This window comes from Sinocyclocheilus grahami, unplaced genomic scaffold (genome assembly GCF_001515645.1).
Source record: "Sinocyclocheilus grahami isolate Dianchi unplaced genomic scaffold, SAMN03320097.WGS_v1.1 scaffold951.1, whole genome shotgun sequence".
In the NCBI taxonomy this organism is placed as follows: domain Eukaryota; kingdom Metazoa; phylum Chordata; class Actinopteri; order Cypriniformes; family Cyprinidae; genus Sinocyclocheilus; species Sinocyclocheilus grahami.
In genome coordinates, this window is record NW_015506130.1 from 89638 (window position 1) to 151444 (window position 61807).

A 61807-nucleotide genomic window follows, 5' to 3' on the forward strand; every position below is an offset into this window, starting at 1 on the left:
GTTGGATCCACATCTAGGGGGTGGAGATTGGTAGGTTTAGGGGTGGAGATGGGTGGGTTTAGGGATCAGGGGGTGGAGATGGGTAGGTTTAGGTATATGTAAGGTGGGAGGAGTTGGATCTGGATCCAACCACGCCCCCTGGATCTTGTGTTCTTCAGTGAGGACCATCTCAAAATACTTGCAACCGAATAACAATGTTTGTTGATGCAGAGCAATGCACATGATACCTTTAGTCTGTGCAAGTTGTGGCAATAAAATAGCCTTTTCCTTATAGCATCATCTTTTATGTGGGTTACAGAAGTAATGCACAAGTTATGGTGACCTCATTTGACTTGTGCATGTTTTATATATAACCCCATATGATGGGACTGACCTGTAATGTGCATACACTGCATGGTCCTTAATGCTCAAAAACTCCAGTAGACATAGTTAAATTGCCCTGATATATATTCTAACATAATATGTTAGCCTGTAACTGTGTATGACTACCATCTGCTTTAATGTTAGCCATTACTGGTAAAAGTAATGAAAATGCTTGCATTATGTGAATCACTTTTAAGTTACCTTGCTCTTGACATACTCTGCGCTTTGCATGCCCATGCAGTCAGCTTTTGAGGCAAATGCACAAAAAGGTGACTTGCCAGATGTTAGGTATCGATATTCACGCAAATGCTGGGATTACATATTAACCTGAACCTTTGCTGTTTCATTTTGCTTGACAAAGTAACGCATCTGTCATAGACAAATGAATGAAACATGGTCAAGATTTAATAGTTGTTTTATAGTTGAACCAAAAATAAAGATTGTCATCATTTACTCATCCTAATGCCATTTCAGACATCTAGACAACCTGTATGAAAGAATGAAAGTTGTTTAGATCACATTTACTTTTACATTTAATATAATATTTTGTTTATTATTATTATTTTAGTTTATTTTGTGTGTGTGTGTGTGTGTAATAGAAGAAAGTCATACAGGTTTGAGACAACATGAGAGTGAGTAAATGAAGACAGAATTTAAATTCTTTGGTTAACGGTGTTAACCGTAATTGAATCATTTAGATAACGTCCATTGTATTTTTTTATTTATTATTATTATTAAAACCAATAACATTTCGAAACGAAAAAGAGTTCAAAAGGACACCAACCTCTCGTTTTTGTTTTTGACCTATGTACATTTCACAGAAGAGTTGTCTAGTCATTTTGTGGAATTACACTTCCCACGCTGTTATATTTGTCCTTCCGAAATGCTGCAGGGTCTGATCTGTAATTGGTATCTTTGTGACCCCTCAAGAATCTTTAGACTTCATGTCGTGCCAGATGAGGCTTGAAAATCATTTTGATACATGTGTGACTTAACAATAATTATAACCACATGTGAATCTAAAGATGAGTTTCAATGTTTTGAGTGATTTTGAATTAGATTACTATATAGGTTTTGTAAAATGTAACTTTCTGTTGGTTCTGTTTGATGTTTGAAATTAAAGTTTGTTTGTTCATTTATGTAGAGATTTATTAATTTATGTTCCATTTCTATAACCTACTAATAGTTTTACTCTAATGTACCTGATTTGAAATGATTCCACCGCAAAAAATACTTTGGGTCCATTCAGGTACATAAAACACTTACATGTTCATTCTGACTGAGTACTATATGTTTTGTTTTTCAGCAAGCTACTTTAAGGTGTATTGCTCTTCAGCCTGGAATGTAGCCTGATACTGCATCCATTCATGGTTTAGCCTTTCCGGTTTTGATGGAAAGGAGAAGGAATTTAGTCTGCTTTGCTTCTAATCACGTTTTGTTTGAAAGGATGTTAAATTTGCAACTTGCAATTTTTTATATAATAAATACATTGAAAATAAATACCTTGGTGTCTGTGTTGTTTGAAATGTTAAAATTTACATTACAGCAGTGGTTCTTAATCCTGGTTCATCTCTGCACATTTGTATGTCTCCCTTATCTGACACACTTTATTAGTTTGGAGTCTCTCCTAAAGAGCTGATCGTAATCAGGTGTGCAAAATGTGCAGACCTGGGGTCCCCAGGTCCAGGATTACGAACTACTGCATTACCAGCATAAGGAACTAACAGCTAAACTATATATTGAGAAGGTAAAAGAGATACATTAATTTACGTAATAATGTGCAATATGGCTTTTAATATTTATAGAGTTATATTAAGAGTATTTCAAAACAAGACCCTTTAATAAATCAAATCTCAACATCAAAACAGCGAAACAATTTTTGCCACGAAATGTACTGGTAGTTCTGGACTATCAAAAGGGTCATGAACTGGAAATTAAAATTCCCTTTTGACATATAAAAGGTCATTGTATTATAAAAACGTCCTGTAAGTTTCAGAACTCAAAACTTTCTTGTTAGTCTAAAAACAGCTTTGAAGTCAATCTGCCAAAACGACAGCTTGTGGAATGTGCCACTTTATGACGTATAATAATGTAGCTAAACCCCGCCTCCGCAGAAGAAGGTCGATCAACGCCTGCTTCTACATCACTGCCTGATTAGACCCACCCACCGATTCGCGCATGGAGTGTAATGCCGGATTCAGTCTACACAATATTTTTGTCGGTCACGATAGTCACTGTGTCAGATTACACGATTTTGACTCCTAAAATCTTGTCGTGTCGTGGACAAGAAACATAGACTACATGTTGCTTCCCGACCATTCATTGCGTGCCATCTTTAACGACGTGCGTGATGTCATTGAGAAGGCGAAACTAGCGACTGACTTCCGAAAACAAGAGTGTAAACATTGCTGAAGCGCTTCTGCTATAGTTCGCCAGCATTTTTCTTTCTTTGTTCTGTCGTGGTAGTCCCTCGATGACACATCGTACAGGCAGGAGTACTGTTGCCACAGCTCCACGAACCTTTCCTCCATCTTATAATTCCACCTAGCAGCACCATCATCTCTCTTTCGTTTTGCCATGTTTGAAACCTGTGCATGAAAGAGCTCCTGCGCTGCTATCGGTCAACGTCACCAATGTGACAGAACTCGTCGTGGACGACGGAAAAAAAATTAAACATGCTTTCTGTCGTGATGTCGTGAAGCATCGCAGAAGCGGAATCGGTTGTCGTTTACGAATCCCCACGACACACTACGTCAAGCAAATCGTGGCAAAATTGGACTAATATCGTGTAGTCTGAACCGGGCATAACCCCACGTTCCATTCGGAAGGGCTCATCCCTATGCCCTAATCCCTTCATATCACGTGCCCACACGGAGGGGCCGTCATTAGTTGTACCCTTTGAAATCCTTCATTCCGAAGGGCCCTTTGAAGTGGCCAGTTTTGAGCACTTCGGTTTGGAACGACCCTTCAAAATGGCGGCCATGATTGTTTTCACTCCGAAGTGCATATATCCCGTTTGGAACGCACCGGAAATAACGAGAGAAACCAAATGATAAAGACAGCTCCAAAGACAAGACGCTGCACATTGCTAAGTTGTGGAAAAACACATTCTTTGCATTGCCTTCCTTCTGATCCCAACATTAGGAAAGAGTGGATGAACTTTATTTTTAATGAAGCTTATTTTTATTTTTGATGTAAAAACATAATGATAACATTGACATTATGATAACAATGATAACATTATAAGTGGACCTCAGAGAACGGTACAAAATAATTATAAAAAGGCAGTTCATGACCTCTTTAAAGGGGTCATATGATGCTGATAAAAAGAACATTATTTTGTGTATTTGGTGTAATGAAATGTGTTAATACGGTTTAAGGTTCAAAAAACACATTATTTTCCACATACTGTACATTATTGTTTCTCCTCTATGCCCCGCCTTTCTGGAACGCGCCGATTTTTACAAAGCTCATCGGTCTGAAAAAGCGAGGTGTGCTCTGATTGGCCAGCTATCCAGTGCGTTATGATTGGCCGAATACCTCAAGCGTGTGATGGAACTGTTACACCCCTTACCATATTGTGATGATGCCCTGTCCGGCCGGAGCGATGATTCAAAAACATGAAAACCCATTATAAACGAGGCATTCGTTGCATCCAGTGGGGACATAATTATGGATTATAATGACTTATACTGTCTTTTTACGCGTTGCGTTGCATCGTGCCGCGTAAACATAAAACCATGTCTGCATTTGTGATCGGAGAAATGACAAACAACAAGCCCTACTCTACACTGCCCAAAGAACTCGCTTTAAATATATAAAATATAAAAACTCTAATATAAAAAAACTAAATATAGTTAACGTACTTACAGTATTTGAGTCAGAACAGCCAGCATTGTAGTCTACTCTCCCAGGATCAGGAAATGGTCCTCCATAAAATGTGCTGCACACATCTGAATTTGCGTGAACATTTGGGCGGCGTTTTGCAAATCTTCCCACATCGTGACGTAGACATGTGGGGGCGTGTTAGAACGAGCCGTTTTAGGTAGGCGTGGTTGAATCTTAACTTTTATAAAGAATATCTCTTTGGATTTGAGACTTTAGTCTTTGCAACTTTACAGATCTTCTTTATGCACCAAGAGCTTGTAACACTCCAAAGAGAAAGGAAAAATTGAAATAGCATCATAAGACCCCTTTAATTGGAATCCTTGCACAGTGGTTTAGGTTTGAGCCCCCTCAAGTGGTGAAGGACAATACTATGTTGCATTTCTAAATGAATTAATTAATATCTCATTTCCCACGTAGGCCTACAGCCAAAGCGGAAGCATTAGCCGTTACACTTTTTTGTCTAAAGGTTGCAGACGTTCCTTCCAGTGGCTTTTGGTGCTGATCAGGACAGACCAAAACACAGCTGTTTGTGTTTACTGGAAAAGTCGTGTATTTAATCATTTATTTTAGATTTATTACATCGTAAGGCTGTATCGATCCGATTATAAAGGGCTATTTTATAGTACAAATGCCTCCAGTGAGACCAAAAGTAGCTATCAACAATTTGAATGGGTCCGAGCTGGGGTCTCAGTGTAAATTAGGTTTGTGAGCCACTAGCGCCCTCTGGAGGAAGACAAATTCCATTAGGAAATGGTTATGAAAAAGCATGTTGTTGCAAACCAGCCCTAAGAAGAATGTATGGGAGAGATTTAGAGAAAGTTGGAACTTTTAAATTCCTTGGAATTAAAAGGAGGGAATTTGGGTGTATTAGTCTGTGAACCTGTTGTCTGAGCCACACTCCGGAGCAGATGGTGGCGGTAATGCACCAATTACGCTGGATGCCAACCGCCGTTAAACATTAAGAAGAAGAAGAAGAAGAAGAACCAGCCCTAAGTTTCCTTACACCGTAGCTTAGTTTGTTTCCAGGGGGAAAATGATTTCAGTGACACCTGCTTTAATTTAACGCGGTAGGACTGATTGTCTCTCGTTTATGTGGTAAGTGAGGCTGCCTTTATATTGCATTTCGAAATAACGTTACTTTTGTTGAAAAAGAATCAGTGAAACGAAAAAAACAAAAACAAAAAATTGGTACGTTTTAAATGAGGGGCAAGTTCAGTATTTACAATGCCTCGCAAAGGTGTTAAGACACGTAGCTTGTATTTTAATCACTAAATGCTATGTTTTGGGTTTGCATAATTATGCATAATACTCAATTACAAAAAAAAAAAAGAGAAAAAGGCCATTCAGTCATTCTTGAGAAGTGGGACAAAACAGGGGGCAAAATTGAAAAAATAAAACCTTGTACTCAGACAAATGAAACTACATTTATGTATCTTATATGTACTAAGCTACTGAGCTATGCTTTGATACAACCTCCCAACTTTTCTCTTTTTTAACAAAATGTGCTTTTTTACCTTGGACTGTGTAATATAATCTCAACTTTATCTTTAACAGCATTCAAGATGTTTTTAACATTTCAATACACATTCTCATGTTAGCAGACAGATTACACTTTCACATGTGACCAATAATTCCACAACAAATATAAAATATCATAATTAAATATTATCAAAATATTCAACTGACAGAGTTGACATCTGACGGTGGTGACGAAAACCTGAATTTGTAATAATTTTAACTATCAAATACATCGAATCAGTCAATTACTGTATTAAAACAAACAACAAGCAGTGAGTATGTTATTGTTTATAAAGCTTTTATTCAAGTCACATTTAAGTATTTTGATATATCATTGGAACACAATCTTATGGTGGTGACATCTGACGTTGTGTTGACATTTGGCATTTCTTTCACAAAACCAATGGAGTTTATGTAGTAGCCATTAAATTTTTTTCTGTTGATGCTAGATGCTAATGGAACCTGCTTCAGGAGAATAAAATTATCTAAATATTTCAAATAATTTCCTCAGAAATTGGAAGATGGTGTTGACATATCATGGCTGTGACACAGGAAATATTAACATTAGGATTTAAAATATTCTAAAACTAAAACTTAGCAGAGCCTGTCTGACACTGATGTACTCTGCAGAGGTGAACTGTGGCAAGGGGGTCCTTTAGAGTGACAGCTGCCCCTGATATTCCCTGATTTTATTACATTTTATTGAATGTCTGACGGTGTTGACAAAAAGTGGGGACGCAACTTTAAAATCTTATGAAACATGCATGTGTCATTAAAAAACAGCCTTGCTTTGATAGGAGATATTATTAAGTGTTGCTTTTGATAAAACAAGCTCTTTTTCATCATTAAAAAAACATTTTTATCCATTTTATTGCATATGAATGATTGAACCCTTCTCTGTGGACACACTGTTTTTAGATGTAGTGAGAGGACATTAAGAAACACAGATTTGGTATAATAATGAGAAAATTAAATTGAAGGTGATAATTGTGTTAAATACATTCTATTATTAATCCCTCATGACATTTAAAATTGAAAATATTTTAATTTTTTAAAGCTAATAGCAGTTACCCTTGCTGGACCTGTTTTGTCCCACGTCTCAAGAATGACTGTTCAGTTTTTTTAAAGGACATATGCCTGGAGTTGGCAGGCAATGTAACATTTCCCACACCACAAAACACACATTTTGCTTAAATAAAAGTAAGAACTGATGGTGCAAAATGGATGTAAATACAGCAAGGTGGTCTGTTTCAATCTGACATGTAAATCTTGAATAGAGGGAAAAACACAAGGGCAAAATTAACACTGGAGTGTTAACTGTTTTACAAAGGCCCATTCACAATCTGAATCAGAGTAGTTTATATGTAAATTTTTTTTGTGCTGTCTACAAGTGTTTAATGACAAACCTGAACAACTTCACTGGTGTGAAACTAGCACATACCCTTAATGCTGCTGGCATTGCTGAAAAAGGTGACTGTTCAAACAATTATTGTGGATTAGGCCTAAATATTCAAGCATTATTTTGTATTTTCTTACATGAAAGCTATCATAACAAACAGGTTTTTTATAAATTTTTCACTTCCGAAAACAATATGGACCTTTTTTCACACACTGTGGTGATGCATTTCCGCAACAGTTAAAACTGTAAATTTTGCAGTGTTTTTATTATTATTATTTTTTTTAGTCTTCGGTTTATGGCATGATAATATGGTTTGTAAAAATTAATGATTTCCTATTTGCCTTTATAGAAGTTTACCCTGCTTGATCATTATATATTGGCCATTTAAAGGGGTCATATGATGCTTTTTTAAAGATCATTATTTTGTGTATTTGGTGTAACAGAATATGCTGACATGCTTTAATGTTTAAGAAACACTTTATTGTAGGTCCTCTATGCCCCGCCTCTCTCAAACGCTTAGTTTTTTTACAAAGTCCCTCCTTCCGACAAGCGCAGTCTGCTCTGATTGGCCAGCTGACCCAGTGCATTGTGATTGGCCGAACACCGCAAGCACTCGTCGGAAATGTAATGCCCCTTACCATAATCGAGAGCTTCATCTTTCAAAATAAATGTAAAGACAGAGCCCGAAAGGGGAACAGAGTCGCGTGACAGACACAGTGATGAAGCTGGTCTCTCTCGCTCTCGCTCTCTCACACACGCGCGCACGCACACACACACAATGCGCAAAACTCTGCATTTAAACAGGCTATCGAAATACTTAAACTAATAACAAAACAGTAGCTGATTCAGAAGCGCCAGATTGTCATAGCAAAGTCAGAATCACCTCCTCTCCTAGGTTCATGAAACGGTCGTCCATAAAATGCATTGCTGTTCTGTTGTAAGTGATCTTAAAGATTCCTAAGTGCATCTACTTTCGGAAGGCCAAATAAAGTGCTTTTGCTTTCGCCTAGAAACACAGCGTCTCCCTGACATGGCTGCTTCAACACTCACTGCGGTTACTGAAACCACGCCGCCTTTCTTTGCGTGAACATTTGGGCGGCATTACTCAAATATTTCCACATAGTGAGGTAGATATGTGGGGGCGTGTTAGAACAAGCCGTTTTTGGGGGGCGTGGCAGAGTCTTAACTTTGATAAAGAATATCTCTTTGGTTTTGAGACTTTAGTCTTTGCAACTTTAGGGATCTTATCTATGCACAATCAGCTTGTAACACTCCAAAGAGAAAGGAAAACTTGAAATCGCATCATATGACCCCTTTAAAAAAAAAAAAAAAAAAAAACATTGGTTGAACCCTAAATTCAAAATCCTCTATGAAGTACCATAGAAAAGCTTAACAAGGTAACTGCTTAATCATATAATAATATATATAAATAATAGGGATGCACCGACATGAAAATTTTGGCCGATACGATAACCGATTATTCTTTATTTTTGAAAGCCGATAACCGATATGTTGGCCGATAAATCTATATCCAAATTGTTATATACTTTTTGAGAGCCTGATTACAAAAAAGGTCTCATCATTAAAAGCCACATCCCAAACACTTTAACATAAGCAGCCTAGTTTGAACGGTGTACGTTTTAAAAATATTTTTACTCTCCCATTACCAAATTTAGTCATAAAAAAGTCTTACAAATAAATAAAATAATGCATAAATAATGCAAACAAGTCACTGGACATCATTACACATGTAAAGAATCAAAATGAATGCGCCACAGATCAATAAAACAGAATAGCCTCTGCACGGACAATAATTAAATGATTTTAATTACTAAACCATATTGTTGATGAAAATAAGAGAAAAATACAAGTGGTTGTTGTTATTAATAATATATCAATGATTTTGAAAAAGTAACAAATTAATACCACTGTTTTAAATAGCAGCCGTTGAGCTGCGCGTGCTGAAGCTGAAGAGCTGAATGAACATGGTAAACTGAAGCGTTTTGCTGGCAGCTTATTTAACTCAAGGAAATGCATCCTGAGATTAATATTAATACAACATAAACATAATATTACAACTTATATATGTACAAAATGATGCAGTTATTGCGTGCTATAGTCAGAATGTGTGATCCTGTTGTGGATGCGCTCTTCCCATATCAACGCGCTGAAACACAGCAACTAAACCCAAAGAATGCACAACATTTTATTATAATAATGTTCTCATTAGAATGTTATATACACAACATTCCCAATCATAGTTATTAATGTTGTGCACTGCTGTTTGAGCTGCGTGCGCTGAGCTAAAGATGATCACCGGTAAACTGAAGCGCTTTTAACTTAACCAAACGCATTCTATATGAGATAAATCAGATAAACATCAAATAAACACAATATTACAACATACAATTGCACAAAAGGCTGCAAACGAACAGCGCGCATCTAAAGTGTCTCTGAAGGAAATAATGCATTATTTATCGGCTTTAAGATATCGGCCAAATTTTCTTATCAGGCCGATACCGATAACAGAAAAAATTAGCATTTATCGGCCGATACCGATATGGTGGCCGATATATCGTGCATCCCTAATAAATAATAATTATACCTTCTAGTAATATTTTATATTTAATCAGGGCTTTAATTTTGACATTATATAATCTGTTTTAAAGGACTAATGATAAGGATGAAATGTTCCCATCATCAGCTGAAAATTCAGGTAAAGAAATGACATTAATCCTCACTCTTATTTTGCTACAATGTTATATACAGCTGTCTTGTTCTTGTTGTTTCTGAATGAGGTAAATTCCCATAGCACACTCAAATAATCACTTGCACTTGTCAAATGTCCAGGGAAATGCTACAGTCAGCCATTATTTGGATCGTTTGCATCCTCTGAGTCCTTTGAGACCAATGGCTCTGACAGGTAAGAATTGTCAGAGGATCTTTCTTGTGCTTTTCTGAAGAGGCAACAGAAATAGCTCTCCTATATAAAGTGTTGGAGACATTTAACATTTTTATTTTAAAAGTAATCTGTTTGGTAATATTTTACAATATGTTTTGGAAAAGAAAAAAAAAACTTAAAAAAAAAAAAAAAAGATATAAAAATGATATAAATTGCAAATTAAATTAAAATTGTTTAAATATGTATTTCTTAATTTTTGCTTTTTAAGAAAAAAAAAAAGAGTCTTACTGTAAAGTGCTACCATTTATTTTTTCAACAGATATGGTGCCTATGAATCTTTTGGACTTGGGGCTTTGAACACTGAAGATGCAGATAGCGTTGTTGATAATTCTAATGGAGGGTACACTGGCACTTGCTCATCCTGGGGTGCAGACGTCTTGTCAAATTGCATCAGGCCCTTCGTCATGCCTTCCCAAAGGTCCAGGTCTCCATTTTCGGACAGCGGCAGAGAGAGTCCATACTCAACATCCAACCTCTCCGATTCCTCCAGCCTGTACTCTCCTTCACACTCTTGGTCAGCGCCGATTGGCTCACGGGGCAGAGACATGCAAGCATATGTGCACAGAAACTACCGGGGAATAGGTGCTGTTGTACCTGAGGCCAAAGGACAAGATGTAGGGGTATGTGTACGTCTGGAGTCTAGTTTATCTATTGAGCAAAAGCAATGACTTTTAGTGTTGATCTCTTCTCTTCCACAGTGCTCTAGTAAGAACTCGTCTATTTGCATAGAGAGATACTACTCAAAATCAGCTGCTTTGGTGTTTCGAGGGACCAAGAGGAAGATGACGGAACCAGTACCTCCTTGCAAGATGGTTAAAAAAAAGAGGATAGTCAGAGCAACTCCCAGCATAAGCACCATTGTGGGTATGTGATGTGCTGCTTTGATAGACCAAACATGATTTTAAAAAGGGACAAAGTTTCCATTGTTAAATTGTTGCACTTTCTTTACTGTATTTTTCAAAAATGTTGCCTTGCGGTGATGCTTACGATGCTTTATTTGTTCTTTTTTTAGGACCACACATTTCAAAGGTAGGAATTCACAATCAAAGATGCCTCAAAATCAGTCCTGTGATACTAGAGTTTGTCTTTTCTACAGGACAGTTGTATTTCTTCCGATACCAAGGAAATAAATAAAGAGCATGGTATGTAATTATTTATTATTTATATTTTTATAGTTTATTAAATTGGAAAAAAATTATATTAACCGCCATAATTCAATACAAGCATGGTTTAAAGGGTTAGTTCATTCAAAAATGAAAATTCTGTCATTAATTACTCGCCCTCATATCATTCCAAACCGTAAGACCTTCGTTCATCTTCAGAACACAAATTAAGATATTTTTGATGAAATCTAAGAGCTTTCTGACTCTCCATAGACAGCAACGCAACTGACACGTTCAAGGCCCAGGAAAGTAGTAAGGACATCATTAAAATAGTCCATGTGACATCAGTGGTTAAACCTTAATTTTATGGAGCTACAAGAATACTTTTTGTCTACAAAGATAACAAAAATAACGACTTTATTCAACAATTTCTTCTCTTCCGTATCAGTCTTCGACATGCATTCACGAGAGTACCACAACGTGTGTGTGGTGCTGCTGACGCAGGAGCCGGCGTTCTGATGTAGAACGTTCATCTTTCTTAGTTCATCCTCTGTATATTCTGGTTCAAATAAGTAAGGCTGGGCAAAAATTGCAAGTCATCCTCTCTGTAAAAATCTTCAGACAATGTTTACAAAGAGAGTTTTATGTTGGCTACACCATGCGTTTTCCTCTGCTTGTAAACTGAACGCACGGTGAAGACTGACACGGAAGAGAAAAAATTGTTGAATAAATTCTTTATTTTTTGTTTTCTTTGCGCACAAAATGTACCACTGATGTCACATGGACTATTTTAATGATGTCCTTATTACTTTCCGGGGCCTTGAACGTGTCAGTTGCATTGCTGTCTATGCAGGGTCAAAAAGCTCTCGGATTTCATTGAAAATATCTTAATTTGTGTTCCGAAGATGAACAAAGGTGGAAGATGCGTTTTTGGAACGACATGAGGGTGAGTAATAGTGACAGAATTCTCATTTTTGAATGAACTAACCCTTTAATATTTGAGTGCAGAGCTTGGTAAGAAAGTTCGAGCCAGAGAGAAGCGTAGAAGACGACGTGAGAAGAATCATGAAAAATATGGAGACAAGCACAGGTGAACACTGAAATTTCAACTGACTCATCACTTGTGTTTTTAAACCATATCTAGATTGATTTGCTGGATATCAATTTATTATTTAAATCTATTAAAAAAATTTAAATAATAATTATTATTTGAGGCAGAACTTGATGACTTTCTGCTGTATTTCTTTAAGAAGCAGTGAAATGTTGACTTGTGATATGTAGAAAGGCCATAGAATTTAAATTGCAACTACTAAATATTTTAAATTATACATTTGCATCAGTTATTCAAAAAACATTTAGCAATAAATGTCAAGTTAAATACAAATGTATGTCACTTTAGTATTCATAGCATGCTATTTATTTATTTTTTAGGTGGGCTTTTACATGTGCTTTTTGTAAATTCCACACATTTGAAGACAAAGACATCGAGAAACACTTTGGAAGCACAGATCACAGAGAGACTCTTGACTATATACGACGGCAAGCCAAATTTGATGACAAGGTCATCAGTTTTTTGCATGTAAGACTTATGAAATAATTATCTTTCCTTGATGTTTTAGTCTGGATTTGTATTATATTTGTTCATGTACATTTACCCCATTCTAATACTGCACAGGATTGCATGGTTCACAAGTTTCATAAAACTGTCTCTACCCTGCATAAACTAAAGTTTTCCTGTGGACGAAGCAAAGATGAATGGGCAAAAATAATGGAAGGTATGACACCACTCAAGCCAACATCACGTTATAAATATGCATTATATGATAAATAAATACATTGATATATTGTAACACATTTCCCACTTGATGGAAAGAGATGGAAATCATTCTACATACTTCAAAGACAAATATTGACATACTCTATAAACTTCTTGTTCTTACAGGCGTGACAGAAGATGATTACATGAGAAGGATGGAGGTGGTCTACTGTGTTGCATGTGACATTCACATCCCTGTGGTTTTCAGCTCTGTACAGCAACATCTTCATTCACTCACCCACCTCAAGAGCAAAGTGGTAACATGACTCTATCCTCTCTCCTCTAAATATCCTGAACTGTCATTTTCATCTTATATATACAGTGGGGCAAAAAAGTATTTAATCAGCCACCAATTGTGCAAGTTCTCCCACTTAAAAAGATGAGAGAGGCCTGTAATTTTCATCATAGGTATACCTCAACTATGAGAGACAAAATGAGAAAAAAAATCCAGAAAATCACATTGTAGGATTTTTAAAGAATTAATTGGTAAATTCCTCGGTAAAATAAGTATTTGGTCACCTACAAACAAGCAAGATTTCTGGCCCTCACAGACCTGTAACTTATCTTGTCTTTTTCCCTCCTCTCAAAGGCTTATAAAGAGCAGTTAAAAAGAGACAGCGTGGTCACAGCTAAAGCCATAATAAATAACGATAATGTGAAGGTGCGCTATGAGAAGTACATGAAGGTAATAATTTTTGTGACATATTAGAACACATTTAGAAAATAAGTTTTTTTGAAAGAATATTTAAAGGTATATCTCTTTTTGTTTTACAGGGAGAAGACCCGTTTGCAAATGATGCCAATGACACAAGTTCTGATTCTCAGGATCCTGAGCGATATGATGAGGCGGAGGAAGATGAAGAAAATAGTGACTCATAATAATGGACAAAAGGAGCATTGAATGGAGAAAAAGAGACAAGAGGAAAGGAATGTTTGTACTGTACTTTTCTTTAACTTCAAATGCTCAGGCATCTATACGTTTCACATGACCTTGCAATGTCCTCTGATAAAAGTGTATGCATTTTCCTCCCTTTTTATTGTTGTATTCGCAGTGCAGACTGAGATTAATTCAGTTTACTTGGGTCAGGTTGTACTGTGTTTGTAGTATCTGTGCGGGTTTGTAATAATATTTTGCCACTGTTCTGAATGCCTTTAAACCTAACAGCTTCATATTTAAATGTAGATGTTACATTTTGTTCCCTATAATATTTGGGATTGGAAATTTGCCTTTTCACTGTTTGTTCTGAGATGAGATGGTGTGTTGACCATTAAATTTTCACTTTAAACTAGACTTGCTTCTTGTGAAAATATGAATATATCATTCATTTTACCCATTAGAACTTTATGTACGACCGTTCTGTAGGAAGAATACTTGCAGTAAGTCCCTCTACTGGAAGAAACAAATAATGAGAGCTCTGAGCAACTTAAAAGGAAATATCTGTATGGAATGAAATCAAATTGGCTCGAAATAAAGGTTATATCAGTAGGACCATTGACATTTTATATAAGCAATTAACTTCCCTTCATAAATGTTGCAGGCAGTAACAAAATACCAAGATTGCAATTCAATTTGATTAAAGTTAATTTTCTTATTTACATGTTTATATAGGCCTACGTTTTAAACACGTATTTTAATCAGTGACGTGAATAACACTGATTATCTCTTCATCACGGCACCTGTTAGTGGGTAGGATATATTAGGCAGCAAGTGAACATTTTGTCCTCAAATTTGATGTGTTAGAAGTAGGAAAAATGAGCAAGCATAAGGATTTGAGTGGGTTTGACATGGGCCAAATTGTGATGGCTAGACGACTGGATCAGAGCATCTCCAAAACTGCAGCTCTTGTGGGGAGTTCCTGGTCTGCAGTGGTCAGTATCTATCAAAAGTGGTCCAAGGAAGGAACAGTGGTGAACCGGCAACAGGGTAATGGGCGGCCAAGGCTCATTGATGCATGTGGGGAACGAAGGCTGACCTGTGGCTGGCCCAACAGACAAGCTACTGTAGCCCTTCATGAAGTTAAAGGGTTAGTTCACCCAAAAATGAAAATTAGCCCATAAATTACTCACCCTCAAGGCATCCTAGGTGTATATGACTTTCTACTTTCAGACGAATCCAGTCGGAGTTATGTTAAAAACTGTCTTTGATCAGGGGCGATTCTAGGATTTTAATTTTAAAGGGGCTCAGCCCCCAGTGAGGGTATACTAATAATAATAATAGCCTAATAATAAAAAAAATATATAAATAAGATAAAAAATGTTTTTGATTAATAGGGGTCGTATACTAAACTTATTGCAGTATTCCATTGTATTGCATAGATAGGTATAACATTTGAGTACTGAATAAGCCAAATTCAAGTTTTCATGATCTCACATACACTGCTTGTGGTTTCAACAAACCCATCACTTTATCAAAATTTCACCATCCAGTTAAGCTCATCAACCATAACTCCTTCAAAAACAGCTAGAAACCTTGGAGTTGTGATTGATGATAAGCTGAATTTCTCAGACCACATTGCTAAAACTGCCCGGTTCTGCAGATTTGCTTTATACAACATTAGGAAGATCAGGCCCTTTCTTTCAGAACATGCAACACAACTCCTTGTTCAAGCTCTTGTTCTATCCAGGCTGGACTATTGCAATGTTTTCTTGGCAGGTCTTCCAGCCACTTCTATCAAACCTCTACAATTAATCCAAAATGCCGCTGCAAGATTAATCTTTAATGAACCGAAAAGAATGCATGTCAAACCTCTGTTCATCAATTTGCAGTGGCTACCAGTAGCTGCTTGCATTAAATTCAAGGCATTAATGTTTGCCTACAAAACCACCACTGGCTCTGCACCCATTTACCTAAATTCATTACTTCAGAGTTATGTGCCCTCTATAAGCTTGCGTTCTGCAAGTGAACGGCGTATTATTGTGCCATCTCAAAGAGGCACAAAATCACTTTCACTGACTTTTTCATTAACTGTTCCCTCCTGGTGGAATGACCTGCCCAAATTAATCCGAGCAGCTGAGTCCTTAACCATCTTCAAGAAACCACTAAAAACACATCTGTTCCACCTTTATTTGACCATCTAACTCTAGCTCTTTCTATTCTATTTTAATTCTACTTTATCTATATTTATCTTCTTTTTTAATTTTTTATTTAAAAAAACAACAACAAAAAACAAACACTAGCTTACTATTTTTTCTATTATATCTACTTGTTTTTCTTTGTGTGTATAATATATATATATATGTATGTGTGTGTGTGTGTGTGTGTGTGGCTACGTGTACTGCGTTAGGCTAACCGAGACTTGTCATTTGCACTTATATATTGTTGCTCTTTTGTTAGTTTTGACTGCTTTTACGGGTCCTCATTTGTACGTCGCTTTGCATAAAAGTGTCTGCTAAATGACTAAATAAATAAATAAACATACACAACCTGTTTACTGTACAAACACAACATTTTACTGTTTGCATTTCTAGTACAACCCTCTTTCCTTAGCTCAAGTACGCAAACCTCTTTGCCACATGCACTGGAATATGTATTATATTGAAAGTTAAATTTTCAAATGAAAATGGCAACATGATTGTTTTATAAAGTATGCCTTCATATGTGCTTCATTAGGAAACTGGGTGTGATGAGGGGTGAACGCAGTGAAAACAGGCTACAGTAGATGGGGAACCGATTATTGCTCCCCCATGATATTTTGTAAACTGGATTTATGACAAAGAACTGCACAGATGCAGATATTATAACAATCTATCTTTAAACACACACCTTGTCCTCTGTTTCTCGCTCTGCGCTGTCGCTCTCTGCGGATTGAAAAAGAACGCGCTGAAAGACGGGGAGGAGCCGATCTGCCGCCGTTTTCATATGACATTTAAAGGGGACTGAGGCGATCACGAATTTTAGGGTTGCATCAGTCCAGAAGGAGTGAAATAAAAGCGCCCATCCATAAAAAAAAAGTCTCACACGGCTCCGAGGGGTGAACAAAGTTCTCCTGTAGCGAATCGATGCATTTTTGTAAGAAAAATAACCATATTTAAAATGTAATAATCAATTTAATCTAGCTTGCACTCACTGTTGTACATAGAAGCAGCTCCGGGCGGATGACGTAAGACGTCGGTGTTGCGCATGCGCCGCTCAGAAGTGACGAATGCGAAAGCGCAGTAGAGAGATCAAAACAAAACAACGGTCACGAATTAGATGTACAAAACGAGGATTTGTAAAGAAGAATGTCGGAGGATTTCGATATAAGCCAAGAGGAGACTAGTTTTCCTTTGCTAAAGTAAGGAATCTTTGCTTCCCTTGCTCCGGTTAACAAATGTTGGTTTCCACGAGACTCACCGGCGCATGTGCAACGCCGACCTCATACGTCATCCTCCCGGAGCTGCTTTTGTGTACAACTGTTGGCGCAAGCTAGATTAAAGTGATTATTACGTTTTGAATATGGGTATTTTTCTTACAAAAACACATCGATTCGCTACGGGAGGCCTTTGTGCCCCCCCCCCCCGGAGCCGTGTGAGACACTTTTTTTATGGATGGGTGCTTTTTATTTCACTTCTTTTGGACTAAAGCACTGCAACAACCGCTGACTGCCATTAAACAGCTTGAAAGATCAAAGACAATTTTTTATATAACTCCGACTGGATTCATCTGAAAGAAGAAAGTCATATACATCCCTTGAAGGTGAGTAATTTATGGGCTAATTTTCATTTTTGGGTGAACTAACCCTTTAATGCTGGTTCTTATGGAAAGGTGTCAGACTACACAGTGCATTGCAGTTTGTTGCGTAAGGGGCTGCATAGCCGCAGACCAGTCAGGGTGGCCATGCTGACTCCTGTCCACCACTGAAAGCTCCAAAAGTGGGCATGTGAGCATCAGAACTGGACCACGGAGCAGTGGAAGAAGGTGGCCTGATCTGATGAATCACATTTTCTTTTGCATCACGTGGATGGCCGGGTGCATGTGTGTCGCTTACCTGGGGAACACATGGCATCAGAATGCATTATGGAAAGGACGCAGTATGATGCTTTGGACAATGTTCTGCTGGGAAATCTTGGATCCTGCCATCTATGTGGATGTTACTTTGACACATAACACCTACCTAAGCATTGTGGCAGACCTTGTACATCCTTCAATGGAAACAGTGTTCCTTGGTGTCCTCTTTCAGCAGGATAATGTGCCCTGCCACAAAGCAAAAATGGTTCAGGAGTGGTTTAAGGAGCAAAACAATGAGTTTGAGATGTTGACTTGACCTCCAAATTCCCTAGATCTCAATCCAATCGATCATCTGTGGGATGTGCTGAACAAAGAAGTCCGATCCATGGAGGCCCCACCTCGCAACTTACAGGACCTAAAGGATCTGCTGCATATATATATGCATGATTGAGAATGTACAAAATATCAGTTAAAATAATATCTACGTTTCGTAGAAATAAAAGCTTAAAGAGTTTAGGTCTCAGACTCTGACAAGCTCAAGCTTTATTTACAGTAAAGAAACAATGAGGCCAGTAGTTTTTAGCCTTTACAGTATAAGTTCTAAAGCAGGGGTGTCCAATCCTGCTCCTGGAGGGCCAGTTCAGCTCCAACCCAAATTAAACACACCTGAACCAGCTAATCAAGGTCTGACTAGGCATACTAGAAACTTTCAGGCAGGTGTGTTGAGGCAAGTTGGAGCTAAACTCTGCAGGACACCGGCCCTCCAGGACCAAGTTTGGACACCCCTGGTCTAAAGAGTTGACTATATCTGAAAGAACCAATGAGGTTTGAGAACAGCTTTCCGCCTTTTTTCGAGTGCACTTTGATCTTATCTTATGTAAACAACAAACTGACTTAAGTGCCAGAATGTGAGTAAAGGCTTTTGAGTGAATAACAACGTAAATTTAGGTCTGCTTTTCACACAAAGCTCAAATGACCTTGAGAAAACTTCGAATCACCCACACGAATCATATGGACCACTTTTATGCTGCATGTATATAATTGTTTGGAGCATGACAGTCAATCATCATCACCTCAACAACTTGTTTCACGGATGAAAACATTATCCGGGTTTGGAGAGACATGAAGGCGAGTAAATGGGATTAGAATTTTTCTCTATTTTTCTGGCAAAGCAGTATCACAAAAGCTTTTCTGGGGCACACTAGCAGGTACCGAATTCCTGATTATTTTACTGTTTACAGAACCTTGTAATCAGGGTTTCCAGTCCGTTAGTCTAAACAAGTACAATGTCCAAACAAACGACCCCCCAAAACTAGAAAAACTCAAAATATTGAAAACGAACTATTTATAGTTTTCAGACCTTCTTTTTGAGACTCTTCTCCAGTTTGGTCCTTATTATATATATGCACAGAGGCTCCCTACCAGTGCCCCTCCCTCTCAAAAATAATCATCTATTACAGATTCATCATTTTGTAGAATATAAATCAAAGTAAATATTTCAATACAAGCATTTCACTCAAATGTAATTTATTCCATATGTCAAATCTTTAACCTGCAGAAAAAAACCCATCAACCTGTTTTTGGGCTACTTTTAGACTTTAAAAGTAGCTCAATTCAGACTTGGCAAGCCTGCTTGTAATGGTCCGCTTGTGAAGGTCATGATACTCGTCTGCTTCAGTGTTTTAAGGGGCCTCTGCCTGACGCTTATCAGATCTGACAGAGAGGCCTATTATGGCAATCCAGTTATGGCAAACTCAATCAATATTGAGTTAACAGGTTACTTTATAAGAATAAACATTTGTTTTTTTTGCATCGTGCGACAATAGTCAGTTTGAAATTCAGTGTGTCTGCTGGAGATAGATGCCATCTTCATAGAATAAGGATGTAAAATGTCTGTTTTTGACATTGCCTTCCCTCTAATGCAGGGGTGCCCAAACTCGGTCCTGGAGGGCCGATGTCCTGCAGAGTTTAGCTCCAACCTGCCTCAACACACTTGCCTGGAGGTTTCTAGAATGCCTAGTAAGAGCTTGGTTAGCTGGTTCAGGTGTGTCTAATTAGGGATGGATCTAAACTCTGCAGGACACTGGCCCTCCAGGACCGAGTTTGGGCACCCCTGCTCTAATGAGACCGGGTGGGTCAGGTGGGTAGTAGGAATGTTCAAAAAGTGACAAAACCATATTACTTTAATGATTGCTCACATGGAAGCATCATGACGTCTGAAATGACAGAAATTAACAATGGAATCACATTTGCCTTACAGAAACAATAGAAAAAACTGCAATAAAAATCTTATAACTATCACTGTGCTAACAAAAATATTAAATTTAACTGCATTGTAAAAAATATTTTTCGAAGATGTAAATATAAACAAACAATATTGGCTTATGTTTTACAAGAAAATACTATTTAAGTTTTTCTACTTCAAAATGTCATGTTTAATTCAATGTGCTACTTGCCCATTATTTGTAATTTACTAGCAGTTTCTGAGTGAAAATTGTTTCTACACCAAATGTGTATGCAGACAAGTGACAGACTGTACAATAAATGCTTGTTGATATTCCATTAGACAACACCAAAAGAGCTACTTTTGGTATATAAAGATGTTAAATGTTGCTTTTTAAGTTGAGCACAAGTGTTTTCTGTTCTAGATGCTGAAGCTCCAATTTTAATTGGCCGTTAAACCCAGTGAGAGATTGATTGTAAAACTTTTATCTAGGGTATGGCCTTGGATTTATTTGTGTCTGTGTGAATGTTTATGTGTGTGTGTGTTGCCCAAGGGAAAAGAGCACAAATCCAGAACTGGCACTTTGTAAGCACTTGCACAGATGATGAGCAGTAATTATGCTTTAATGATTTCTTCAGGGCATCCCTCCCTCCCTCTCTCTCTCTCTCTCTCTCTCTCAGTGTCTTTCTTCTTACTCACTCCCCCTAAATTAAGACTTATTTTGAAAACATTTGGTGATGAAATGCAGCTTAAGTCCTCTAATTGCCACACAAACCTCATGTGGGCATTTTTGCTTGGCATCTTTGATGTCACATGCCCCTGCCTGGGTAGCGATTGGTGCTTATTGGCTGTAATTGGGACAAGTTGTTTTAAAAAGGGCATCCGCTGCATGACTTTGATGGCTGCAGTGGCCTCGCCATTGCTCAGAGTGTAGGAACCCTTCCCCTGCATGGACCCACGAGCACTAAGGCCCTGTCACTTATTAAAGGAGGTTGTCACCACAAAGCGACAGATGTCCTGATAGGATCTGGCTGAGTCTTTGGCCCCCGCCTGGCTTGTTAGTACACATGGTTCAAGGGAAGATAACTGTTGGTTGTTTTAATAACTGTTACTTGTATTCTTCGGAGGCCTCCATCTTTCCCACCCTCTGTTACTTGCTCATTCTTCACCATATAACCATCTCAGTCTCTCTCACTCTCCTGCTAGGAGGTGTTTTAAACCCTGTGTAGCTGCTCTCAGATTCTGAGCTCTGTTCTCGTTCTCTCCCTGAGGTGCTGGCCTTGTCATGTCAAGGGTTCAGTGCCATCCGAATGTTTTTAAAGCTCCATTTTCGCTCTGCGCTGCCCCCCTGCTTGTCACATGAAGATAAGGCTGGTGTCCTGGGGTACAGACCTGGCACTCTTAGTCCTTCACAATCCCCCATCAACCCTAAGCAGGCCTCTGGAGAGCGGCCCGTCCTTTTAGGTTTTTTCCACAGGTAAAATTGTGAAAAAACCTTGCAAGGCCCCCAGTTCCCCCGGAGGTAAAATCTATAATGGAGTTTTGATTCAAGCCACAAGGGCCTTGAAAATGGACTGCTTTAACCACACAGCTGCCTTTCAGAAGGTCAGCGCTACACCGAGACAAGAGAAAATCACTGGCCCAAACAAGGCTGGAAAAGGCCAGAACCGCACCACAAATTACACACCAGAAGGGCACCATGCAGAAATGCATTTCAGCAGTAACTTTTATTTGTGCAGTATGGCTTCTTAAACTTTCACATTTTTAAACATAAATTATTCAAAATGTTAACTTATTGAATTGCCAAACTAATAACAGTTTTCATGCATGCAGCGCTCCACTCTCAAGGATAAGAAGTTGTGGTTCTGCATGTGTTTGATATCCTTTGATGATTGTATGAGGTCAGGAAGCTGGCTATAAAGAGAATATTTTTATTGGTCTCAAAATGTGACTTACAATAATATACTTGGGTCTCTATTAGTTGAAAATATTTTTTGCTAGTAGCAAAAGACAGAGGGCGCTATAGTATAGCGTTGCAGTATTCAGCGGAAGAGTTGTTGTTTTTTTGAACATATTCAAAGATTTATTTCAGTGTCAGTCAAGGTTTTTGTCATTTGATGTCAACTGACACATAACTGTTCTCTTTTGTAAAGCTCTTGTTATATTCCTCTATATGTCACACTGTCATAGCAGGAGGGAATTCTATCCATTTATCCAGATAATCACTAAATCTAAACATCAAACAAGCACAATGTTGGTTTTTCATCAATTAAATTGAATCTATTTCATTTTCAAATTATGAAGAACCCAAACTATATGAATTACATCTGCATGTGAAACCCTAAATTACATTATTCTTCAACTTAATTCTCCCGAACTTGGTATTGCTATGAAGAGTCAAACAAGTCATTCAATTTTCATTGCTGCTGGAAGCTTTGACAATCATTGCTTTATCAGCAAACTGATTGAGAGAAACTGAGAATTCCTGACTTACAATTCTCCGTTTCGCATCACCGATGGCAATTGCATGTTGGTTAGAAGTAATAAAAATAAAAAACACCTGCCAAGAGTAGTCATTACATCCTGTCAGGAAACTTTGAAAGTAAAGCTACCTGACAGTTAAATTCAGCTTTTGACTGAACCAAACTTGTTGAATTCCCACAGAAGTTAATACTCTATATACTTGTTGTTGCAATCAGTTAAACATCCCCTGGAGGCTCAACAGAGTTTCCCTTTGAACAAATACCCGCGGGAGGCCAGCCTGGGACAGCGCCAGAAACAACAGGTCTTAATGGCAGGTGCTTCTGGGAGTTTATGTAGTAGGCTAATGAAACAATTGGTAATTTCTCCGGCGACTGTTGGGAGAAAAGATGTAGAAAAAGAGAGGGGTGAAAGAGTTGAGAGTGTGTTTTAAGTAAGAATCTTTATCTGGGCTTAATTTCCCATGCTTGAGCAGAGTGGAGGATTTTTTTCCTCCTTACAGATCTTTTTGTCAGATCCTGCCTACCCAAGATAGACCCAGGGGCACTCTAAGAACATACACATCACCTAGATTTGCCTTCCAGCCCACTTCCCTCTCCAGCGATCGCTCCCTCAATCCCCGACGGCTTCTTTGTGCAGCAAAGACGAGAGAACGTTTTAGAAATCAAATTTCACTTTGTCGGGGGAACCTGGAACAGGCTCTAATTTGAATAGATTTAATAGAGCATAATTGGTGCAAATACATAGTCACACATGTCCCCAGATTACTGAAAGCTCGCACAAAAGAAAGCTTTAAAATGTCTAAATGACATCTCCTGTTAATGCAGTGCCAGTGGGATAGTGTTCCCGCTTAAATGTGAAGTAATTGTAGACTTGCTTTAAACGTATAGTTTTAGACTCACAAATTTCTTATGACCATACCTCCACTTTATCTATAGTTATATTCCCAGTGGTCAATAATTGACATGGCACCTTTTTTTCATCTTTATTTAAAAATACAGTGACTTTAATGCACTTTTTCTAACAAGTAATGAAGTATTTTACTTGGTAAAAATGTCAGGGTGACTGATATGATAATAAAAGAAAAATCTCATTCATCTGGAAAATAAAACATTATTAATTAATAAAATTAAAATTAGTCTTTTATTATTATTTATTAGAAATATTTAAGAATAATTTAACAACTGATTCATTGTTTACAAATCAAAGTCATGTTGTCTAAATGCAGAATTAAAAAAAATAAGAAAAACCCTGGTGTTTTTTTTTTTTATTACAATAATTAACTTGCACATGTGAACTAGATTTATTTATTTATTTGAATGTATTTTATTTTGTTAATCATGGACAGTCTTACGTAATTGCCCCCTCTTTGTATTCTGAGCTGTCATTGTAAATTCTGGTAGGTTAGATTTTTTTTTCCACTCATGAACACCTCAACGCCTCTGTTCTTTTGAAAGCATTCCTCTTGTTTGTCACACTAGCATGCTGACAGACTTGTGGCCCATTGGGGGATTTAATAGTGCACAGGTTATCATAAGGATGAGTCAGTCCACTGAGACACAAGGGATGTGGAAGTGGTCTACAGAGATAGATGTGGGCTGGGGTAGGGAGTGTTGGTGTGGGGGTTTGGAGGAGACACACGTAGGTAGTGTGTTCCTCCATCCCTCAGCACCTTGCCTACGTTGACCAGAGTGTCCATCAGTGTGGTCTCTCGAGTGCTGTAGGAACAGCAGTGCTGGCAAAAATAAAAAACACACCCCAAGAAAGTGCTTTTTTCATGGCCGGAATAGGAGTGATGGATTGGGTTAGCATGAGCACACAATGCATTTGTTATAGAAAGAAAGAGAAAACAAGGTCTGGCAGAAAAACCCTCCACTGGCAGTTGGCATTGCAATATGTAATATGTACTGAAATATGTAATGATAAACAAGAACAGGTTGAATATTTGGATTTTAGTATTTACGATTTCATGATATATCTCATTTGCAAATATATTCGTTTCAGTATGTTTGACTTTTTTCAACAACACATGGGTTGTTTGTCCTGTGTCCTTGAATTTATATCTGATTTAACATGGCCCTCTGTGTTTTGCATGTGTTTTCTGACCTTCTTCGCCCATGAAATGTAATTATTTGTGGTTACTGATAGATGTGAAACATGTTCTCCTGAGATTTGTGTAAAGGCAGGCTACCTGCCAATTTGACGGGTGCGATTCTGAGAGCATAAAATATGAACCACCTTTCTGTGCAATAATTGTCTCAATTTCCTTTGAAGAAGACAATCATCCTGGATGTTCACCAAGAGCTTATTTAGGGATATCCTTTTTCCATCTAGGTTATATTAATTAATGCATGCCTTAGCTCAAATTAGCCCTCTGAGGAGCAATAACTCAAATTCTTGTATTTATGTAAGTAATAGGTAAAAAAACATGTTAAACTGAAATAATTATGCAGTCCAACACTTTGCTTTGAGAATAAACTGCTTGAAAAACCTGATAAAATATGAATGTGTTTAGGGTGCAAATTTGTAAAATATTTACAGCCTAGTATTGGTGGGGTACAGCAGTTAAGTCGGCAGTCAACTTCAATAATTACTAACAAATTTAACTTTTTCACAGCATTTATTGTTACTCACCTATTTGTGAAATGTGTCAATGTTTATAACAATAATTATTGATCTGGAAGGTAATCTTGGGAATGCTGGAAGTGCAGAATTCTGTCACAAAACGCAGTGCTTAGTTGTGATGTGAGAACTCAAGGAGACTGCATGAGACTCAGCAAGAAGCCCCTATGGGGACTGATCTTATGTCAGGAGATTGCAGATTTTTACGCTAAAGAAGCTACTCAATCTCTCCAAAGACTGAATTATTAAAGGCTCTGTATGTTTTTCAAAGGCTGGGTTTAGCTTTTAGATGAGAGTGGGGGGTGGGGGAGTGTTTCATTCTGGATCATATCTGTCCCACCCCCACCTCTACAATTCTCTCTATACTTGCTCAAATGGCCCTTTACTTTCTAAGCATGGTTTTACTGCCTTTGAAGAGTTATTTTTGTTGATGAAAAGGATATGCCGGCTTGGTAAAGTGAACCGCAGCGATTCGTTCGCTCGTTTAATACTCCTCCCTCCTAGGTTTGGTTCATAAATTTATTATCAGTAAAATATACGGGCAGTCTCATTCCTTAGCGAGGCCTGGAAGCTAAGTGTTGCTGATGTGAAAAGACTGAGAGCCAGAGAGAACAAGAGAGAGAGCAAAGAGGTGAAGAGAGGGAAAGAAGGAGAAGTGTTCTGGTTAGTGCGTTATCTTTGACTGACTGACGGCCGGGTGTGAAGTATAAAGCTCTGGCTTCTTCGATGACTCTCTTCAGTGTGAGCTGTAGGAGAGCAGCCTGACTTCATTCCTGTTCATTAACTGAATGATTAATTCGCATTGAACACACACATTCTCACAACACTTTGAAGTTAACAAGTTTATCTGCCTGAATAGAAAGTCACTTACATATTAACTTAAACTTGTTTTTAATACATATAATATTGTATTTGAATATTTGGGCTCATAAAAAAATGTATCTTTGAATATTAGTTTATTTAAATTACATTTAAGTAGAAAGACATTCTTTTTTAATAATCAAGTTTTTGTCACCATTTCTGAACGAGCTTATGATTAGGCATTATACACACCTTATATATGAATGTTGAATGTCTTCAACAACGTTATATTATATCTCAAGGTTTTCTTTTAGTTGAAAATGTGTGTAAACAAAAAAACTATATATTTAACCCTCTGGCCCTCTTCGTTTAGGGGTCACACTTAACTCCTTCACGGTCAAAAGTCACGAAGCCTTGAAATGTAACTTTTTTTTTTCTTCAGGAAAATCAATGTAACACATTTTTGTTCAATAATATACATATTTTTTTATTATTTTTAAATAAATGCAATATTTCACATTAAAATAGAGTAAAGTCATTTACAATCCATTTTTTAAGTGAGAATTGTGCCATCTGGTGGCATTAAAAAATAAAAACTTTTGTAATGTCATGTAACCTCCTGTATAACTACCTATATAAATATATAGGCCTAGAGGCTTTTGGATTCCCATTTTCCCCCCCATAATTTCTTCATTTTATTAGGTTTTGCATTTAGATATATATTTAGACATTCTAAAAGAATACTTTTTGTCAAGGTTTAGATATTTTTGGTTAGATAAATATCAGATGTTGCATTCTGATTACTATCAAACATTACAATTTTGTTTGAAAGGGAACACATGGGAAGCATTTTTTGTTACTCAAATATCAGGAACACCTGTTAGACTAAAATAAGAAAAAACACAATTATCAAACAGTAAACTGAAGAAAAAGAAGAATAAAAATCTAAATAACCATCAATAAATATAATTGTAACTATATACATTCAAACTGTAAATATTCTATGCATTGCTGTACAGTACATACAACAGATATAGTAATTCAGTGTCTCTTGCATACTGGATGCTTGCACTTTGCCGCCTTTTTCTTTTCTTTGAGTGACTGGTCATAGAGGGATAAGCCGTGGAGGCACCAGCTATGGAGGGACCAGTTCTGGAGCCACAAGCTGTCAATTCAAGTCAAGTCACCTTTATTTGTATAGCACTTTATACAATACTGATTGTGTCAAAGCAGCTTTACAATGTCAAACAGTCTGGCCAGACAAAACCAGCATGGCGTGGTTTAATTCCAGGCTATAACACAGGTCAGAATGTGCAGAGGACTTGTCTGGTTCTTTTGGTCTTGTGCCGATGGTCGTCGAGGTGACGAGGTCTTCGCAGGGGATCTGTCTCTGGGGCTCATCTAGTTGACATGGCCTCCACTGACATTCAGAATCAGGGCTGTAGAGGTTGTCTCTAGGTGCTGATCCACCAGCTGTGGCATACTGTCAACATTGGGATTTGAAAAAAAGGGATTTCTTGGTAAAATAAGGTTTTTCTTGAATGAACAGGGAGCTCTGCATTTCTGATGAATGCCTTTGTCTTTGTCCAACTGTTGTCCCTCTCCATAGTTCACCCCCCTGAGAGGCACATCCAAGATGGCACTGGCTTGTATGAGGTAGCTCAAAAACCACCTGATCAGCCAGCACATCTCCTCTTCAAGCCTGTGAATCCATACTCCCTCTGACTGTAGACAGTACATGTTGCCACAATAAAATAACTTAAATAATACATATTATCGTATGTGATTATTAATCTATTATTCTGACATTATCCCAAGAGGTCGTGACATCCACCTGAAAGGCCATATTAAATTCAGCTAAAGGCTTAAGTGCAACACTCAGGAACATAAAGTATGTCTTCAGGTATGTCTCAGGAGCATAAAGTATGACTCTGGAGGATGTGCATAAAGTATGACTCTGGAGGATGTGCGTGAAGGGACCGGCTCTGGATGGACCAGCCATGGAGGAACTGGCTCTAGAAGTACCAGCTGTGGAGGGACCAGCTTTGAGGGCACCAGCCGTGGAGGGACCGGCTCTGGAGACACCAGCCATGAAGGGACCGGCTCTGGAGACACCAGCCATGAAGGGACCGGCTCTGGAGACACCAGCCATGAAGGGACCGGCTCTGGAGACACCAGCCATGAAGGGACCGGCTCTGGAGACACCAGCCATGAAGGGACCGGCTCTGGAGACACCAGCCATGAAGGGACCGGCTCTGGAGACACCAGCCATGAAGGGACCGGCTCTGGAGACACCAGCCATGAAGGGACCGGCTCTGGAGACACCAGCCATGAAGGGACCGGCTCTGGAGACACCAGCCATGAAGGGACCGGCTCTGGAGACACCAGCCATGAAGGGACCGGCTCTGGAGACACCAGCCATGAAGGGACCGGCTCTGGAGACACCAGCCATGAAGGGACCGGCTCTGGAGACACCAGCCATGAAGGGACCGGCTCTGGAGACACCAGCCATGAAGGGACCGGCTCTGGAGACACCAGCCATGAAGGGACCGGCTCTGGAGACACCAGCCATGAAGGGACCGGCTCTGGAGACACCAGCCATGAAGGGACCGGCTCTGGAGACACCAGCCATGAAGGGACCGGCTCTGGAGACACCAGCCATGAAGGGACCGGCTCTGGAGACACCAGCCATGAAGGGACCGGCTCTGGAGACACCAGCCATGAAGGGACCGGCTCTGGAGACACCAGCCATGAAGGGACCGGCTCTGGAGGGACCAGCCATGGAATAACCCACTCTAGAGGCACCAGCTGTGGAGGGACCGGTTCTGGAGGGACCAGCACCGAAGGGACCAGCTGTGAAAGGACCAGCTTTGGAGGCACCAGCCGTGAAAGAACCAGCTCTGGAGGGACCAGCTGTGGTGGAACCAGCTCTGGAGGCACCAGCCATGGAGGGACCAGCTTCCTCATCCATGGAAATCTGCAGTTTTCTTAGGAAGCTCAGAGAGGCTGGTATGTAAGGAATGTTCTCTTTTCTTTTCATGAAGGGGTACACCAGCACTTGTAACACTTGGTCTAGTATTTAAAGCCAGACCAACTGCCGCAAGATTTATATGAGGGAGGGAACCACCAGCGAAGATCTGTGCAAGTCAAAATACTCAGTAAGGCAAACAATAGATGCAAAAGTAAGTTTAATTTGAAAACAGCAAAATATAGAATACATTCAATCATCAATACAGGAGATGAGATCACCCATAAGCATGTAAAAACTGGAGTTTAAGCATTTCCCAATGGGAAGAAAAGATTCCATATCAAAAACACCATTCACAGGTGCAATGATTGCGAAATATCTTATCTGGATAGTCAGCAATGATGAAGTCCTTGCTGCTATAGACCAGTGAATTAAAGTCTTGGAGTGATGTGAACTGACTCAGGCTGATATAATCCATCAAGAATGTCATGCGCACAATCATACATTTCTCCTTGTGCATCAACCCATAAGATCACAAGGAAAGTGGAAGTAATATGTCCTGAGGTTAAATAGCCTTTTTGGTGAATAATCCTCCTTGGTATTGTTTATAAGGACTAAAGAGTCCTTCTACAAATAAGCAAACAAAATTGACATCAGCCCATATGTCCATAAACACACACACACACACAAAAAAAACTATACGGAAAACACAAAAGAGAAAACAACACCTTACATTGACGGAGCAGAACATCCCAAAGATTCCCAGTCAGGACTCTTAAGAGCGGCACGGAGACACATCAACCATGCTGTAGCACCAAACCAATCTAACTTCTTCTATCACTACCTTGCTGATGTACTACAGCAATCAGCGCAACACTCCCCCTAGTGTCAGGAAGTAGGTTTACATATAAAAGGGAAACTAATGTGACAGGTCAAGTCTGTTACACGCTTTGCCCAGCTCTTGTTGTTTTGTCATCAAATTGGACTACACTTTAGTGATGCAAAGTCTAATTCATTTCCGCGAACCGGTTCTTTTCGGACATATCGGCTCATTGAACCGGCTCAAAAAGTCGATTCATCAGTTCCTGACGTCATCAAGCAATAACGTCTCTATGCATTTCTTTTATAACAACTCAGTGCAATGTTGTATCAATGAAAAATTCAAATAAGTTATTTGTGTCAACGCATATCGAAACATTCAAAAAAATTAAGTTATTTGTGTGAAAGCATATTGCTGATTATTACCATATAATTCACTTAAGTTAATGGTGTTTGTTGTCACAGTTTCATCCGCGGGTCCTTTATATCAGATACTGACTGACCAATATTGACTAGCCTACAACTTGGATAAGATTCCTAAAAGTTTCACACCTACAGCACACATTACAGAAATTGATGCACAAACGCAGATAGGTTCTACATGTCTACAGTCTAAAGAATGAATAAACCAGTCTTATTAACTCCTTGATTTCGCTTAAGCAACTGTAAATATAATATGCATGCACAAACTTTTGTAAAGCTTTTTTACATCACTTGACAGAAAGGTTTTTGCAGGTTTTAATAAAATGTAAATTAATAACAGTCATATTAAGCATATTTCCAGTATGCGTTTCAGGCTTGCACAGTGTCGTCAACTCACTCATCAGAATCTTCGGTAATCCTCGGCAAACTTCGCCAAGGCTCATTCAGTTCTTGTTGAGTCTATCAGGTGTGATAGATGAGGGAGACATACAAAATGTGCAGGGCTGGGGGTACTCCAGGACAGGTTTGAGAACCACTGTTTTAGAGTGTCACCCCTTTGATCCTGTTCATTCTGTGATCAAATACAATCAACTTATTAACATGCTCCACTACGGAGCCCCGCACATGATATGCAAGAAAAAAATAAATAAATTGTGCACACGATTTACTAATTTGTTCCCTCGATTTGCTAAATCGTGCGCACAATTTACTAATTCGTTCTCTCGATTTATAAATCGTGTGCACGATTTAGCAAATCGAGGGAACAAAATAGTAATTCGTGCACACGATTTAGCCTACTATTTTTTCCTACATGTCATGGCTCCGTACTCCCCAGCACCACCCAGTGCATTTAGTTAAAACGGACTTTTAGTTTGCGTGCGTAGGATTTATTATGGATTCCCGGCATTTACGGCCAGCAAAGCAAAACGTAGTTAAATTCGATTAGTGTTTTTATTTTTCAAATAAAAATTACAGATGAAATATTCAACAATTTGTGCACACCTCTAATTCTCATACGATCCACAGAAGTGAGTTAAAAATGGCAGTCATTTTAGTGAACCATTTTTTCCTTTATAATCAGGGGAAATTAACTTTTTTTCAATTAACAGCCAATTTTAATACTAAATTTTAGTTACTGGCCATTCAGAACTTCTTACCAAAACAAAAATATCAAAAATAAACCACATTATCAAAGTTTATCACAGCTTAGATTTAAATTATTTTTATTTTAAAATCTGATTTTGAAAAATGAAAACGTAGTGCAGAAACTGAATCCTACCTTTCACAAAATTATCTGTGATTTTCTTATAGCATTTATTTCTTTGTCAACTCCAAATACAAATTGTTTGCTAATTACTGCACAGTATATGCCTGCTGTGAGCTGATGTAGAGACCTGTCCACCGTTCTATCCAAAGTTACATAACCAACTAAACTTCATATTTACATTCTTAACTTTAATGCAGATTGGTTAATATTAGCCATCAATCACTCTCTTTCACTGACTCACTGCTCGGTTGTCACTTGACAGGGAGCTAACTCAGAATCGGCTACAAACATTTTTTGTTTTATTTTGTCCAATCTCTGTTCCGGATTTGTACAAACTGTACAATCATTTTCCAAAATGCCATCTGTGTGGAAATAATATGAAGTCTGTAAACAGTCAGAGACGCTGAAGATGAATGCGAAGATGGGAAAATACTGTAGCATGCAGGGGAATCTGACTATGATGCACACAATATTGGAAGAAAATCTTTAAATTTAGAAATAGGATGGATATGGTATTTTCTTTTCTATAATGCATATTAAAGGAGTGTTTAGTAGCGCAGCACTGCTTTGTTTACAGCGGTAAGCAAGAAAATGCTATATCGCTGCTGTTCCAGAAGCGCCACCTACCGTCAGAGAGTGAATCCGTATTCTCATTCAGCCCTCCTGCTGTCGTTTCATGCAGATGTTTTATGTAGCATAATTTCACAAAGCTAAAGTCAGACTATTCCGTTTTCGCTTCAGATTTTGAAACTATACAGTTTCATTTTAAATCAGAAACTGCTCATCTGTAGCGTCTTTGTTTGGATTGTGATTAAAATGCAGTGGTTGCCTCTAATTTTAAATGGCTACAGAGAGTTTGGCCTGTAAATAGAGAAAATAAACATCTTGCTCATGTATTCATATTTTAATTCTTTCATGTCTCTTGCTTTAAAAATTAAATGAATATAAAAAAAGACTATCGGAATATAATATTGAATATTTATACATATAAATACGTTTTAATATATAGAGCTTAAGTTACTAAACTTATGTGCTTTCTTTTGAGCTCTTTGTGAAACCATATAAGTTATTAAATTCAGTTGATTCGTTTGCATAGTCAGATATTTTCTTTCTGCTACCTTCTCAAATTTTTGCTGCAGCAACAGTGCTTATTCCTGGCTAGTAAATGCATTTAAATTCATTATATATATATTTTTAATAACAACAACTTTTAATCTTCAGCAGAGAAGTGAATTGCATCGACTCTCACAAGAAGTGAATCAATATTCCGTGTAATTGGCTGTTTGCTCAATGTGTCACATTTTCAGGTGAATGCGCTCCAGAGTTAATCACAAACTCTGGATCAAACTCAGTTTGACAGAGAACAGAGTTGACAGAGAATATTTATATAGAGTGTTGTGAGCCCGTTGAACCTGATCTAAACCAAGTTGTATTTGTTTGGTTTGTCAAGTCTAAACCTACTCTGAAACTCTGAGCTTGTTCAGCAAGCTTCATGCAATGGGCCACAGGATGCTGCAGGCCTTTCTGCTTAATTGTGGTGCTCCTTAATTGTCAGTGGGTGCTCCTAAATTTTCGATGGTGCTCCTATCGTTTGGAAAAAGGGAGCACGAGTGCTATGGAGTAAAAATGTTCATTTCAAGTCTTGAAATAGCATACACTGATCATCCACAACATTAAAACCACCACTGCATACCGGGAAAAACATCCTTTACCACTCGTCTGTAAAATTGAGCTCTTTGTGAAACCATATAAGTTATTAAATTCAGTTGATTCGTTTGCATAGTCAGATATTTTCTTTCTGCTACCTTCTCAAATTTTTGCTGCAGCAACAGTGCTTATTCCTGGCTAGTAAATGCATTTAAATTCATTATATATATATTTTTAATAACAACAACTTTTAATCTTCAGCAGAGAAGTGAATTGCATCGACTCTCACAAGAAGTGAATCAATATTCCGTGTAATTGGCTGTTTGCTCAATGTGTCACATTTTCAGGTGAATGCGCTCCAGAGTTAATCACAAACTCTGGATCAAACTCAGTTTGACAGAGAACAGAGTTGACAGAGAATATTTATATAGAGTGTTGTGAGCCCGTTGAACCTGATCTAAACCAAGTTGTATTTGTTTGGTTTGTCAAGTCTAAACCTACTCTGAAACTCTGAGCTTGTTCAGCAAGCTTCATGCAATGGGCCACAGGATGCTGCAGGCCTTTCTGCTTAATTGTGGTGCTCCTTAATTGTCAGTGGGTGCTCCTAAATTTTCGATGGTGCTCCTATCGTTTGGAAAAAGGGAGCACGAGTGCTATGGAGTAAAAATGTTCATTTCAAGTCTTGAAATAGCATACACTGATCATCCACAACATTAAAACCACCACTGCATACCGGGAAAAACATCCTTTACCACTCGTCTGTAAAAATCAAAATCACACATAATCCATGCACTAATGTGACCAGTGATCACCAGTACCCTGTCATGCTCCTGCCAAGGTAAATGTCCATTTTCTTTGCTCAGCTGTAAAACATATAATATTCATATTGCTACAGAAAGCTTCTCATGTGCAAACTGCAAATCAAGGAAATACTGTATTCCTTTTTTCATAAAAATTTTTTTTTGAACATGGAATTGAACAAAATGAGCATGGATTAGTTAGCTGCCATGTATTTGATGTTTGTCACTCAAAGTCACTTAAGAGCTCTCTATTTCAAAGGACGGCCCCCACTGATCATTCTGGGGTTCAGCACTGTACTCAGGGCTGTTTTATCAGGATTGTGGCCCCTGGTACCATTCTACTTCATAGATCATAATTTCTTGCCTTGCCATAACCCTGGACTTTTGTTGTAACAGCTCATATCCCGATGCACCAGCTGATTTGTATCCATTAGAAAAATGGTGGATGATGCCGCCACATCATCCTAAAGTCAAAAAGATCAGTAACAGTAATTCAAAAATAGATGGCCTATAGCAGGGGTTTTCAAATGCTGCTGTTTTATGCCAAAAATCTCCCATATTAAATGCAGCAAAATTAAATAATTAGCTGTTTAATAATAAAACAACATTATAAATAATTGTAGCGAATCAGCTCATGGGGAAATATGAATAATTAATCATAACTAGTTATAATTAATTATGAATAATTAGATCCGCTGTAGATATTTACTTGACCTCTCAGGGTCAACTGTCTGTCAATTCTAAGAACGTTAATTTCCTGGTTAAGGGAAATAATTTTCTTACTGTACAATTCTACAAAGAGCTTGTAGCATAAATCTGCATGATTAAGTGACTCCAGTTATGAGCAAATCTGCACAAAATACCCCGAATGCACATGAACATGTCTGCGTGGCTCTGAATTAACTCCTTTTGTGGACGCATTCTTCACGCAACAACCTGCAGAAACACGTTAGAGTTTTATTATAATAGTGTGTTCTTATTATAATGTTATGTATATGACCGTCCCAGTCATAGTTATTAATATTCTGCTTTGTTGTTTGTCCTGCTCATGCTGAAGAGATAACCATTAGTTTTATGTTAAATCCAACATGAACACCCCCATATAGCCAAAATGGCATGATCATAACACCCCGCGAATATTCGACTGTGAGATTGGTATTCGAATCAGGCTCCTACTATCGAAGCATCGGATCGTCGACTATTCGGGGTCACCCCTAGATTTGAATGCAGTTTACTTAGACAGCCCTAAAAATACATTTTATACACAAACCCAAGAACCCTCTGAAACCTTCTGGGAGCCCAATTTGAAAACACCTGGCCTATAGTACTGCATTTTACCAGTTACATTAATTAATTATGCTTTAAATAGGACCGTACTAGTCTAAACCTGGCCCTAGCTTGCCAAGGCATGTTTACTCACCCTACCTTCAGTCTGATTCTTGAAATGTGATCTCAAACCATATGTAAATGCCTAAAATGTTAAATGCTCTGACATCTTAACAGAAAAAGACCAATGTCATACAGTAGGAATACTTTGATTTGTGGCTGAAAACAACTACTATTACTTGGTTGGCTTTCACAACACATGGAATGCAGATTGAATCCATGCTGCAGGAGGAAGTGTGTCATCACTAACAATGGCTAAAAAGTGAATTGTGCTTTGTCAAGGCATCGCTGACTATTGGTGTTATTGTTTGCAAGCTCTGGCATGTGTTTGGTAATTTAAACTACTGGTTGGGGGACTGAAAGGCGTCTAATGGATTGTGTAGATGAGATCCCAGGTGGGATACTGTTGCGGTGTCGTCCTTGTGCCAGATGTTTTTCTCCTGAATTGCTCTGGCCTCAGCCCAGAATGAAAAATGAGTGAAGAAATGTAATCTGATTTAGGCACAAGGACACAAGCTGTGCTCACATAACATACTGCATATTAACTCTTTAACTCTAATCATGTTTAAATGGAACACAAGGGCCATTTTTTAAATGAATAAATACTGTACTATTCTTTTCTGCGTCTAAAACAACAAAGATGTTGAGTCCTTTCTCATTACAGCATTGTTTCCTTGTTTCCTCTCCCTATTATAAACAGCATGCATTTAGACTTCAACATTAGAAGCAAATCCTGTATAAAGTGACATCTTGAGCACCTCCTGTCTGACCAGCCCATGGGTCTGCTCGCCTTCCTGTTCCCTGTCCTGATAATGAGAGACTGGGCCTGTGACAAACTAAAGGGTAATTACAGCAATAAGACATAGAGGATGTCACTAAAAAAGATTGGAGGTGAGGGCCTCTCTGCTTTGTGCCAGAAGCTCGATGCTGATGTCCCCCTGATCCTACTATTCCCTCTTTCATCTCCTCTGCTCACCCATTAAAAATTAATTCAAGACCTCCAGACATATTTATGGGCAAATGCTTTGGTAGAAGTGGTAGTACTAAAAAATTAATGGTTACACTGGCTTCTAACAGGTCTGAAACCCATATCAATTTGATTGCTCACATTATACAATAAATTAATTTATACAATACTTATTTAGCTTTCTATTTGGTCATCTCGACAACTGCCGATCAAATAAAGTTTCCAGAGATGAACCAATGTGTTTCTGTCTTACGTCTGTAACTAGATCTTTATCTGTTAGAAAGAGGTGTGTTTCTCCTCGGGGATAGTTTTCAGAGTTCAGGAGCAAATTTTATATTAGAATTAATTTCCCATACAGACACTGGGGTAGTGTGCATTTTTACACTGTTTTCTAAATCGCTTCATGCTTTATATGGAATAACAATCACATCTGTGCCCACAGGTTCTGATTTGATAGTGCATGGCATGAAGAGGATTAAAGTTCCCCATAGCCCATGTTAAAAAATGAGGTTTAACAAAACCTTGCCACAAGGCCCTGTTAGAGGAAACTTAATGCATGCGATCCGTGCCTGTGAGGACCTCATTTAATACTATCATGGCTTCAGCTCTTCAATGTCAAAGCACATCAGCCTGGATCACCATGATGCATGTTTGTGATGATGGATGCCGATTTTTCATTTCAACTATTTGAAGCTATACTTTTATCCTAATTTCACAACATTTGTTTTCACACAATGAAAATGAAGGCAGACTTGGCAAGGACATCACCTTATATTAAAAAAATGGTAGGAGCAATGTCACCGGGTTGAGGGAAGGGTCAAACATACCGGCAGTTATGTAACAACATTAATATTAAGTCATAAATATTAATTTGCTTATTTGTAAATATTTTAAGTACATTTTTTGCTGTTTTGATAAATGGTCTATGTGAGGTATTGAAGATCTGATCTGAAGTCAGGGATGTGCAGAGAGTTTCTCAGGGGCAGGGGCTTAAATGTTAAAATAGAGTAATTCACTGGAGTAATTCTTATATAACAAAACGAACTATTACTGCAATAATGATCAAAAATGGCAATGTAATAAAGTATTTCTTGTACATCCTGCATTTCAAATAAAAGGTGTGTAGGTGGCAATTGGGCTTTATTTAATTTATTTAATAGTTTCAAACAGTAAATGGCATATCAATATGCAGTATGTAAATAAGAGTATATTAAACACTACTTAGCATTAATAGAACTTCTGGTGCTGCATGGTTTTAGTGCTTTGTTAACGTCACATTTTTTTGTTTGACAATTTTTTAAAGTGACGCGGTTCTGTAAAATGAGACAAACCACAGACCCAGATCATCTCATAAATGCAAAATTGTCTGTTCGTTCTGCCTTTAATGATAGTCATCATTTTTATTTTAACCATTTCATGTTTGTAAAAAAAAAAACAAAAAAACAGACAGTAGCTATGTACTTTTAAACCAATTTAAGAATAGACTGCTAGAATACCAGAAATCTTGCTACACTTGAGCTTTTGCCACATCACGACTTGGTGTATTACATATGGCAAACGGGCATTGATGAGTTATGTAATATTTTAAAAACTGTAATATGTGTATTTTTTTTACCTAAATCGACACTTTGATTAAAAAATGTTTAAAAACTGTGATTGATTCATTTATGTTTTCCTGTCATTAAGGGAAAAGAAATACTGAAATTTACTGAAAGAGCCATATGTGGCTCGTGAGCCAAGGTTCCTGGCCGCTGTTGTAAACATAATTGTGGTTACAGTCTGTCAGTGAAATATGAAGCAAGACACATGCAACTCTTAGCAAGGCATTATGGCAGTGACATCTTAGACTGACAGATATGTAAAAAATAAATGGCAATCTTTAACCTACTTTTGAGTGATTTGAGTGATTTCAACTATTTGTTCAATTACTTGTCAGCTGAATTAATCTTAAATGATCTAAACATCATACATTAATTCAACAATTTCAATAGCATTTTTAGACCAAGTAAAGTTAAATGTGATACTAAAGCCATATGATAATTGTGTGAGAAGAATTAAAAAGGAAAATAATTATTTGTTAAAAATATCCCCTCTACCTTTGATGTCATGTATCATTCACACTTTACAACTGCTTTTTAGTGTTTGGTCTATTTCCTCACACAAAGGTATGATTATGTATGTTTACTTAAATTTTATGTGAATGAGCAGAGAGAACATTGTTAAACTCCTTTGGTGTTCAACGAGAGAAAGTTATACAGCTTTGGAACAACATGACCTATTAATAACCCTTTAAAACAATTAGCTTTTTAATTTAGTTTACTAAATTTAAAAACCTGGGTGGTGACTCTTAGCCATGACCACTACAGTTTTTTTTTTTTAAATCAAGCTGCTTGTTTTATGCTGTTTGTTTAAAATTAACGGCCAATTGAAATGTATTTTACTGCTAGAGAGGCTGTACTGATTGTGAATGTCCTTGTGTATATTGGAAATGAGGTTGAGTGTAGTTGGCATTCAGCTCTCTGTAAATATAGTAACTTGGCACTGACACACTCGTACCCAATCTGTCCCAGCATGCCTTGGTAAAGAAGGGCATTGCCCACTGAGAGTTGGTACCAGTCCAGTTCTGTGCCAGATGTGTGCTGGAGAGGAGGGCAGCGCAGATTTAATGTTCATGCAATAGAGACTGCTTAGCACTGTCAAGGTCCATCCACCCTCTCGCCCTAGCACAGGCCCTGTCAGAGGCTCAACTGGGGTCAGCAGTGATATTAGTAAGACTTCTGTTTTTCATTAGCTCTGTTAAGCACAGGGGTCTTCTCTTTAGGGATTGCTTACTAATTGGTCATTTTCTGTTCCATTCCTGGTAGTATTCTGTTGTATGTCCCAGTTATTCAGAATCCAATTCGATTTCTTTTCAGTTTAATTTGAATTTGCACAGCTTCATTATTATTATTAATCAATTCGTTTTTTGAATTAATTACAATATGATTATTAACTGAAAAAAAATAATTCGGTTTTGCAATCGTATATTTCAACATTTGCTGAGACCAGGCTACCAAATGAAGATAATTTTGGACATTACCTTATAGAGTGCTACAGTAATGACATGTATGGAATTTGTTTATCGTGATAGTCTTCACAGATTAACACACTTTTATGAATTTTGAAGCTTAAATACAATTGCCAGAAGTGAAAAGCTACATGTAGGCTACAAACAAACTACTCCATGGTTGCTTGACTTCAGTGTCACCATCCATAAGCTTCTGACAATTCTTTCAGTCAAAAAAAACCGCACCGAAAGTTTGAGTCAGAATAGTTTGCAAGAGCCCGATTATGAACACAATGAGGCTGTGAAAGTGTTTGTGTTCGAAAGTTTTCATGTTCGGCATAGACTGTAAAAAATATATTATATGGACAACCCGTTTTCGACCGTTTCACTGTAGAAAAATTAAGTCAAAATGTCCAGGGTATGGCCACTGTCATCTTGTGCCGATGACGCCAGCTGATGTCTAAAAATATAAATACATTAAATATAAACACTAACCACAAGAAAACAATAATCACTGTAATTAGCAAATTATTTTTTTCACAGTCCTACTTCATGCATTTACCCTGAGTTCATGTCTGTTGTCAGTGGTGGTTGAATCCATGACTTCTGCTCCATCTGTGCAGTGCGACACCATTGCTGCTCTGAGACTGAGCGGCTGTCTGATGAAAGGTACCACACGCTGAGCAGGAAGGTGTTAGAATGATGATTGCCTCCTGACCTGCTTGTACCCTCCATTCCATCCACACTGAAAGGCTGTTTCCCACTCACCTGTCTCTAAATGGGTAAAGGTGTCTAACCACGCTATGTTCCCTTTGGTTTCACATCTTTGCTGTCATTTGATCCCTAACTCACCTAAGTGCAGCGGCCCACCATTCTTCCAGCTCAGAGGACTTGTCATAGCTCAGCACCCAAACCACCCTCTCTAGTGCAGCCACCATCTGTCCTTTCCAGTGGCTTGTTTGATCAAGACCTTTGACAAGACGAGAGACTAACATTTCACAGACCTTTCTGAAAAAGCCTTTTTGCTGTCGAAGCTGCAGATGACCTTAATGTGAAAAAGGTAACCCACCCAGTTCCAACTTTTTGCACCAGCACATCCCATACATACAATTTAATGTGACAAAGAAATGCTATCACTAGAAGATATCATGGCAGGTCATGGTGACAATCTGTTGCTAAAGGTTACATATTATTACCATTCTTACTGACTTTGTCATTGTTGGTAGAAATTATTTAACGTCATGGTTATAGTCAATAATATAACATTTATATAATTATGATGTGGTTGAATATCAGCAGTATATAGATTTGTGTATGGATTTATTTAAAAAAATGCAATTGATACAAAGACTTTATTCTTCTATTATGATGGGCATGGTTTTAATTACTGAATTGAAATTAAATAACTATTAACTAGGATTGATTTTATGTGTGCTGCTGCTTTGACCTATTTCAGTTAAGGATGGATGGGTAGATAGATTTGACAATGATTATTGTTCTTGCCTTTTCTGAGATACATATTAAGTAAATTCAATTTCAATTCAAGTTTATTTGTATAGCGCTTTTCACGATACGAATCGTTGCAAAGCAACTTTACAGCAAATTAAGTTTCTACAATATTTAGTAGTAGCTTACCAGTGGTGACTGTCAGTTAATAAACATATGGCAGAAATGTATGGAAAAATCAATTAAAGACGTAATCAAACAGACGATGAACACTATTAACAGCAATTATTATATGATGCAATCAAACTTAAAGCAAAATTTGGTAGTTCTGTATGTTGTTCCAGGGTTGGCATCATCTGACGTCCTCTGGGGGGTTGGCATCATCTCTTCTCAGGTGTTCTGGATCCAGACTGAAGCTTGTGTAAATCCTAGTTATGGCAAAAACAGAAACAAATAGAGACATAATTAGCTGCTGTTCCAACCAAGTAAAATTTATTTGTTTAACCCAAACTAAAGAATAGTAATGTGCATTTGATCAGATATAACTGCAGTACAAGATTATGAGATGCATTATTTGAATGCTTGGCCAAAGAGATGTGTCTTTAATCTAGATTTAAACAGAGAGAGTGTGTCTGAACCCCGAACGTTATCAGGAAGGCTATTCCAGAGTTTGGGAGCCAAATGCGAAAAAGCTCTACCTCCTTTAGTGGACTTTGCTATCCTAGGTACTACCAAAAGTCCAGAATTTTGCGACCTTAGGGAGCGTGATGGATTGTAGCGTGGTAGAAGACTAGTTAGGTACGCAGGAGCTAAACCGTTAAGGGCTTTGTAGGTAAGTAATAATATTTTGTAACTGATACGGAACTTAACAGGTAGCCAGTGCAGAGACTGTAAAATTGGGGTAATATGATCATATTTTCTTGACCTGGTAAGGACTCTAGCCGCTGCATTTTGGACTACCTGTAGCTTGTTTATTGAAGATGCTAGCAGTGCATTACAATAGTCCGGTCTAGAGATCATTAATGCATGAACTAGCTTTTCTGCATCAGAAACAGGTAACATGTTTCGTAACTTGGCAATGTTTCTAAGATGGAAGAATGCTGTTTTTGTAAAATGGGAAACATGATTTTTGTTGCTATCTAATATAACACCCAGATTTTTGACTGTAGAGGAAGTAACAGTACATCCGTCTAGTTGCAAATTGTAATAATTTTTTTTAATCTTACAAGAAAAACTGTAGAGAACTAATGTCTCAAGTGGGGGTTCATGCACCACTTTACATGTGTGGTCATTGATAAGATGATGCACTGGAATTCAATTTAACCACTTACAGATCAGTGTAAACAATCTGCATGGATATGTGTGAAAGGAGGACAAAAAATAAATCAAGTGGCAAACCTCAGGAGCAGCACATCCCAAACCAAGACAGTCTGTCGTGTGATTACTCTAAGCTAAAGAAGTGAAGATTAAAGAAGAGATAGCTCTCTGCAAGGCTTTGAACTGGTAAAGCTCTTTGTTTGACTTTCTTGCTTTAGAGTACTTAGGACTTTGAGAATGCAATCACTATCCAAATAAGGAACAAAACTAATTACACTTTTCTTTCAAAGTAATAGAAATGTAAAGAAGATGGGAGTAAGCTGTGGCCATTTTTACTTTAAGACTAATATTTGGAGTAAAACTAAAATGTATAACTATATTTCAATACGTCTGATATGATAACTGAAAAAAGTTCAGCCATAGCAGTAAAGTATATTGTTTAGGTTTCTACGTGTATATATAATTTAATGTACATATGGTCATATTCTTGCTTTGAATACCATTTGTGACATTTTCTGTCATGTGACAATTTCCAGCATGCAGATAAACTATAATATAAAGATTATATAGTCCTTAAGGACCAGACTTTTATACTCATGGAGCACATCTCTAAAATATTCTCATCTAAGTATGTATTATGTAACTAATGTGCCGCAAAATAGGATTTGGAATGGAATTTCAATTGGAAATTTGATTTATATTGTGAATGGCATGTCATTTAATTTGTGATTTACATTTGTAAAATGTACATAGTTTTGTAAATCGGAAATTTACCAACATTTATAATATTTTTAGACAATTAATTTTACCTGTCATGTATTGATACTTTTTTTGTATGTGCATCTCTCTGAGATTAAGAAAATGGTGCACAGTTCACTAGATTAATTGGCCAACCAAGTACTGTATTGCATACTGACATATCTTATCTCACTCTCCCTGATTTTGGTTGTTATTTTGGTTATTATTAGAAGGCAGTAATCTTAAACCCTATCCCTCAGGGAAAGTATAGAACAAGGGCACACAGCATTGAGGGTTTGGGTGAGAAGGAGAGTTTTTCTTGATGGAGATCGATCCCCATGGAGTCCTGCCAGAAAGATTCCCAGATGATACCAATCTAATGATATAAGGTTGAAGGAATCCCTCTTGCGATTGTTACTAATGAACATGCATAAAGGTTCAAGTCCAAAAATGCTAGTTAGGCAGTTTTATAGACTATTGTCCTTTCTAATGTTTCAAACAAATGTGTTTTCCCCTATAGTAATGTTTGACTGAAAATATGTAAAGAAAATATTGGAACAGTAAGCATGGTCTGACTGGACATCAGAACACCTACAGTGCCTGTACAACATTTTATAGCCAATTCAGTAAATTTAATTGACAATTTAGCACATCATGAAATTAAAAAAAGACATGATCTCATAAATAGCACTTTGAAACACCACTGGTGGGAAACATGAACCCAGATGCTTGCTCTAATTAATGCATTTCACCAGCATTGAGCTGTTTGCTGACAGTCATCGGTTTTTATGTTGCGTCAGCAAAAAAAAAATCAAACAGTGGGATTGTTGCGTTTTGATGTGAACAGATTAAACCATCAAAGATTTGAATTGTATTTAAAATGCTTTCAGATCCTCTAAATTCCCATTTGCTTCCATGTGCCTCCCAAATGCGACGTGAAAAAGGGATCTTACCACTTAAAGGAACACGCCACTATTTTTGAAAATAGGCTCATTTTCCAACTCCCCTAGAGTTAAACAGTTGAGTTTTACTGTTTTCAAATTCATTCAGCCGATCTCCGGGTCTAGCGGTAGCTCTTTTAGCTGCAGCTTAGCATAGATCATTGAATCTGATTAGACCGTTAGCATCTCGCTCAAAAATGACCAAAGAGTTTCAATATTTTTCCTATTACCTAGCTGGGGACTATTTTCAGGCACTGCGTAATATCATTGCGCCTGCTGCACCCATGGGACGGCAGCAAAGTTCCTTGATTATTAAGCCGGAATGAGAGTATAGTTCCTAGCCATATCGGCCTAGAAAATTGCAACTTTTAATTTTCCGTCGGTGTTAGTACATGATGTAACTACAGAAGAGTCAAGTTTTAAATAGGAAAAATATCGAAACTCTTTGGTCATTTTTGAGCGAGATGCTAACTGTCTAGTCAGATTCAATGATCTATGCTAAGCTGCAGCTAAAAGTGCTACCGCCAGACCTGGAGATAAGCTGAATGGATTCGAAAATGGTAAAACTCAACTCTTTAACTCTAGGGGAGTTGGAAAATGCCTATTTTCAAAAATAGTGGCATGTTCCTTTAAGCCTGCACGTAGGATTGTACAGCCTTTGGGACTAAGACTGGGGCAGGTCCATTGGGCAGTTTTTTTTGGTTTTAAACTAGCTTCCCAAGGTGAAGGCAAAGGTGAAACACAATTTACACAGAAACAAAGGTAAATCTATAGTTGTTCCCGCACGTCTAGCGACGAAGGTCTTCACATCAAAGGAACACTGTCACCCAAGGTGAGGTATGCTTTAAGCAAGCTATTTTTGTTTGTTTGTTTGAATGGTCTCTCTATTCTGAAATTGGTGTGTCAGAAAAAGAAGATATGCAAAATGTGCAGTGTTGGGCTGCCTCCAGGACCAGGGTTGGGAACCACTGGTCTAAATTATGACGTGATTGTGAATTTCAATTGTTGGCTAGATTTGACATTTGAATGTGACGACAAAGATGAGACAGGACAAAATCCTCATTCTAGACATTTGGTGGATTTAAAACTAAAATCTTGATGCACACAACTGAAAAAGAGTGAGAAAGGATTTATTTTTCAAGAGTGAGCGTTGAAAGTTTATTATGTGGTTGAAGAAGCAGCAGAACTTGTGGTCTCTGGCAGAGTAATCTCTTCTTCATAGTCTGTCGTGGCCCCTGATTCAACCTCTATTCTGTTATCTTGCTTTGTCAGGGTGGCTGCACTGCTTCTTCCATTTCCCTCCTCCTCTTCTCTTTCTAGCATTTTCCCTTCGACTGTGACTTTGAGAAAGATGATTGCCTTTTGGTAAAGCCATTCCTCTGTTCACCTCTATTTCGCCACCCCATTTGTTTGTGTACTTTTTACCACTGTCTTGCTTTCTGCCTTTCTTTCCCTCCTTTTCTCAATGTCCTTACTCTCCTGCACCCAGGCATTGTGCTTAGCAAACATCAAAGAAGCCCATCACACACCATCTCACACAAATCTTTAAACAGCCAGAGAACATCCAGACCTCTCCCATCCCTCTGTCACCGTGTCACCGTGTGTTTCAGAAGCAGTGGTGGGAGTGGAGGACTGTTGGGACTCGTGGACTCACCCGCTGAAAAGATCTGGAGTTGTTATAATGCCTTTTCTCTCAACGGGCCTTACGAAAGGGGGCCCTAACGCTGTGATCAGGGGCTGGGTGATATTCTGTTTGAAATGAGAAAAGGATTAATTTTCAACAGCCTTCCTCGCACAGGGGGCAGTCCCAAGTGCCACAGCATGCCAGGGGTCATCATTAGAATATGACTGCCTTCAAAAAATCCCTGCTAACTGCGATGTCTCATGGCAATGTTATACCTCTTTTCAAGACCCCTCTCTCTTTGTCAAGTGCATAAAGATTAATGAAGAAAATTTCACGGCCCACGCTTCTGCTCCTGCAATGCTCCTGAGCTCTATCCCTCCCTCCTTCTCGGTTAATTTTTCTTTTTCATCTTTATTTCTATCATTATTTTACTCTTTCTCCTCTCTAGCTAATTCTGGCAATGGGTCTTGTGTAGTAAACAAACAAAGTAGTCGCAGCAAGGGAGGAGAGAGCAAAGCAAGAAAGACAAAGACAGAGAATGGGACAAAGAGAGAGAGACTCATTTCTTATTTGAAATTCAGAAAGATGCAGTGATCAAAGAAAGCTCAATATCTCCTAGCTGTTCAAAGGGACTTGTATAAAACAAATATGATGTGATCAGGAATAGAAGCACTCTCATTAAGAGCCGAAGCGGATGATGACAGGTGCGTGGAAGAATCTCGTTGCACGCTAATTTTCTTCCCCCACTGAAAATGTGTTGTTTGCTTTGCTTTCGTTTTCCTCCCTCAGCCTCGCCTTCCTGCGTGTTGTTGCTCCTGATATTGATTAGGGAGTGAACGGTAGAGTAGTAGAGAGGGATTTCACAGATGCCGCTCCCCTGCATGGTTTTGTCAGTGACAGCCCCTCTCCTCATGACAACTAGAGCTCTGAGCAGGGTGTGAGACATGATTGCTGTTTGCACACAGAAGTCGCATCGACATAAACATCTCGCTTTCGGGCCTTCAGGGTTTTGAAAACCTTTTACATTTTCCTGTTACGATAAGAATGGCAATTACCGACTAGGAGCTCCTGGCTGATCAGGTGGATTTCTTCAAACAGATGCTCTGCTGTGGCTTCCGTCGACAAAGGAGCTGGGCCACTCACTATTGCAGAACTGTGGAGAAAGCCTTGCTAGAATGGTTTGCTAAATCAAGTGAAGTTGTGTGCATCAAGATTTTAGTTTTAAATCCACCAAATGTCTAGAATAAGGATTTTGTCCTGTCTCATCTTTGTCTTCACATTCAAGTGTCAAATCTAGCCAACAATTGAAATTCACAATCACACAATGTCATAATTTAGACCAGTGGTTCCCAACCCTGGTCCTGGAGGCAGCCCAACACTGCACATTTTGCACATCTGCATATACCAATTTCAGATCTTGCGTCTCTACTAATGAGCCGATTACCTGAATCAGGTGTGTTTGATTAAGGATACATGCAAAACATGCATTGTTGGGGTGCCTCCAGGACCAGGGTTGGGAACCACTGATTTAGACATTTTACTTTTTTTTGTATTTAAAATTTTTTTTTACACAGATTGTAATACTGCAATCATCAATCTTCAACCCTGTTACCCAAGTTATTGCGAAAGTTGTAAGCTGTTTTAAACATTTTAAAATTAATTTTTATCAGGGTTGCAAAAATTGCAAACCCATAGAAGATTTAGTTTAATTTGACCTACTAAGGTTGATGATCAACATTTCCTACTTGTTAAAAATCTACTCACTGACCATTTGTTAATTATTTTTTAATTAATTAATTTTTTAAAAACATTTTTAAAGATTTCGGGTCATATTTTGGAGAGCCCTGTTCTTAGAAAGCAACATTGGTCCTCAATACTATTTGGCCATGGCTTTTCTGTATTATTTAGATCTGTAATGAAATGACAGGTCCTAGAGTATTTTTTCTCCTGGAGCAGGTAATGAAATATTCAGTATTTTTCTCCAGCCAGGATGGTGGCATGGGCTTTGTTACCATTGGTCTGACACAGACATCCCAGGACAGCATATCTATATGATCAAAATGCCTGTACAACAAACTGATAAGTGACTAGTGACCTCACCACTGCCATCATACCAACCACACACAGACACGTGTAACAAGCATGGACACACTCACAGAGGTGTTGCAGCTGGCTAAAGTTAACTTTTTATTTAGCACATCAAAATTGCTTCGTATCTGTCAGATTATTTTTCCCTAGCTGGCCTGTCAATTTTTGTGTTTATATTCCACTGCCTTGTTGATATCTATTGTATCTGCTTAGTCCAAAAGGAACAGGATGTGTGATATTGTGATTCTAAGCTTTTGCAATACAGAAGCACCAAAGAGGCTTTTGAATAATACGCTGAGCCGAGTAGAAGAAACTGGTTTGTTTTATTTACAGTCCAGTTTATTGTAAATATTGCTTTATCCAGAAACCTGATGCATGAGAGACTATACATGCTGCTACAAAACATGCAAAAAAGTAAACATGGACACTTTGTAAAAATCTTAGATGGAATACATACAGTTTAATTAATTCCTGCTTAAATCCACCATCAGTACATCAGAGACACATGGCAACATTTCATATGTGATTTATTGGGAGGTAATGACAAGGATCAACTGACATTTCATTTGTTGGCAGAAAGTCTATAGAGCAGATAATAAGATTCTCCTCCTGTGTTTGTGCAAATGAGGGCGTCTGTTTGATTCTTCTGTCTCTGTTTGAGCCTTGGCTGTGAATCATTCCGAGGATTGGTTTTTGTTTTTTAACAATGTATGATCAGACGATGAATGCAATCAAGAAACATCTCAGCGGTTCAACTGTTGTAGTTTGACCTGAATTCAGTGAGATCAGTAATTACTCCAAACGTGGATAGATTTGTTTTATACCTGATGCAATAGAGTATGTTTGATAGAAACGGGTAGCTAGCCTAGAGGATTATGAGTCATATTTCAGCTAATCAGAAAAGATCTGATCCCTCTGTATGATGTGAAGTCCGCAATGGAGGCTCATTTACAAACTTGCTATGTTTCAGAAAATGATTGTTCAGATGAAAGTTTATCCATTATTATATGTTGGTTGACTCGTGTTATGTTTGTACTCACTCTGGCTCATTTATATCTAAAGTTGTATTGGTTTCACATTTTCACAGCATTACTACCTCAGCTCCAAACTGTAATCAGTGATAATGTGACTTGTATTTTAAGTGATTATTCTAGACAGATGTCAGTTGTGTCTTTGCTAGAATGACACCTGGTTCACATAGGTAGTTTAGTTTTACATCCAGTACTTCTTTAATGTATGGTCAGAAAATACAGATTTACAGTAAAAGTTTTGGTGTTGCATTTTTTAGGGACAATAATTACTTTCGGACAGCAGCACTTAATATTAACATTAATGATCTAAGTAAAGCATTGTCTGTAACTCTCTTTGGGACATTCCCAGGACACAATGACATTCATTCATTCATTCATTCATTCATTCATTCATTCATTCTTAATTAAGCAATTCAAGTAATCTATTTCCTATGTCAGGCCTTCCAGTGAATTAAAAAATACAATTGATGTTTCTTGTTACAGGCTAAAGAGCTAAACTTGTAAAGTAACGTGACTAAGTAAAATTGATTATATCAGTAGTATGTCATGGGGACAAAAATGACACATTTTCTGAGAATGACCCTAACAGTAACCAATTTATTTATTATTTTATTCTGAAGTGTATTCAACATGTTGGACAACATATCTACAATCCAAGAATGCACGTTTCCTAAAAGTTCAAGAATTTAGAATTTTTCTGCTATCAACAAGACGGAGCTGACAAAAACTCAATTATTTTGCACAGTGCTTTTGTTTTTAAAAGCCAAGATTTCTTTTTAGTACCACTGGTTAACCCTGACCGAGGTATACTGTACACCGAGACAACTGCACTGATTTATAACTGCCAACATCGTTTTTTTCCCACCAGGGGGCAGTATGTGACCTAACAACACACAGCCCTGACAGACCTTTGTCTTTCAACCATGCAGAAAAGCAAAACTGAACCGACAGGGTCAATCTATGCAAGTCCAGCACAGTTTTAAGGGATCATTTGTGCCACATACTGAGTGTATATAGTCTGGCTGGGATTTTGAACACACTCTTCTCTTTCTTCGTGTGTGTGTGTGTTTGCTCCATACTCAACTAATGATGTAAGCCTCTGCAAGTTACTGCAGGTATTGTGCACAGGCTTCTGTTCAACATTTGTTCAAGGCCTTGACAAAGGATGCTGTCCTGCACAGTTTTTCATGGCTACCTTTTATGCTTTATAAATAGTGTACGGCCCACACATGAATAATTGAGTGTTCCAAAGTTCCAGCGTCCTCCAACTCTTAACGGGATAAAGCGAACTTAGAGCTCACATTTATCGCCCTTCTAGAAGATAATGGACAGCGTTTAGGTGATGCATCCTCTAAAACGGGGTTTTGATGCCAAGGACCCCCAGATATGAACCTCTTTCCTAAAAAGTATAAATTTGAAGAAAATGTTTCTGGAATTTATACTCTGTGTAGTAAGTGTAAGTATCTGGAAATTATTATTGTTAATTCAAAATAGTTATAATTTCAAAATGATTTATGATATATTTGTATCCTCCCACCGCCACAGACCACCTGGCACACTCTTACAGCCTTCTTGGGGACCCCAGTTTGAAAACCCCTGCTTAAACATATCTAACTTGCAGTCCAGAAAAGTTCTAATAATTTAGAGGACTTTATTGGCCTTTAGTGTGGCACTGTTGACTTTTCCCTCTTGCAAATACACCCTTATTCTATGAGTGGACACCAACCCTTCAGTATGAACAGTGTCAATTGTGGGTGGCTGTAGATTATTTGTAAATTAAATGTATTCGTCGGGGGGAGGTGGGGTAGCCGGCACACTCAGGTACAGAGGCTAACAACTTGCTCTGAAACAGTAACAGCTGCCAGGGCTTGCTCCACTGAGAGAGAGAGAGGGCTGTGTTCATTAGGCACCAATGTCTCCTGGGCTCGTCCACCTGCCTTGATCACGTTAACATTAATAATACATGACTGAGCACGGTAATAAAACCATTACATTCGCTCCTCTTCTTTTCTATCTCATGCTGCTGGTGCTACTGGTTCCACATGTGGGGATATAATCTAATTTCTTGCCTTTATCGAAGGCTTCCTCGTGTTTCATCGCCACCAAACAGTACACAGCGCTCAGAGGCACAAAAAGGAGTTTACCCTTTCTTTTTGGGGTTCACCTGGCCCTAAAACAATACACTGGTCGCTGATTCTGAAATATGTGTGTTGTTAATTCGGCAGGGGTGAAACCAAAGCTTGTTCTTTTCTGTGTAATTTCAAATCTGCCACAACTGAGGGGCGTCCTCGGAACAAGGTGTTTTATCCCCGAGCAGGAGTCATAAGGAATGGCTACAGATGATGGGATTTTATCAGACACAGATATGCCTTTTCAATATGGTTCAAAAATTTCTCCAAATGACTATACATTTTAATGTCGGCAGAAATGGCTTCTGGAGATTGCTTTAAATGATTGGATTTGCCTCTTAAGATTGGAATGGGAGGATTTGCATAAATTTAAAACACCTGTGATGAAATCTAAATGTGCCATGGCCTCTCTCAAACAGCGGGGTTATATGGGCAGGATGGGGGAAAGAGAAGGGAAGGGAAAAGGAAAACAATCCAGGGATCATGTCCTTGTTAAAATTCACACAGTAATTTCCTTTTATGGCTGGAGATCCTATCAGTCAATAAGAAGAGTGAACCGGTTGAATCACAAGTATGAATACTGGCTAGATCAGTAAATATGACTTATTATTTTCTAATGTAACGGTCTTAAGCCCGAGATCAGATTTCCATTTGGAGGATTCTGGAGTCAGCCAAATGGCCAAGTAATTAGTGTTACCATGCACGCCCAGGACATTAAAATGTTAACAGTGTTGGAGCCGTGTGATGGAGAATACAGAGTGAGGGTTTTATTACAGTTCTGTGGACAGGGGGTGACATCTTTCCTAATTGGGGACATCAGGGTTCCCACTGCCGCTTCTTATCTGCAGTTCAGATCACTTCTTCTTTCTTTAAAATGTATTCTTCTCAGCCACCTCTCTCTCTCTTTCTTGTATTGCTCTCATTAGTAGTCTGCTGTGATGGTGTCCCCTCGTTTGCATTTGAAGTGGTGGTACTGTGCAGGAGCATTCCTGCTGCATGAGAGCGAAAAGATGGAGAGAGTGCGGAGTATGCGAGAGGGAGAGGCAGAGATTTGCTGTGTGTCGAGTTGAGCCACAGCTCGACATCTGGGGCCGGCTCACTTATTCCCAGTGGCACCAGCATCTCATTAACAGGATTAATCTAAGCCCAAATGTCGTAATGATCGCTGTTTTAATATATGTGAACCAGCTCAGTCTCTTGACTCATTACCACCAATTTGCCCCAGACATACATAATCGGCCTCTTCTAGCACTAATATGTTTCCCTTTTTTTCCAAGCGCGGACTGAGCAAACAGTTTTAGATCTGAGTAAGTAGATGGAGAATCGCTCCAGTAATCATGCAAGGGTTGCAAAAACAGAAGATAACGTAGTTCCGTCTTTGAGTGTCTTCAAACAAGGCCTTAAAGAAAGAGTTTACCCAAATATGAAAATTGTTGTGTCATCATGTTGATCCAAACCTGTATGACTTCATTCCTTCCTTCCTTGGAAAGCAAAAGAAGACATTCTGAATAATGTTCTGGTTACTCTTTTCATAAAATTACCACAAATGGTTACAAAAGTGTCATGAAAGTAGTCTGCATAATGCGTGCATTATTTATTCTGATCTTCTGTGATATATTCAAATGAATTCAAAATTTAAAGTTCACTGAAAATATTGACATCCGTCCTTGATTTTCCTGGCATGTTCAGAAGTAGCTATTCATTAACAAAGGTTATTTATTAATTTATTTATCTTTCCTGTAACTGCTAATCTGCTTCACAAAAAATTATTCAAATGTGATTCAGTTGCAATGGTTCCAGATGGGAATAGTAGTGAATAAGAAAGTAAATTTAAAGCAATTGTAAGGCTTCAGAATTTAGAGCACTATATACTGTGTATATATATATATATATATATATATATATATATACCTATTATAGTAACTAGCATTAGCCAAACAAACACATATGATTTTTAATAGTGCTTTTGTGGAACTTTTTGAAGATTACAAGCACTAGTCCTCAGTCATTGTAATTGCATGGAAAAAATATTTTTTGTGCTCTACAGAAGACAGACAGACCTGTTTGAAACAACAAGGTTTTAAGGGTCAGTGGACCTAAACTACTCCTGTACGAATTGGTGCAATGAATGGACAGAATCAGGTGAATTTTTGGAGGACAGGAGATCTGTTTTTATGAAGTTGCTGCAAAAATATACTTGTGTGTGTTGGATGAGATAAAACCACCACTTCAGTTTTGCCATGATTTATGCAGTAGCTGTGGCAGATACCACATTCTGTGGCTTCAGCTATTATTAAATAATAATCCCAATATACGAAAGTTTTTTCCCCATTACCTATCAATATTTAGGGTGGACACATCATAAAGATTCAGGATGTTGATAAATCTCTGGACTTTAGGGCAGGCCCCAGCAGCTTTCTTTCAGAGGAGGATGATGAGGCACTCTCCTTTGGGACAGAGACAGGGATTGCGGTTTATACGTCCAGCGATAGCCCAGCAGTCCCATAAATACCGAATTGCATTCATGCCCCAGGGCAGTTTGGGGCAGCGCTGTGAAACCAGGCAGAGGTGTCTCAGCTTCAAGAGAAGTTCTCCAGGCAGCATGCCCCTAGAGGAACCTCCCTGGCCTCTGCGACAGTTGACCTTTCACCCTGGAGAGCTGCAGCAGGTGAAAAAAGCCATAAGAGCAGTTCCTCTAGCAGGTCATATGCTTGTTTCGGACTTCCTTTTACCTGCTGAGGGGAAACTCTGAGGTCTACAGAACTGACCAAACTTGGCTGTGAGAGCAGGTTCTGGATAAGTGATTCATAGTTATCCTGACTGGAAGAGAAAAAGTATTTCTCCTGTATTGGCGTCTCTTCCCTGGCTTCTAGTTCAATATAGGATTTAGTATAAGGTCTTATTATTTGTTCTTAAAGAGCAGGTCATATGGTATTTTAAAGTGTCCTAATATTGTGGTTGAGTCCCCTACAACAGGTTTAAATGCATCTAAGGTCAGAAAACATTGTAATTTTCTCAGAATATACATTTAATATTAGAATCATTTGCCAATGATTTCGAAGCGATTCGTTCCAAGCAAGTTCGGAGCAAACCCCTCCCTTCCATAAGCCTACTCTGCTCTGATTGGTCAGCTGGCCAAGCCTGCTGTGATTGGCACAGAGAGGAGTCCTTGAGCAAGTAGCGAGCGCTACGTTGACAAAGCACCTTTACATAAAACAATAATATAGTGCTCCGATCCGTTCTTATAATAATGACATAAAATACAAAAACACTTATGCAAGTGAATCGTGCCCACAGCTAAAGTTTAGCTGCTAAACTGTGAACACTTAAAACAATAATGGTGGATACGTTAGCCGAGTGCTAACATGACTAACTGATGAAACAATACAGTTTGTAAACCAAAATATGTCTACTGTAATGTTTGAAGAACGACAGACAACAGACGCTCGGTCTTAACTTTTAATCAGAACGCAGAACAGCTGTATCACAGGCACACCAGCCTAACTAACTCTCGTCTCTCCCGCATTAACCCTATAACTGTCAGTGCAGCCAAATAAACAGCAATTTAACAATGATTATAAAGTCTGTGTGCTACACTACATTCTTTATTATTAAACGAAGTAATTAGAACAACGTCAGTCTACATTAATCGACACATTATTAGGAAATAGTGGGTTCACAGTGAATTATCAGAACTACTTTAGTAAGACTGTATACTGTGCTTTACCTGGAAAACTAAAGCTGCACTAGATATACATCACATATTAGCACAAAAACTTGATATTTTGAGCACTCAATTGAAAATGTACACATAACGTATCAATCGTACTTACAGGTTGTGGTTCGGAGAGCTTGTTAGTCCAAATTAAGAAGATTAGAAGCCAACGAAGATAAAAGCCAAGATTAGAGAAGCAGTCCTTGGTAAAATGACATGCACACAACAGAAGGTTCGAATTGTATCTCTGTGGTATCCTTAAACACAGTGTCTTCTCAACATGATGTAAACACACTAACTAGCGGAAGTGTTTGTGGGCAGGTCAGACTCTGTTGGTATTTTGTGGGCAGGCGGGGATTATGCAAATGTGTCACCCAGTGACGTATACCCGTAACAGGCAAAAGATTCGAAAATATGATGACTCGTTAAAGCGATTCAGAATCGACTCTCTCTTTTGAGAGACAATATCTTTATTTATCATGCACTTTTTTTGATTAACAACTTTGCAGATGGTTTTCATTTAAGGATAGCTATGTTATAAACTGCAAAATAGATATTTTTCAAAAACCCATATGACCTGCTCTTTAAGGGTGTCGTGGCTTGGCACCGCATTATCTTTCTGATCTTCTATCTCAGTACTAGACTTCTAAGGTCATCAGATTTCTGTCCTATTTCTGTCCATTCCCAGGTTTCTTCATCTTTTCCAAGTTTACACTTTTAATGTTTGCCATCTCACTATATGAAGAACTCATGAACATCATCTCCAGAGCTGCTCTGAGAGTTCACATTGAACATTTCACATTTTCATTTGATAAAACTGTTGTCAGATACACATAAACTCAAAGGTCTTCGCTACAACCCTAACAAAAGTTTGGTTTAACTTTATTTAAATTATGACAGAAATATATTATTATTTACAGAATGTAGAAAGTACTACTACTACTAATACAGTTTAAAACATCATTATGTTTTTTTAAATAATATCAAACAATATCAAACAATATCATACAATTTTCATCCGTTTTAATTTAAACAACAAATCTCTGAAAGCGATTGTTCAAATTTCATTTGATTACATTTTAAAATATAAAAAACAAGTAAAACGTTTTATGTATTTTTTTGATTACAACAGTTTTTGAAAATAAATATAAATTTAATCCTAAAACACAGATCACAGGAAAAAAAAGTGATTTCTGAAAAAATTAAATGCATTTCATAGGGCTGTTGTTGTAAACTGTTGTTAAAACTGAAATAAATTTTGTTTTGATTTATTAGACATTCTTTTTAAATTCTAATTAACATTTACATTTTTTTTTCATTAAATCATTAAAACAGAATTTGGGCCAAAAAACAAAAACGAAAACATACATAGGGCCCAAATTCCATTATTCAATCCAATCCAATCCAATCCCTTTAATTCTATTCCAATTAGAGCCTGTATGCATATTCATACAGAATTTTCATTTTTGGGTGACCTATCCTGACTGCACCCACTGACCCATTACCCTATAATTAAAACTCAAAGTTGTTACACTTATCGAGCACCACAGCTTTTTAGACGGGTCAGGAAATGGACTTTCAACCTCTTTTGCTGTAAAAATAGCATGCCAGTATTATGTGTATATTCATTAGGAAGGCTTTTAAACACTGAATTTCATCTGTGACAAAATATTAATTAAAGTCCTTTAAATGCCAGCTTGTAAATTGGTTTGCACCTGAATCCTGAAGAGCAGGTTTCATTAATTTCATCTCTCCCTACCCCCTTCTCACTCGTTCCCCCCACCTGACTTAGTGCAAGCACAGTAGTACAAGGTAAATATTGAATTTGTGACTAAACCCCCAGCTCTACGTAAGCGGAAAAGGAGAAAAACAGACAGAGGGATAGAATGAGTTGGGAATCCCTCCTAATTAAGGCTCTGTAATCAAGCTCAAAGTGAGGAGGTCACTCCCTGGGAGTAATTTGTGATATTAAACCATGCTGTTCCCTTCAAGTTGATTGTTGTGTCTCACTAGATGAAGCTGATCCCTTTTAATATCACTGCACATATGCAAACGGGCATTGCAATATTGCGCATCGTCACTGGCGATCCTCTTTTAATTCAGCTAAAGGCGAGGTGCGTGACCCTGTCGCTCAAATCGAGTTTCCCGCACCAGCTCTCTGTTTATGCTGTCTGAGATGGAGCCAGCTCATTACCCGAAGAGTGGCACTCATTAACAATTGCTGTGTATGAGGACTGATGCTGGATGTTTACAGCTCTCTGAGACCATCACTTCCAAACATGCCTCATTTTTTTTTGATGAGGCCGAGATCAAATTCTGTTTTATTGCTTTTAAGCATAAAACATGCATTTATTATCTCATGATGTAGTTATCAAAAGTGTTCTCAATGTTTCAACTTAGAGTGAAAAATGGCCATTGTGTTATATTATAATGAGCCTGTGAAGGGAGGCGTGTGCGCGTGTTAACTCTTGATAATTAACGTCACCTGCATTCATTTTCTAAACCTAATTGAGCTGTCAAAGTTGAGGATCTGACAGCTGTAGGCAAACCTGCATTTACACAGGAAAGCTTTGATACTGAAAAGATAATGAGAGCTACGCTGTCCCTACCTGTTAAAACATCTAACAGAAATGACTTGACTATTATCAGGCCTAAAAGTTCATTAGCATTTACTGCTAATCCAATGAAATTCAGATATTTTCATATCAGCATTCATTTCACATCAGCAGTCAAAGGACTGCAACTAGTGATTTTGATCCATTTTGAAAACACAAAATAGAAAATGAAATCATGAAGAGGACCCCTGCAGACCCTCATGAATGTGTGCCAAAACAATAAGTCTCTTTGATATATAAAATAATTTGAACTATTTATGGCAACATTAGGTCAGAATGTGGTTACACTTTATTTTGATAGTCTACTTTAGATAACGGTAAGTAAATTTGCAACTACCTGTCAACTAAATCTCATTAATTTGCAATTACATGTCAACTAACTCTAATTAGAGTATTAGTAGGCAGTTAGGTTAGGGTTAGTAGAATAAGTTGACATGGATTTGCAAAGTTATTTATAGCAGCAGAATTCCTTTTGGCAACCATTAAAATAAAGTGTTAGCAGATATTAAGCAGACAGTCTAATACTCTAATGACCAGTAGTGTGGTGTGACTCTAAAACTGATATTCATATTTTTTGAAATAATAATTTTTGTTGAAAATAATAATTCAGATTACATGTATTCAATAAGGAGTTTGTACCTAAAGTAGGTTATATTTGATCATTTTTTTACCTCATGGTTTTACCACATGACATTTTTAGAGTTAGTAAATGTAAACTTTTCTTGACATTTTTTTTTCAAAATAATTTCTAAGAATTTGGCACATTTTAATCTAGACTTTTAATAAAGAGATTTCCTTTTCCTTATTGTTGACACTCATATTTGTCACTGACCCATTTAACAGTGCTTTTTTTTAAAGGGTGAAAATTATCTTACATTTTTCGTAATTTATTGTTTAACGTCACAACTAGTTATACTGGATAGTTGCTAGTGAGCTGAAGGCCCTGGGACTCTTCATGTTCTTGTGGTGACATCAGGCAGTAGCTGTGGCCAAGTTCGCATACCATACTGCATTTGATGAAGAATTTAGTTCTTGTTTGTTAAAAAAGTATGCTCTATAAGTATGCATGTGTGAATACTGTCTGAAAGTCCTACAAACATTTAAAATTACAGTATAATAATTAGTAAATGACCTTTATTAGCAATATTCTGAGATTTATTGTATCTCATTGTGTGAAAAGAAATGTTGCTACAACAATACATGTGTTAAAAAAAGTTCATATATCAGTCTCAGCCATCTTTAATATGAATAAGCCATCAAGAAAGTACAGTAAGTTGCTCTAAGTTTTTGGCTCTGTAGCCACAGGCACAAAGGGCCCGAGACTAACTGTTAAAGGGACCCATTTCCCAGCTTTGGGTTTTCTTCATCTATAATGGATGAAGGTACAGATCCCCTCTCGTATATTAACATATTGTGAGTGACTCAGTGATGATGCCAAATAAATCTATGGGATTCTGGTCTCTCTTGTCAAAGTCTGCAGATAAAGAAGGTGAGGGAACACAGGGACGTGCCGCTGCCGTTGGGGACAGCTTTGGGAGTAGAGGGACTGCTCTCATCATCTTAACCACTTCACTAATGGCGGGCAGAGATTCTCACTCTATATCCCACTGTTGGGAGGGATTACTTTACAAGCACAAACTGAAATTCACTCTGAAATTTATGGCTTGTTAATACACCACGAATGTGTCATTTACACCCAGGAGGATGTCACTGTCTCTCTGGGACTTTTTGAAAGGCAGCAAGTCAATGATTGCTGCAAATTGTTTTACAATGTTGTCTTTATTTAAATAGAAGCATTACAGTGTTTTCTGGTCAGGATTTATATTAATTCAGACCATAAAGAAACAATAACCAATTATATTTATAAGATCCAAGTTGCCAAGTAAAAAGGTGACACTTGGGCTTTATTTAATCAACTGATAGTTTCATCAAATGGTAAGTGGTGTATCAATATGCAGTACATAAATAAAATTAAAAGACTTGTGGTGCTGTGTAGTGCTTTGTAGTCACTTAATATCCCATTTTTTTAAGTGATGTAATTCAAGGTGTAAAATGAAAACGCAGATCCAGATTGCTCCACAAATGCAAATTTGTTTGTCCATTCAGACTGTAAATAATGATACTCTTTTTTTTTCTAACCATTTCAAGTTTTTTTTTATTTTATTTGAGCCAAAAACTGAGAAAAGGGAGTGACTATGTGGTTCTCACCTGATTTATGAATAAGATCAGGAAATTACCACTCTAATTCACAGGAAATTTCAGCTTGTTATGCAACATCACAATTGGTTGGTGTATTAGCCTATAAATGACAAGCAGGCATTGATTAATTATGTACTATTTTAAAATATGATATATTTGAATTTTTAATTAAATGGTCACACTAGCTTTGATTGTTGATGACAAAAGGGTTAACATTTTTATTATTAATATATATTTTTTCTGTTGTTGAGGCATAGGCAGTCACTGAAAGGGCCATGTATAGCTCATGAGCCTATAGGTTCCCCATCAATTTGTTCCTATTTTGTACACATTGTCATATTGATTCTAATTCAAATGCATTTTTTTTGTTTCATTGACCAGAATATTATTGTGTATGATTGTTGAGAGGGGCACTCGCAATATCTCAAGCTCATTGGACACACTCATTGGAAATACGTGACTCTTCACATTTCTGCAAAACTGTAAAAATCTACCCATTGTTTGTATGCATAAATATTACTATAGTTTTCAGCTTTAATGAACACTAGAGGCAGTAAAACGTCTCGGTTACGTATGGTAACCCTCGTTCCCTGAAGGAGGGAACGGAGACGTCACGTCGGATGACCGACGAATTAGGATCTCGCTTAGAGAGACCAATCTACTTTGAGTGTAAACTAAACGAGCCAATGCACATTGGCATACGATTATTGCATCCAGTTGCTGCTGATCACAGCGTGAGTATAAGTAGGCAGCAGACGTAGCGCATATTCAGGTCTTCGCTGAGGAGCTGAGCCGGTGACCCGGCTGCTCAGCAGTGGTACAGGAGCTGTGGCGACGTGACATCACGTCGGATGACCGATGAATTGGGATCCTCACAAAGGGCCACAGGTACTGCCCCTTCCAGTGTCCTGTGGAAGTGACCTGCGCCCCTACTTTTTGGCGTAGGCCAGGGCTTGCACAAGAGGACCAGCTACTGCTGCTATGGCACTACCCAATGAGTAAGACTGGATAACACTGGGAAAACGTACCCGTTCTACTTGGAATAGGGACGTTACAGAAGCTCCAACCTTCCCGAAGGAGGTTTCGGAAGCAAATACACATATGAACATTCCTTAGGTGCATATGGAAGATTGGAGGTGATTGTAACCCTCTTGGAATGGCAGAAGTCTGCCGGGGAAACACGGGCTCGAGGCTATACCGTGGACTTTACACATATGGGAACCACTTAGGTCTTACATATGGAACCCAGCCTTCTACCGGTTCTCGAGGATTCAGCGAGTGAAGGCCTGGCGCCAGACGCTCCGCCACGTCTGGCTGCCGAGGGGACGGAGGAGCTCAACAGGGTCTACTATATGGACTCTCTGGAGTGGTTTTAGCAAGCCGACCCGAAGTCGGGGCCTCTCAGTGCTTCTACCTGTTTGAGGCGAGAACACAGGAGGATTACCTGGGAGTCAGCCGGCCCGAACTCTAAGCACGAATCGTCGACCGAAAATGCGTGCAGGTCCCCTACCCTCTTGATGGGGGCAAATGCGAGCTGGAGCAGAGTTTTCATTGACAGAAACTTCCGCTCGACCGCCTGCAAAGGCTCAACTGGGCCCTGCTGTAGTGCTGTGAGCACTCGAGTCAGGTCCCAAGAGGGTATAGAGGGGGGCCGTAGAGGATTTACCTTCTCGCCCCCTTAAGGAACCTGACGACCAGACTTTGAGGGTGGAGGGAGACAGCCTTCGCTTCAACCCTTGCTGCAAAAAAGGACAGCACGACTCTGATCGGGCTTCTTCGGGGGTCTTCACGGTGAGAAGAACACCACTCAACGAACAGGTTCCACTTCAAAGCGTAAGCGTGTCTCACAGACGGTGCTCTCGCTGAAGTGATGGTGTCACTACCTCTTGGGGTAGGTCACTTAGAAACTCCGCGTTCCGTCCAGGGACCAGACATGAAGTTTCCAGAGGTCTGGACACGGGTGCCAAGGGGTGTCCCGTCTCTGAGTCAGTAGATCCTTCCTCAGAGGAATCGGCCAAGGAGGGGCTGTCGCGAGGAGCATTAGTTCTGGGAACCAGGTCCGGGTAGGCCAATAGGGTGCCACCAACAGGACCTGCTCCTCGTCCTCCCTGACCTTGCACAGTATCTGTGCAAGAAGGCTCACTGGGGGAAATGCATATTTGCGAAGGCCCCGCGGCCAGCTGTGTGCCAGTGCGTCCATGCCGAGTATTCCCTTGGTCAGGGAGAAGAACAATTGGCAATGAGAGGTTTCTGGAGAGGCAAACAGGTCTACCTGAGTGGCTCCGAAACGTCTCCAAACCAGCTGGACCATTCTCCCGGGAGTGCAGCGCGACAGCTGCCCAGTTGAGCAGCCCAGGAATGTGAACATCACGACGCGACCTCAGATGCTTCTGACTCCAGAGGAGGAGGTGGCGGACGAGTTGCGACATGTGACGGGAGCGCAGACCACCTTGTCGGTTGATGTACGCAGCGGTCGCCGTGTTGTCCCGGACTAGTACATGCTTGCCTCATAAGCGCCCTTTGAGACGGCTCAAGGC

At 38.5% G+C, this 61807-nt stretch overlaps 2 protein-coding genes across 3 annotated transcripts; both read left to right on the forward strand.

Moving 5' to 3' along the window:
- Window positions 1-5252: 5252 nt before the first annotated feature.
- On the forward strand, window positions 5253-14532 carry LOC107564631 (DBIRD complex subunit ZNF326-like). 2 transcript variants are annotated; one of them, XM_016249758.1, is made up of 13 exons: window positions 5253-5346; window positions 9838-9884; window positions 10019-10091; window positions 10390-10750; window positions 10829-10994; window positions 11143-11159; window positions 11227-11272; window positions 12242-12323; window positions 12665-12812; window positions 12909-13008; window positions 13176-13306; window positions 13639-13734; window positions 13824-14532. In XM_016249758.1, exons 1-13 carry the CDS (start codon window positions 5342-5344, stop codon window positions 13926-13928), a joined length of 1377 nt encoding a protein of 458 aa, XP_016105244.1. In that variant the 5' UTR covers window positions 5253-5341; the 3' UTR covers window positions 13929-14532. The 2 variants fall into 2 exon arrangements, with proteins under 2 accessions (XP_016105244.1, XP_016105246.1); XM_016249760.1 differs by having other exon boundaries at window positions 10390-10744.
- A 13572-nt stretch (window positions 14533-28104) lies between these two features.
- LOC107564630 (repetitive proline-rich cell wall protein 2-like) lies at window positions 28105-28893 on the forward strand. Its single transcript, XM_016249757.1, has one exon. It carries the CDS (start codon window positions 28105-28107, stop codon window positions 28891-28893), a length of 789 nt encoding a protein of 262 aa, XP_016105243.1.
- Window positions 28894-61807: the final 32914 nt, after the last annotated feature.

What these genes read in the sequence shown, in the direction of transcription:
- LOC107564631 (XM_016249758.1), top strand. An exon ending in CCAAAGGACAAGATGTAGGG is followed by an intron (nt 10,751 to 10,828) that starts GTATGTGTACGT and finishes TCTCTTCCACAG; the next exon opens with TGCTCTAGTAAGAACTCGTC. An exon ending in ATGGGCAAAAATAATGGAAG is followed by an intron (nt 13,009 to 13,175) that starts GTATGACACCAC and finishes TTGTTCTTACAG; the next exon opens with GCGTGACAGAAGATGATTAC.
- LOC107564630 (XM_016249757.1), top strand. Translation starts at nt 28,105, where the DNA reads ATGGAGGAACTGGCTCTAGAAGTACCAGCTGTGGAGGGACCAGCTTTG.